The sequence below is a fragment of the Triturus cristatus genome, chromosome 7 (assembly GCF_964204655.1).
Source record: "Triturus cristatus chromosome 7, aTriCri1.1, whole genome shotgun sequence".
In the NCBI taxonomy this organism is placed as follows: Eukaryota; Metazoa; Chordata; class Amphibia; order Caudata; family Salamandridae; genus Triturus; species Triturus cristatus.
In genome coordinates, this window is record NC_140590.1 from 174,143,034 (window position 1) to 174,215,122 (window position 72,089).

General features: G+C 46.6%; 1 long non-coding RNA gene across 2 annotated transcripts; it reads right to left on the reverse strand.

Moving 5' to 3' along the window:
• Positions 1 to 9,153: 9,153 nt before the first annotated feature.
• On the reverse strand, positions 9,154 to 49,671 carry LOC146809151 (uncharacterized). Of its 2 annotated transcripts, XR_014965529.1 has the most exons (3): positions 49,429 to 49,671; positions 28,283 to 28,479; positions 9,154 to 10,447 (listed from the first exon to the last, which is right to left on the reverse strand). It is a non-coding gene; the product is annotated as an uncharacterized LOC146809151 (long non-coding RNA). The 2 variants fall into 2 exon arrangements; XR_014965528.1 differs by lacking the exon at positions 9,154 to 10,447 and having other exon boundaries at positions 28,252 to 28,479.
• Positions 49,672 to 72,089: the final 22,418 nt, after the last annotated feature.

Below are 72,089 nucleotides of genomic sequence, written 5' to 3' on the forward strand. Positions count from 1 at the left end.
AACTGACATGGATGGTGCATATAACATATCTAGTTTGGACCTTCTCCAGATTCTCTTTCAGGACCAGCGCAAAAATCCTGTTGTACCAATCTCTTGTCTGGGACACTTATACTCTTGATATAGTGCATTTGATAGCGGTAAAGGGGCCACTCTGTCAATTTCTATGGCTACATGTGGTTGGAAGGGTATGGGGTGTTGCCAAAAATTGAGGTATTGTGCCTGGGCACAGTATGCATATAAAAATAATCAGGAGCTGCCAGACCTCCCTGTGCTAGTGGTAATGTGAGGAGATCCCATGATTGGCCTAACGTCTAGGGCGGTGGACCTCGAATCTGGGGAACCGGGTTCGAGTCTTGGCAATGATGCTGAACATCATGTGATTCTTGGCAAATCACTTAAACTCCCCATGCCTAACAAAAATGAATTTCCTCATATAACGCAACTGGTGCTATGTAAAGCGCTCTGATACTCAACCTTCGAGTCAAGTTCGCACTATATAAAACACAGTAAAAAGTTTTGAAAACATTATGCCCTGGGTTGTCTGCCCGCCCAAATTAGCTCAGTCATGCTGGACTTAAGATGCTTAAAAAATTATGAAGTAATGGGTAGTTGTAGTAGTAATAGTTTAGGGAGAATTATCATTTTTATTATTGCTATGTGACCTGTGAGGTGTTTCCATCTTTGGATTCTCTCCTTGATCCAAGCCATCACCCTGCCATAGTTTGCCGTCCAAAGCTCCTGTAGGTCTCTACTAATACATACTCTCAGGTATCGCACTGGGCCGTCTGCCCAAGCTATTGGAAATTCAGTGTCAAAGGCTACTGTGTTTTCTGTCAATGGAAGGATGGTGGATTTTGCCCAATTGACGCAAATCCCAGATATGCCCCATACCTTGTCAGTTCTCTGGTGAGTGGTGTGAAGTTAGTCGCAGGGTCTGTAACATAGAGAGTGAGATCATCTGCGTACATGGATACTATCAGGCCTCTGGTGGTAAAGCCAATGTCCCTGTTTGCATAATGTTGTCTTAACCGTGCTGCCAGCGGTTCCGTGGCAACGGCAAAAATTGGGGGGGGAAAGTGGGCACCCCTTCCTGGTGCCTCGAGATATTGGGATTGGGTCCGATATTATCACATTTACTTTTAGCCTGGCAGGTGGTGTGGTATATAGGAGCCTGATAAGTTGTACAAAGATGGAGCTTATTCCCAATCGCATGAGCAACATAAATAGAAATTTCCACTCCAGCGAGTCAAATGCTTTTGTGGCGCCTAATAGTGCAGCAACTGCTGAGACCTGTGGGGCAAGACAATGCAGTAGTGTGAAAAATGTTCTAAGATTATGCAAAGTGGAGTGACCTGGAACAAACCCAGATTGGTCTGGTCTTACTATGAGAGGAAGTAACGGCTGTAATCTGTTTGCTAATATATTGGTGAAAATGTTGTTATTGATATTCATCAGAGATAGTGGACGCAGGAAGTTGGGTCTTTGGCCGGCTTCAGTAGAGTTATAATGATGGCTTCCCGCATTGATAGTGGAAGTGCTCCCTATTGCAGTGCTTCATTGTACACCTCCAGTAATCGGGGGCCAGCGTTTTCTTTATAAAGCACAGCGGTTAGACCATTCGCCCCAGGGACCTTATCGTCAGGTAGACTCTGAATGACTTTTTGTATATCTTCCACAGTAAATGGCATATCCAGGTTTTCACAGTGGGCACTGCTAAGCCACAGTAGTTCAATTGAATCAAAGCACTTTGTTATTTCTGATTCTGATGGAGTGGCCGTTGATGTGTACAATTGGGCATAATTATTCTTTATTGTGACTAGGATGTCTGTGGGCATGTGAACAGAGGAAGCATCTGGTGGATGGAGCTTGGTAATGTATTCAGAGCCTCTAGGCAGTTTTAGCAAGTTTGCTAGTGTCTTACCGGGTCTGTCCCCCTCCCCATATATGCGGTCCTGTGCATATCTGTGTAAGAATGTTATTTCCCTTTCAGCCTCCTCTTGGTATGCCATTAACTTCCCACAGATTTCAGCCAGCATGTCAGGCATTTGGGATTGAAAATATTGTTGTTCCAATCCCCGGATTTCACTCTCTAACTTCGCGAGACAGTTGTGGATGTCCCCCAGGACCCCTGCTTGCAGAGCTATACACTCCCCCCCCAAATTACTACTTTGAAGGCCTCCTACATCACGCACTAAAGGGCTGTCTATATGGTTTAGGGATTTGGAGTCGAAGTGCCACAGGCACATGGTCTGATAGTGTGCACTGGTGGTGCGACGCCTCCATTGCCCATGACTGGATGTCTCTAGTTGCGACCCAGAAGTCTAGTGTGGACCAGGCTCTATGTTGTTGGGACCAGGCTCTATGCTGTTGGGACACACAGGTGCCTTCTCTGACGTTCGGGTGCAGAGCACGCCAGGTGTCAACCAGATAGTGGTTTACCATTATAAGGCGAAGCGTGGCAGCGGACTGCGGGTGTTGCGGCCTAGGTGCACCCACCCTGTCATTGTGTTCCGATAAAACAACTTTATAATCACCCTCCCACACAGTGTAATATTATGTCCCATGGTCTGAACATTCTGCCACATCTGATTAAAAAATCCAGAGTCATCTGTGTTCAGTCCATAAACATTAGCTAGAGTGATGTGCTGACCAAATACCTCACCTCTTAAAATGATGTATCTACCCTCCAGGTCTATGGTGACTTTCTCAGTTATCCAGGGGAGCCCCCTTGCAGGTTAAAATTGCTACCCCCCTTGAATAATTAGAATAGGTCGATGCGTGTATTTCTCCCCACCTGTTGGCCTTCAGTCTAGTCAGGGATGTGTCCATTATGTGTGTGTCTTGTATGAAACAAATGTCAGCCCTGTGTCTAGCCAAATAAGAGTGCACTAATCTCGCTTTTCTATGGTCATTTAGGACTCGTACGTTCCATGTTATACAATTTAAACATTTTGTGCCAGACAACTCAGATTTTTAGCAGGTTGCGGTACCAGGTACATGAATCCACACATTGCCTGCAATAGGTGGAACCTGATGCATGTAAGTTTGTGTCTGGGCTCAGTGCAGTACTGTAATTGCCATTAGTGTCTGAGGTCTTAGTGAGTCTATGTGTTGGTGACGTTTTTGGTTGGCCAGCCTGCAAAATTAAACAACAGCAATTAAAACAATCCCCCCACCACTCACACCAATCCCCAATCAGGTTGAGTAAATACCTGCCCATATCCCACCCAACAAATATGGTATAATGAAATAGCACAAAGGGCTATACAGGAATCCTCCATAGGGATTGAGGAGTCGCCGGCGGACACCCCTGCCGTTTAAGGCTGGGTGGCCCAGCCAGTTTAGTTCAGAACATATGACTAAGTTGGTACCTATGAAGAATCAGTTCAACGCACAACTAACAATCCAATATGCAGATGTGACTTTGTTGTTAGTGCCTACGCAAGATACAACTTCGGACATATAAAGAAGGGCCCCCAATGAGCAGCCATAGTGTAGCATATAGTGGAAAAATAGGGAACAAGCTTCAGCTCATCCAAATCTGGGGGATTTCACATTCAATCATTATCGCTCATTCGATCTGCTGATGCATGGCCATTCGCATGTTTCGGGCTTGAGAGTGTGCCCGCGTTCTTATTAGCAAATTTCATCACAGCTCGAAGGTCCGTGAAGATCAGAGACTTGCCATCCGTTTGCACTCTTAACTTAGCAGGGTAGAGCAGGGTGTATTTCATTCCGGATTGCTGTAATAGTTTCTTCGCCGGAGCCAATTCGTGACGAACTGCTTGAACCGATTGAGTGAAATCCAGGTACAAAGATATGGTGTTGCCTTGGTACTGGACTGTGCCTTGCTCTGTAAGCCATTCGCAGTATCTCGGTCTCTATAGTTCAAAAGGATTGGGCGTGGTGTAGTCCCAATTGGTGGTTTAGGGCCAAGAGTGCGGTATGCCCGGTCTACAAGAAACATGCTGGATAGATCTTAGCCAAATAAGTCTTTCAACATTGATTCAACATATTGCTCCATGTTTGAAATATTTGTCGTCTCTGGAATCCCTGTGATTCTTACGTTGTTACCACGTGATCTGGCTTCCAGGTCTTTGTTTTTGGCCTTTCTCAGGTTCAAAACTTTGTCCATATGTAGTAACTGTTCATGTGACTCAGCTTGGTGGTCATCTGAGTCCGATATCCTTGTTTCAATGGGGTCTAGCCGGGTCCTATGCTTCTCGACCCTTTGGTGCACCTGGTCCATGCGCGCAGCCAGGGAGTCAAGTTTACATACAATTTCTTGTAGGCTTGGCTTTCTTCTTTCAGTATGGACTTTAGCTCATCAGCCTGCTTGAAGGTCAGTTAATCTCCGCCAGTCTCTACAGTGGGCACGGTCCCCCCCTCGATTTGCCGTGTTGTACTTATTTCAAATGTCAATTTAGGTCGCTTTATATCTGATTTGCCCATATCTGGCTGATTCACTGTTGGTGCTCAGTTTGTGTTTGTGCATTTACTTCTTCACAGTATGGCCTGCTGAGAGCTAAGAGTGCACCCCTTGGTCTGCCGCAGCCGGGTTCAAAAATTTGAACCCTAGCACCAGGTCTAGCACACCTCAGTTGAGTGCAGCCGAACACTCAGCTCTGCATCCAATCAGTTATTTTTCAGATCCATGCCTGTCAGTGTGGGTCGTGCTCCAGAGTTCACAAGGGTACTGAAAAGGATTCTTAAGTTCAGGTCCAGACGCACAATGGACACCGCACACTCCTATCCTGTAGTGGCAAGTTAGTGTCCCAGGCCGTTTATGGTTTATTCTGGTGCGTTTATTGTACTGCGAAGACTTCGGTTTAATGCCGTGTAGCTGTAAGTGCTAATGCTGTGCGGCTTCTTAGACCGGCGCGTCTCCAGGTAGGGTCTCGCGTGCCCCGCACCGCAGGCCAGCACATCTCGGTCTGCCGTGGATCGCCCTCAATACAAGTGCCCCAGCACCGGGACTCGTGTGCACCAGACGGGCACTTACTGGCGCACGTTCGCTGCCCTTCAAGCAGTGCTTCCCCAGTTGTCTAACGCCATCGCGGGCACTTCCACAGGGTTCTCAGGTGCTCTGGAAAGAGCCTCAGTAGTAGGTACTTTCTCTTGTTGGCCTCAAAAGCTCCCAGCGCATCTCACCCCGCACCGGTGCTCGATGCAGAGGCGCGGGCAACAGAGCAACCCGCCAGGCGCCTCGCCCCAGGGGATCCAACCCAGCAACACAGGCCCAGATCACCAAGCAGGGCCCACCGGAGCACACCGGTCAGCCAGGCCCTTTCTTCGCACCACGTCTGGCGCCGGCTTACCACTGCTCAGATTCCACAAGGCCACATAGATCGCTCCCACGGGGTCCTTGCTTTTACTCAGCGCCGCAGACTCGGCGTGGTCACATTGGTCTTCTCTTCTGTGCAAGCCTCCGTAATAGCCATGGGCCACTCACACCAGGCCGCAGCGGACCGATCTTTTCCACCGCTGTGGACGGCGGCCCGTGTCCTCCACAGCCGCCGGGTTAGCAGGATGTTATCGCCACGGGTCTCAGGCAGACTGATCGCGCATTTTTCACTTATTTGTTCCAGGATTAGAAAGGATAATTGCAGGATATGTGGGCTCAGCCGGCAGAGCCCTCTCAGTGAGTGGCCATCTTGCTGCTCGGCTTGGCCATGCCCCCTTGGGCAGCATTTTATCACAATGTGGGGAGTGAAATGTGCAATTTCACGTTACCCAGAGTATATAAAACTCATTTTATAAGGGTCCACCTTATAGATACCTGTTCACCCACCCTTGGGACACCTAGGGGATTCCCTGGGGGTTCCTAATATGCCCAAACATTGTAGTTTAACCATTTGTGAGTGCCCCAAACACAAAAGTCCAGTTTGGGCACAATTCACTTTTTAAAAGCAGTCCTGCCACTCTGGGCTGCTTTTAAATTGACTTCAGGCTTCAGCAGGGAACACATGCAAGTGCAGAAAAGGCTGCTGGCCTCCAAACTGCCATTCTCGATTATGTACTAGGGTCTGATAGGTAGTTTTAATCCCCCTGCCCTCTTATGTACTAGGGTCTGATAGGGTAGGTCATGCCAATCACAGGGGTACCCCAACCCATAGTGTACCCTAATGTATGTAGGTGTTTTCACTGTATTCTAAGTGTCTCTTTCAGCATAGTGCTGGCTCTGGGCCTTGTTAGAAAGAGACTAGGGTCAATCAGAGTCAGTTACCACCAGTACCAGTCAGCAAAAAGTTGGGGGGAGCTCAGGGCACAGGATGACTTTACAACACACAGCAAAACTTTTTCAAACCTCCAATCAAATATCATGCAAATTGCTTTAATCAACGTTAAAATTAAAACATTGTCCTTGTACTTCACACCCTCCCCCAAAAGTCATAAATCATAGTCATAAATCATTAGCTTGATAAGTGAACCCATGAAGTCTTTAGGAGCTGTAGTTTTCTGTTGTAGACAAGGAAGGTACCCTTTCTTGTGTTAGGCATAACTCGCTACTTTGAGTGTTGTCTGGCACTACCGTCCAGCACACCTGGCTTACGAGTGAAGTGTACAATGTACCTCCCCTGTTTGCTGGCTTGCCCTGCCATAAGGCATCTCAAAGCAAGTACTGCCATTTGCCACCCCTTCCTGATGTGTGTGACTTTACTCTTTTGTGCTGATCCTTGAGAAGACCACCAAGCTGCCTGTGGGGCTTACATCCCTCGAAAGCTCTCCCAGTGTATTTTCATTTATTATTATTTTTTTAATTATTAGGAGCAGCCCAACAGAGTCATATCTCCCCAGAAGTTAGCCCAAAATATCTCCGACAGATACATGCCCTCCTCATTGTAAAGCTCGAGTGCCTCAAGTTGACTAGTCCAGTTTTACACTTTCCCAAACATTAGCTTTACAGAATTTGAACATCGCCACAATGAGCTTACGCCTTGATTTTTCCAAGTTGCCCAGGGACACGCCTCCTCTCCAGTATTGCAGAACGATGATTCCCAACCACATTACTGACTCCCTGTCGAAGAGCTTAGCTCCTCTGTTTTGCCCCACCCCTTTCAGCGCCAACAGATCTTTTCTCCCTAATCATGCAAAGCCATTGTCTCTTTAGTGTATGATCAGTATATCAAGAAGGGACTTCCCCTCCCCTGGTTTCTTCAGTGTAGCTAGCAACTGCTCCTATCACATACCTGGCAGGCCTATTTATTTTAGGCTGGTGGATCACATTTTCTTTGTTTTTGGGGCACTCAGCCTTTCTTCCCGGTGCTTGCATCCCACAGGACAGTAGCCTTTGCATGAACGAGTGTCCAATCACCCACACCGACTGGCGACCCTCCCCTGTCAATGCAGTAGTTAAAGTTTTTAAGTCTTTGCATCGGGGAGGAAGTGAGGAGCGTGGTAGGATGTAGTGGTGGGTGCGGTGGAGAGGGCCTGCTTGTGAAATGCTCTGTGTTGAACGAGTGCCTGTGTGGCTCACAGGAGATGTGGTCTCACATAAGTCTTGTATGCCCCTGACCGCCATCTCCCTATCACCATGCTCCTTCTCTCCTGCAACCCGTGCTGTGCTGCTGAAGTAGCCATCCCTATCCTGAAGGAGTGCCTGCCAAATTTCCCGGCTGGCAATTTTGCTTTATGCAGAGCCCGGCTTAAAACAGCAAAAAACTTGAATTTACTCAGCAAGTTCCTGTACTTGTGAGGAAATAAGGCCCCTGCTGGGTACAGGGCCAAATATTTTATGTTATGCACAATGGACAGGAAGATAGATCAGACACACATGCCAAGTCCACCCATTCCATGTTCATGTCTGTTTTTGATCTCCTCAGCAGTATTGCTCAACCGGTGTCTCAGTTCCTTATGTCCACTACTTGTATGCATGTGTGCCTGCCCTTGTTTTGGATGGGGACACTAATGCGCTTACCCTAAAAGTACAAAATAATTCCAAGGCGAAGGTAGACCAGAACAATGCCACCTTAAAAGGGCCTCAAATACTGCCTCCACTGCTATCAGAGGGCCCGATTCAAAGAAGTAATCTGAGAAGAAAGTCTAACTTTACGACTTTCGGTATTCACGAACGGCATTTACGAGTAGTAAAGTTAGACTTTAAGTTTAAGTTTAGACCAAAAGTCTAATTTAGACCAAAAGTCTAACTTTACTACTACTAAAGTTAGACTTTTTGTCTAAGTTTAGACCAAAAGTCTAATTCAGACCAAAAGCCTAACGTTACTACTACTACAATTAGACTTTTGGTCTAAGTTTAGACCAAAAGTCTAACTTTAGCAGTAGTAAACTTAGACTTATGGTCTAAGTTAAACTTTTGATCTAAACTTAGACCAAAAGTCTAACTTTAGTAGTAGTACAGTTAGACTTTTGGTCTAAGTCAGACTTTTGATCTAAACTTAGATCAAAAGTCTTACTTCATGACTCGTAAATGCCCTTTGTGAATACTAAGTCGTAAAGTTCGACTCGTCTCAGATTACTTTTGTGAATCGGGCCCATTAACTTGTCGAGCCCCTGAAAATCAATGGGGAGCCTTTTGATTCTGTTGGCACCCACCCAGGCACTTCCATCCCTTCTTCGCTGCCATAACATAGTGATAATCCGCTGAGACCTTGCCTGTTACCAGTTTCGTGAAATGCACAACTGCCTTTCTCTTCTTTGCCTCAAATGCCCACTTTATGACGTATCCACTGCACTGCTAATTAGCCTTATGTCTTTCAAAGAAAGTAGTCCAGTCACTTATACTGTGTGCACATATGTCTTGTACCTCCTCACTGACTCCGGCCCCAAAGTATGTTCAATCAGGTTTGCTATATCTGTCCAGCCAGCTGCCAGAGCTCTTCTGGGAGTGGTCTAATCTCCCTGTTTGCTTCCAGGGCTAGCGCCCGGTACCTATCTATCTGGAAGCGTGAGAGAGCATCCCCCTAAACATGCCTTGCCCTTATTTCAAGGTTGACCCGCAAACAGCCTCAATACCCGAGGGCACCTGGCTGCCCTGCTGTTGATTGCATGGACCACACCTTTACTACATGACCATGGTCTTATCTTTATTTATTTATATATTTAGTGTTTTATAGAGCGCAAACGTGACCCATTAGGGTATCAGAGCGCTTTACAGAGATAACAAGTTGTATACATGTAAGACATAGGCAAAAGAACATTAGTAGGGCTGAAGGACTGAAGGGAAGAGAAACACTTGAGAATAAACAGTGTGTATACAATGTTCTGATCGAAATGTAGAGAAATCCATCAATTACATCTGTGGAAGCGCAGGGTCAGTGCAAGGTGGATGGCAGGCGGTCAGTCCAAGATGTAGCAGCAGCAAGATAAAGCAAGGCTGCTGGTCGGTGTGTGCAATGCAGGAGTTATGAGAGGAACGTGCTTATTAGGAAGGTTTTGGTTTCTGTCGCATCTGTGAATAGCCCTAGCTGTTTTGCTGTTACCCAGCCTTCCCTCCATAAGAGTGTACCGTTAAAGATTACCGCTGCATTCTGCTTGACCCTTGTCCGCAACCGAGCATGATGGTGCTTCTTTCTGAGGCCTAAGGTGAGCTGGCTGATACGCTTGGCGAATGCTCACCTTGATGGTTTCACCCTTGCTGTGAAATTCAGCTTCCCCACTGGCTCCTGAATTTCTCCCAAAGTTATCTTTTCTTTCTTTCTTTTCTATGTCCCTCCTGGAAGCCACTGCCTTGTCCTCCGGGATCCGGAAGATGTTTGCTACCAAGTTTATCTCTGTTCGTGGGAACACTCATTTTGTGGTCGGGACCAATGTTTTTGTTTGCGGCTAAAGATACCCCTAAGTTGCTAGCTGTGGTATCTCCCTATAATGTTTCCCCTCCCTACATTGTACGATGGAACACTCCACGAGAGGGTACTGCAGAATGTAGAAAGTGGCAGCTGACAGGATGAGCAGTTGAGTGGTTCATAAGCTGTGGCTGGGGTGTCTATAATATAGCCTACTTCTTCCCCACAACGACTTCTGTGGTACTTTGAAAAGTATTTCTCACACTGGTGAAGAGGATGGGATGGCAGGCTGGATGACATCGCAACACGCCACATCACAATGTAAGACGAACCTCAGATGAACTTTGAGTTAAAGTGACTTAACATTACCCTGCCTATGTATGTGACTGAAGAGCACTTTAAAAGTATTGCCAGTTAGGGAACTCAGTCACTGCGGCATCTAAAATAATCACTTGTACAGCAATTGATGAAAACTGCCCCCCTCAAATGACCAGCTACCAAATGGCCATATATTAGACATTGTAGAACACACTGGATGAGAGGCAATTTATAATATTCGGAGTCATCTCTGCAACTACTTTTTGCTGAGATATGTAATAAGTCGATTTGTTCTTGCAATTTCTCTTTATTTCTTATTCTTTCTCCTTGACAATGGAAAAACACGCAGCCAACACATTTCACCCAACACTTAGGCTTCTTCAGGGCTGCAAGCATGTCAATGAAACATGAATACATATCAGTTAATTGTGACATGTACAAAAATATTAAAAACAATACATTACATTTTTTTATAAAGAAAAAATCCTACTAAGTCAGTACATGTCAAAGTAATAATACATAAAGAATTGGTCTAGTGATTGAAGATGTGATCAACTCGTTGGATTCCATATAAAAAACATAGTTATTAAGCATAATACAATATGAAAAGGGGAGAAAAAGCAGAGGCGACACATAATATAATTTTAAACATCACTAAATAACAAGACTATAGACATGTATACAGGCAACACTTGAGACACAAAAAGTTAGATACAACAAACAAATATGTGTGTTAACACATGTAAAATTCTCCCAGTTTGATTGACATTTTGTTTATAAACCCATTATAAACAGTGAGCTTTCCTATTTTGAGGGAATATACCAAACTAGGTCTAAAATATCACCTAATTACAGTAAGTAAGTAGATCATGAAGAAACCCTCTAAAACAACAGTATATAGTGACGAAGGGGAGAAAAACAGAAGAGAGAAGAAGTGATTAAAAAAACAACGTAATTTAAAAATAAAGAGCGGAGAAATTGATAAACTTAGTAAGACCAAAGAAGCAAGAAATCGCCACCACCCCAGAGTCAATGGGAAAAGAATATAACAAATATATACATAGGAAAATATGTGAGACAACCAAAAATTACATATGAATGTTTAGAAAAGTATATAGCAGAAATAGTACTCAAGGTGAGGTAAAAGTACTAGGCAAGACTACACCGCTTCAAACGGCAAAAGATTTCTTGCCAATGAAATTCTACTAGCTGTAGCTGTATATTAGGAGACTGGTTGCATCTCACCAAGGATTAAAGGTTGTGTGTTGCACTAGGATGGAGGACGAATGCATTGGAGTTGCCCAATTCATCAATTAATTATACATGATTCAGGAGCCTCACTGTTTCAGAACACGAGGGATATTAGAGGGGAACGTGGGTCAAAAAGGTTTTAATCATGTAATGAGTCTGATTATGTAGAACTCTATAGGTACATTGTGGTATAATAGCATAGGTATGATGGATGAATTGTGTGGCTTTGGTGTGTCAGTTTTCTGTCTTGGTGTGATGCACGGTTTTCAATCTTCGGTGAGTTTACAACATTGCATTCTATGTTTACTACCTTCCTTATGATTATTTATATATACCTTCCATATACTTATGTATCTATATATTTATTACATTTATATCATCTACCTCCACTCTCTCATTCATCCTAAACCCCATGCCAATGCTGCGATCCCCCAAATAATCCTTTCTAGACTCTTCCCTACTCTTCCCTACTCTACCCTTCCTTGCATCATCTCATACCTCTTTACCATTCAGATCTCCTAAACAAGCCTTTCTAAACCCTGAAGTCAGACTCTACCCCCTCCACCTCCCTTTTACTTATCCCAAGCCTCCTCCTACTGCTATGAGCTCCAATTTATTTTCTAAATCCTTCCCTCGACTCTCCCTAACCAATCCTTTTCAATCCAAATAACAGACTAACATGTCCGCCACTCAAATTAATTTGATATTTCACCATACTAATTCACCACCAATCCTTTATGAGTTCCAGAGTAGCATGCTACTCGCTGAAAAATCACTTCAACACCTCATCAGGGGTAGCAAGCGATATAAAAATGAAAACCTTTTCCCTCTTCTATCCCTCCACTATCCTTCTCAATCCAAATGAGTGACTAAAATATCAACCACTCAAATTACTTTCATATTTTCACTATACTTATTCACTACTAATCCATTATGGGTTCCAAAGTAACGTGCTACTTGCCGAAAAAGCACTTCAACACCTTATCAGGAGTAGCAAGCGCTATATAAATGCAAACCTTTTTCCCTCTTCTATCCCTCCACTATCCTTCTCAATCCAAATAAGTGACAAACATATCTAACACTCATATCACTTTCATATTTCACTATACTAGTTCACCACTAATCCTTTATGGGTTCTGGAGTAGTATGCTACTCGCCGAAAACTGCTTCAACACCCCATAAGGGGTAGGAAGCGCTATGTAAATGCAAACCTTTTTTCCCACTTCTATTCCTTCACTATTCTTCTCAATCCAAATAACTGACTAACATATCCACCACTCAAATTACTTTTATATTTCACTATACTAATTCAACACTTATCCTTTATGGGTTACGGAGTAGCGTGCTACTCACAGAAAAAGTGATTCAACGCCTCCTCAGGGGTAATAAGCGCTGTATAAATGCAAGTACAATACGATACAATTCAAAATCACCACCATCTACAAACACTTCAACCTTCAACTACCCATCACCGGCATCCACAGCCTCTTCAACCTCACCGAGTCCCATTCAAACCTAAGGATTACAACATGGGGTCAACACGCCACACAGATCACCTCCACCACCATGAGCTCCATCCACTCCGGAGCACTCAGGGACCCCTCACTCCACCACATTTTTCACCTGGGGAACAGCACCATCAGCAAAGAACTCACCAACATCTTCAATACCTTGGTCACCATCCCAGAGAAATGGAAACAGTCAGACCACTCCTCAATAAACCATCCACAGACCCAGAAAAGCTCAATAACTCCAGCCCATTTCCCTGCTCCCATTCCCTGCTGAAGTTCTGGAAAATGCAATCAACCCCCAACTCACCAACCACCTAGAGAAAAATAACCTACTGTTCCCATCTCAATCAGGGTTCCGCTCGAATTACAGCATGGAAACCACCATAATCGCAGACACCAATTACATTAGGTCTCTCCTAATCCAGGGAGAACCTGCAGCCCTGATCCTCCTTGACCTCTTAGCAGCCTTTGACACAGTGCCCCACTACACCCTTCAAAAATCCACCAGATGGGGATACAAGGGGATGCCCTCAAATGGATCTTATCCTTCCTCATTGGAAGAATCCAGAGCGTTAACTTTCTTCCCTACACCTCGGGCCCAAAGGACTCGGGTGTCCCCCAGTGGTCCTCATTAAGCTCCACACCTTTCTAGCCCCTCTAGCCACTTTGGTCAGGACCTATGGTATAAACATCATATCATGTGCTGACAACACTCAGCTCATCCTCTCCCCATCCGCATACCCCACAATCAGCAAGGCCGGCTTCCACCTGTGCAGGACCAGCGCTGCCAGCTGGATGCAAAACATCTGCCTCAAACTCAACACCGGCAAAACGAAGGGACTCACTTCAGGAGAAATGCATCTCCATCTGATGATTTCTGGTGGCCAGCAGAACTGTGACCCTCACCCACACCCACAGAACACACCAGGAACCTAGGCATCATACTGGACAGCTAATTTACCATGAAAAAACAGATAAATGCAATCTCCTCTGCCTGCTTCCTCACTCTCCGCATGCTCCAGACGCACCGTACTCAGGCCCTTGTCACAAGCAAAAGACACACAATTGATGGACGGAATGCAGAACAAATCAAAACATTCACCCCCAGTCAAGAGATCTGGGTTAAATCCATCATTCTTTTGCTCACCATGGCACCCCAGTTTAGACCTGGCCATATGCAAATCAGTTTTGACCCTGTGCCTCATAGGAACAGTCCAGCCCGAACTGCCCTTGTCCTTGACCTTGTCACAAGCAGTCTGGTATACAGAAACGCCCTTCATGTGGGAATCACCTCACATATGCTAAATAGACTCCAGTACATTCAGACCCAGCCGCCAGGCTCCTCCTTGACCTCCAAAAGGTGGCCCAACATCACCCCTCACCTCAGAACACTCTGCCTCCCTCTCCCTCTCCCACAATCCCACCTCCACCGAAGCAGGAGAGACGGCAGCTCCTTCTCCTACCTTGCCTCCAGGACCTGGAAAGGCCGCCCCTCCACCTCCGGACCTCCCCCACCCTGCAGGAGTTCATAAAAGTCTGAAAACTTGGCTGTTCGACTAACTACACCCAGCAGCAGCAACCCCCAGGACCTGGATACCCTCATGTGTGGTAAGCAGCGGTTTACAAATATAGGTGCATATGTACAAGCCCCTATCTCCACTTGAGCATCAATTTTTTTGATGCTCCGGTGGCCTAGCACCATTTGCCATATTTACAAGGTGGCGCTAAGCGACTGAATGTGCTTGATGCCACCTTGTAAATATGTTACTTTCTGCTGCAGTCCTCTGTGGCAAAGGGTAGTTGAGTAAATATACCCCATAGTTTGATTGATTGAGATAGCAAAAACTCTGCAGCAACCATACTAATCACAATGCTGCTCTTAGTTGTATGACTTACCAATGGACAGAAAAGGAAGGTGGTAGACCCACTGTCAGTGAACTTGCGGTAGGTCAAATTGTGAACATTTATGCAATGGAAATGTTCACAGGTTTAGATAAGAGAAACATTTTTCAGTGAATTAGGGGATCACTTAATGCCTATGCTGGTAAATATTCGGGAGCCATTCCTAGTGTATTTAAACTGTTACTGACCTCTGGCTTGTACATCACATTCATACCATATGTCTGGCTTTTGACGTGTTGCCAGGCCCTGCGCCCTACCCTAGGACACGCACAGTGATAAACATCGTACATTTTGTTACAAAAAACATAGAAATTCCCTGACAAAACTAAAGGTTAAAGTGACGTTATAGTTAGGAATTGTAATAATGTCTTACTTTAAATTTAAAAAAACCTTAGACCTTCACTGAAAGAAACAAAGGTTTCATGGGAATTACAATTAGGTCGCAATGTCAGTTAAAACATACCATTTTAAACTAACGAAACCACTGACATTCACCAGTTATGGTTATCTCAAGTAATTAGAACTGTGAGAAGTTGTCCTGGCATATGCTGGTCACTAGTTATAGTGGCCACCTTGCACCAGTCCAATTCGACTCTTATGGTAGATAGGTTTAAGACAACCTTTTAAAGAAAGCTATCCTAGTGGTAGCTGTGGAGAGCAGCCTTCATGCTAAGTCTCAGAGGAATGTAAAGCAGCTTGTTTTACCTTATAATCTCTTGAATTACCAAATGAAAGGACACCACACAGGTACATATATCAAATATATATGTATTTATTACTAAACAACTCTCTACTAATCTCTTTATGATATTAGAAGCCAGGTACACATTCAAATGTCAACGTTTCACAATAGATTAAGCACAAATATGGCTGGAGCCCTAGGGGCGTACCAGACCATATACTAAAAAAATGATATAACAATTTCAACTTGCAAAATGACAAGGCCTAGGGCCTGGGGAATCGCTGGGGCTTCACTACTGCAGTGTTAGCAGGTAAGTAACAGGCCCACGGGAAACGCGTGCAGTTTGTGAACACAGCCGCGGGTTCCCTATTGATTATAATGGAGCAAGTCACGGTTTGATTTTTAAAGTTTTAGGGTACTTCAAGGAAGTCTACAAGCAAGCCACTTACAGGGTAAATATTTCGAGGGCCAACACACACTAGGGCACCGGAGTGCACGAGTTACCTCACCCTGGGAAGCCGGGTGCATAGGTGTCTTTTGGAGTCGGGTCGCGTCGCTGTTTTCTATGGAGACCAAAGAAGACTTGGTGCTTGTGTCGACTGAAGAAGTGTCCGGTGGAATCCAAGGGTGGATTCAAGATGCTGAAGACCTGAAAATTGAAGGGACAGTGTTCAAAGTCACTTGCCAGTGACCGGTGGCCAGGAAGATGGATGACCATGGATGTCGGGTGGGATCAACGATGACCAGCAGCTGGATTCGAAGTGTCCCACGAAGTCTGCAGCTGACTGCGGTGTCAGCAACCAGATTGGAGCCAACAAGCCTTGGCAACTGCAAGTCTCGTGTAGACTGAAGAAAGTCAATGGTGCAGACTAGCAAAGTCTGAGGGACTCACCCAGCAAAGGTAAGGGAGGGCAGGCCTGGAGCAACCAGGGGAGCCCTTTTAGTTGATAAGAAAGTCTTCGGGGGACCCACTAGCCAACGGGCAAGGGATTGCAAAGACGCCTCTTCAGGAAATGCTTCACAGGAGCCCACGGTCACTCGGGATGGGGTAGGCCTCTGATTTTCGCTACAAAGCCTGCTGGAGGCTTGGGCCACAACTGGTCCAATGCACAAGTCTGTAGAATGTCATGAAGGGTTTGCACTTGACAATAGTGCTGTTCCTCGTCACTCGTGGGGTCCACTCGGCACAGCTTTGCTGGGGACTCACAATGGCCGTTGAGAAGTCAGGAAATCTACTTCTGGGGCAGCAGGGACTTCGAACTCCGGCGGGAGTGGGAAAGTTTGCAACAATTGATTAAGGTTTTTGGTGCCTGCCAAGCAGGGGAGTCACTCCTTGACTCCAAGGGAGATTCTTCTGTCTTTCAAAGGTAGTGGAACATCGAAGGGCCAGAAATCTTCTTTGTAGAGTGTAGTCCAGGGTTATCTGATTTGCAATGGCAAAGTTTGCTATCTTATAGTGAAGATGGGGGAGGGACTAGCTCTATGACCACTCCTCTGGGAGGGTCAGGGTAGGGGGTGGTTACACCCACTTCCCTTTGTCCAGTTTCACACCAGAGCAGGGACAGGTAGCCCCTGAACCGGTTTGAGCTGGCATATGCACAGAGGAGCCTACTGCTCCCCCGGTGCAGGACTTCAAAGCACTCTAGGAGTGCACCTACCCAGCTCCAATACACTAAATCCTGTCTGGAAGGTGACAGGATGCCTTTTGTTGGGCTTCCTCCACTGCGAGTTTCAGTCAGCAGCAGAAGGGCAGCCCAGTGTCTGTGCTGGTGGCATCCATTTTGTGATGCCAGGGCTCTATAGGATTTCCGTCGTTTTACATGTCGTCCCCTCTAGAAGGGTGGGATCATGGACCCACATCATGGACTGATGTGGGGGTATGATTCCATGTTGTTTGACACCAAACACAACATGTTTTGATGCAGTCATTCCAAAGTTAGCATTTTAATGTACTTTAAGAGTATATGGTTTAACCGCATCCACAAACAGCCATAGAGAATAGACTCCAGTAGCTGCAGAGGGGCCCTGCTCACGCAGAGGCACCCCCTCACATTGTAAACCACGCACCCTGCCCTCAGGATTGATAGGGCCTGCCATAGGGGTGGCTGATAGGTTTATATGTGTGTGTATGGTGAGATGTAGAAACCTACATCTCTGTGAGGAGTGATAACACTACCTCACACAGGCTGCAGTAGCATGCCTGTGGTGTCAGATTGAGAATGCTTCCCAGGGGTGGCATAATACATGCTGCAGCCCCTGGTAGGCCTGTGAAGTACCTATGCCCTAGGCACCTAAGGTACCATATACTAGGGGCTCATAAGGTACCACAATAGCCAATCACTAGTGCATCTACTATGCACACCAAGTCGTTTAGAGAGAACAGAGAGACTGGGACCCTGATTAGCAGGGACCCAGCCAGACCATTGCCAGAAACCAGTGTATACATCAGAAAAAGAAGTGGGGGCAACATAAGAGCAGATCCTACTCTCCTACAAGAACTCATGCCCTAAAAATACTAAACATCTAAAATTATATATTTTATGACAGCACTACATTGCAGGAACTCGAGTCCTGGTGGGAGCTCTAGCCACTAGGAGCATTTTCAGCAGGCTTCCTGGGCTTTAAAGGGGCACGCTTTGCTGGGAGCTGGTTTAACTTGCTGCCTTAGGCATCCGTCTCCTCTCCTGGAGCTACTGGAAGGAGCCTCTTGCCCAGCCAGCGGAACACCCTCCTGTCCGCATTCCTAAGCTCCAGAGTTTCCTAGATGCCTTGCTTGGGGTGGAAGTGGAGCCAACAGGCCCTAGAAGTCGAGGTGTGGGGTGCTGCAGACCCTTCCTAAAATAACCCTGCAGGAGTTCAGAAGATGAATGAGTAATACAGATGCCTGTACATTTGATTCCCTATTGTACCGTTTGCTGTGCATTCAAAAATGGAGGTCAAATGTTAGGCTATTTCTTCTGTCAAATTGCTTCTAATTCTCTTAACATGGAGTGTTTTATTTACTTTTCTTTCTCTGACTGCAAAGGGAGTTCAGGGAGTGTGAAGAAAAAGACTGTAGCATGTCCATTCTTTTGTAACACACAAAGAAAGTTAAATACATGTAATTGAACTTTACACATTATTCAAAATAAACCAGCAGTTATGATGCACAAATTAAGCACATTTCTTGAAATTCTAAACTATGATGAAACAAAGGGGTATATTTTCAAGAACGAGTGATAACCATCGCTAAAGTTACTTAATGCAACACTCAACACAGCAGTCCATCGCAGTAAATTTACGCCGTGTTAACCAGATATTCACAACACGGCGGTACCATGCGATATTACCCAGATAAAGCGCCAATTGACCGCGATCAAATCAACCCCACGCCGCAAAAATGCGAAACGCAAACACAAAAACAGCTGCGATGAGGCTAATCGTGATACAAAAATAAAAAAAAACAGCTACAGGCCAGCAGTTCACACGCGTCAGGTGGGAACAATCACCATAAAAGTAGAAAAAACAAATGACAAACAAATGCCAAACAACAGCCAAACACAATGGATGTTGCTAGAGTAAGTACGGAGGAGAACCAGAACCCCACAAGCACCTCGGAGGACCTGCCTGGGACCTCGGGGTCAGGGAAGGGCAAGGACAAGAAGAGTAGGAAGAAGCGATTCAGTCCGCAGGAAAACAGGTTCCTGATAATGGAGGTGGTTGAACACCATCAACTACTGTTCGTCACCTCCACTGTGTCATTGGCAACAAAAAATGGGATATGGCAGTCCATCGTGGACAAGGTGAATGCAGTCGGAGTGCTGAAGAGGACACTGGAAGAGGTCAAGAGGTGCTGGAATGACGTCAAGCGCAAAACAAAGCTGAAACTCGCCAACAACTGGAAGTCAGCAATGCGGACTGGAGGTGGAGTCCTGCGCCACAGGAGGAGCTGGACGGCATGGAGGAAATGGTGTCCACAGTCATCAGTGGAGAGACGGTGGCAGGAGTCAGGGAACCGGACACTGCTCAACAGGACCGGACACAACAGCACCAGGGTGAGTAACGACCAGGGACTGGGGGTATGGGGGTGATGGGCACAATGGCACTCATGCACAATTGAGCTGAGCACATCTGCAGACAAACCATGCCCCAGACCCTATCTCCCACCAAGATACCAATGCACCCACAAATGCCACATCCCAGCACTGTATAAGCACAGAAGTCAAAGGCACGCCACATGAAAGGGATAAGGGGCAGCAAAACAGAGCAGCAGGCCCCCCTCATGCAGCACACACACATGACATGCAGAACACATCAACACTGACAACAAAGTGGCACAAACCCCAACATGTCCACAACAGAACACAGGACGCAACTGGCACCCACTGGGTGTAGACACTGGCCAATCACAAGTGGCATTGCAGGGAAATGTGAGTAGACAATGCACAAGTTCAAATACACATCCGTGATGTTGTCGAAATGTCCACTGTCCCGCAGCAAATAGGCAGCCCCTCCAAAACAGTCACGATGTACACAGTCATGCAGTCTGTATGTGAACATGTACAAGCCAACAGCACACATGTGAACACATTGTCAAACTGCATCTCCCCTTCACATTACAAAGGGACAGTCAACCTCTCCTCTCTGATGATGAAGAGGACCACCACAGCTTCAACTCCGACACCCTCCGAGAGTTCATAGACAGTCTCTGCAGCACACCTCCAGGAGCAGGGCAGTCTAGCTGCAATGGGGACACCCCACCCCCTGCACAGACCACACAGCAGGCAGCACCCACCACCACGGCTGCCTCCCAGGACCCCCACGAAGAACACATGGCCTTCCAACGCCGTGTGTTGGGATGCCAGGAGCAGCTGGCTGAACAGGTGCAGATGGGCTTCGACTGGATTGGAGACAAACTAGATGCCATGCGTGGGTGTCTAAGTCCCATCAGGGACCACTCACAGTCCACTCCATGCACTCCAACAAACCATGGCTCACATCGCCAGAGTCCTGAGTCTGAGACAAGAACAACTGTCTAGTCAGAGTGACTCCAGCGAGCTAGCCCGGGATTTGGGACTCATGCGGAGGATCATGGAGAACATGGAGCGGGCCAATGTGGAAACAGCAGCTGCCACGGCTGCACACCAGCGAGAGGTAGCTGGGTTCCACAATGACCTCAAAACCACCATCCTTATGGCATTGCTGCCACAAGGCCTGGTGCCGATGCATGCTGCTGCTACCACTACATCCACATCTTCGCCCCATGAAGCGTCAGTGCCACACAGTGTTGAAGAAAGGCCAGCACCAACCACACGTGAGGCACATAACACAGGGGAAACAGCCATTACAATGCGGCTGTTTCCACCCATACCCTTAACCACGCATGCATTACAACGCATGCGTGGTTACCACGCATAGCCTTTACCTCGCATTCCTTTACTACGAGATACATAGTAAAGGCATGTGTGTTAAAGGTACATGCCTACCAGCACAAAATTATTGATTGCCTTCAAAAATTAATTATTAATTTAAAAAACATCATAAAATAAAAACACACTCACTAATGCCTGAAAACATACAGATGTCCCTGTTCTCTGACCCTTTTCTGCGAAATATCAATGAGTATCTTGGCATTTTGAACGAAGATCCAATTGATAAGCAGTTTAATTCATCAGGCTATCTCTTCCTAGCAAGTGAAGAAGCTGCCCCTAAACTGGAGAAGAACGTGCAGATTCAGAGGGGTGAGGGTGCCAAAGTGGCCTTACTGCACCCAGAAGAGCTGAAGAAGAAATTCCCCTGGATCAACTCCGAAGGCATTGCCCTTGCTTCATACGATTGGCGTCGTTAGAGGAAATGGAAAGACACTTCTGCTTCCTCTTTACAACGTGCGCTGAACCTCGGAAGAGCTTGGAAAGGAGACGTCGTGAAGAGGTAAGGGGAATTTTAGTTAAAAAAAAAAAGGACTAATGGGGTTGTGTTACGCAGGGGTCAGATTTTAGGTTTAAGGGCAGGAGAGGGGTATTTGTTAGAAGGGATTGGGGTGGGGAAATCGCGAAGGGCAACATTTTAAGGGTTCCGGGCAGGGGTATTTCTAAGAAGGATTAGGGGCTGGAAGCCGTGGGGTCGCGCAGAGGTACAGGGGAGGGGTATTTAAAAAAAAAAATTGAGAGCTGGAGGGGGAAGGGTGCAAGGGAGCAGTTATAGGGATTGGGCAAGGGGTCTGAGATAACCTTTACCATGATAATGCCCTACCCATGCATGAATTTACAATGAAAAACGTTGTAAAGATAAGCGTGGTAAAGGAATTTTCGTGGTAAAGGTTATGCATGGTAATGGAATTTGTGTTGTAACGTATGCGTGTTAAGGGCATGCGTTGCATCAGAATGCGTTGTAACGACATACAACCATGACACAGCAGAGGACAATGATGCGGATGAAACCGTCTTACTGTTACAGAGAAAACTGTAGCATTCATCTTCGCCACATGGACTTGATTCTGACCTCTGCATCATCACCTTCCACTGTCCCCCGATACACTCTTCGACACTCACCTTGGACCTCGCAATGGACTGCCATTTTCTGTATGATCGCCAATGACACAGTTATCAGACTGCGGACTGAACTCTTCGGGCCCGATTCACAGAATTAACTTAAGACAAAATCCTAAACTTACTACTTCTGGTATTCACAGACTGCACTTACTACTTTTGGTATTCACAGAATGCACTTACTACTTTTGGTATTCACAGAATGGATTTACGACTACTAACTTTACGTCCTCACTCGGGCTGGAAATTCCGGCCCGGAGGTGGGGCTTCCGGGCCAGAGGCGGAGCTTCCGGCCCGGAGGTGGGGATTCCGGCCAGTGGCAGAGATTTAGCCATGGCAAAAATCTCCACCTCTGGGCCGGAAGCTCCGCCTCCGGCCCGGAAGCCCCGCCTCCGGGTCAGAAGCTCTGCCTCCGGGCTGGAAGCTCCACCTCCGGGCCGGAATTTCCAGCCCGAGTGTGGACGTAAAGTTAGTAGTCGTAAATCCATTCTGTGAATACCAAAAGTAGTAAGTGCATTCTGTGAATACCAAAAGCAGTAAGTGCATTCTGTGAATACCAAAATGGTAGTAAGTTTAGGATTTTGTCTTAAGTTAGTTCTGTGAATCAGGCCCTACCTCTTCCTTTGGACTTCTCATTCCCTGAAGACCTCTGGCTGGCCCTCCCCAGGCCAACATTTCAAAGTGGGGTTTGCATGGCCCTGTACTGCTCCAGATGCAACACTCCACTGAATGTTATGTTATGTTAATGGTAGTTTGTAAAGCGCTTAATACCAGCAGGTCTCTAAGCGCTGAGAGCAGAACTACGGCAGTACCAGGGTGTGGGAGTATCGCGAGAAGGGGCATTAGGCCCAGGCTTCCATGAATAAGAGGGTCTTTAATTTCCTCCTGAAGGACAGGAGACCACTTTCAGAATGCAACTCGCCTGGCAGTCTGTTCCAGATTTGAGGCATGAGAGTGAAAAAGGCTCGACCCCCTTTCGAGGAGTAGTGGAAGCGTGGGCATTTTCATAGACCCTCTGTGGAAGACCTGAGAGTGCGACAGGGGGTGTAAGTTGTCAGGCGTTCCTTAATGTATTTGGGGGCTTGCCCAAACAAAGCCTTATGTGTAATGCAGAGGCCTTTAAATTTGGCCCTCGGCTTGATGGGTAGCCAGTGCAGTTGTTGAAGTAGGGGTGTAGCCCGAGTGTGTCTGGGTAGATTAAAGATCAACCTGGCTGCATCGTTCATGATCACCTGGAGTCTGTGCAGTAGAGAAGTTGGCAGTCCAATATAAAGTGAATTACCGTAGTCGAGCCAGGCCAGGATCAGGGCGGACACAACAGTTCTCATTGATGAGAAGGAGAGGATGGGGGAGAGTCTCCTCAGTCGCCTGAGTAAGCTCACGCATGTCCTGAAGACGGAGGTGATTTGGTTTGACAGGGAGAGGTTAGCGTCGATTTTAATTCCCAGGCTTTTTACCATAGCGGCTGGTGCGGGGATCGTACCCAGCTCGTCAGGCCAGAACTGGGAGTTCCAGGGGTTGCTGTTATTGGTGATAGCTAGTACCTCTGTTTTATTTGGGTTGATCTTGAGTGAGTTAGTGTCATCCACCTGACCACAAATCTCAAGATGTCTTTTACCCTGTCGTGGGCTTGAGGGCAGTTGTCAATTTGGACAATAATTTGTGTGTCGTCCGCATAGTTGAAGACTTGGCAGTTCATTGAGGCGAGTTTCTTGATCAGGGGTCCTAGGTAGATGTTAAACAGGAGGGGGGATAGTGCCGATCCCTGTGGAACGCCGCAGGGGATAAACCCCCTCTCGGACGTCAGATCCCCCATCTGAATTTTGTGGGTGCGATCTGACAAAAATGACTCAATCCAGCGGAGGATCGACCCTCCGATGCCGATGTCTCTTATTCTGTCCAGGAGTTGTGAGTGATTGACCGTGTCGAACGCTGCCGATAGGTCAAGAAGGACTAGGACACAGGGTTTTTTGTTATCTGCTCTGGTTCTGATTTCGTCTAGTACGGACAGCATCACCAGTTCTGTACTGTGATGAGCCCTGAAGCCGGCCTGCCTATCCTCAAGCAAGCTGTGGGTCTCCATGAATCTGGAGAGGGTTTGGAGCACGTGTTGCTCCAGTATTTTAGCTAGGAAGGGCAGCTGAGATATGGGTCTAAAATTTTTCATATTAGAGATGTCAGTCCTATTCTTTTTGAGGAGGGGAATGACTCTAGCTTCTTTGAACTGAGAGGGGACTTTCCCTGATTCCAGCGAGAGGTTCATCAGGGCAAGGACTTCTTCCTCAATCGCTGGGAGAGCGAGTTTAAAAAGCCTTGGTGGACAAGGGTCTGATGGTGAACCAGATTTAGTTTTTGTTGCGATGGTTCGCAGTATCTCCAGGTCAAGGGGCTGAAAGTAAGAGATCAGCTCAGCTCGCTTTTCTTGTGTTTCCACCTCTGTGTTAAGGGGGAGCTTAAAGGGAGAGTTTTTAATATCCGACAGGATATCTCCGACAGGATATCTTCAACTTTTTCCGAGAAGAAGGATAAAAATGTGTTGCATGATTCCTTACTAGATGGCGCGACTGGCACCTGTTTTTGGCTCAATTCATTGAGAATATTAAATGTTTCTTTTTGTTTGTTGGTGGCCAACCGAATCCTGTTCTCGTAGTGTTTGGCCTTGCTGCTAAGCAAGGTCTTTTTGTAGGCGGCGAGTTTTACCCTATATTCAACACGGGCTTGTGGTTCATAGGCTTTGCGCCATCGTCTTTCGTAATGGCGTAGTGTACATTTCAGGACTCGGAGTTCTTCTGAGAACCAGGGGGAGCCGTTCCCCTTATTTCCTGTTTTTAATCTTCTAGTGCATTAAACATTCCGAATCAAACGGATGTGTGGCGTCTATGGTCTTTCAAGTGTGGTAGTATGTATAAATGTAGGGTCAGTGAATTCCTATTACGTCCATGTGGCTCATGTTGTTGGACTTGGGTCACAGGGTGACACATTGCCGAATGTTGTCTGGGTGGCGCCGACGCAACCACAGCAACACACACATTTGTTACTTCCTTGTCCAGCCCCAAAGAGAACAACGCCCAGAGCCCCGGGCTCATTGTTCAAACCCTTACGCTGGACTGGCATATGCCAGGCCAGCCCACTCCACCTACGCTCACAGGGGGGACAACACTGCTACATGTCCCAGGTCTTCCCTATAGGGATCTGCTGATCACAGGTCTAGTTGTCAGCATGCCACAGCCACTCCCTCACAGCTGGTGTACACCCACACCACACCCATCCAGCACACGCGTCACAGCACATGTGACCCTGCCAATAAAAAGGGCCGGGCGCACGTGTTCGACATCATTTCAAACCTCTCTTGGGGTGTATCCATGTGGTGTGCATGTAGGCATGGGGGCTCAGGGGCCTGCGACATCACATTAAGCAGGCCCGGAGGAGACATGATGGCGTCAGCACCACATGACCCAATCATAGAGGGTCCATTACTTGCGTGGCACAGACTTGGTGGCACCGAAAACACTGCGGCCAGCACAGGCACACCACCATGGAATGGTGACTTTGAATGAACTGAGGTAGGGGCAACTTAAGTGCTGAGCGGGTGTGCAGCCTGCGATGATGCCCCGTCCCGGTGGGGACTGCTCAGGTTTTGTATGCCCTGCTGGACCGCAGTGTTGGATTGAGCCAGCAGACAGCGGGGGCCTACCGCCACGTGGCGTGGCCTCATGGGTCACAGAGCTAGTGGCAACTCAAGGGCTGAACGGGTGTGCAGCCTGCGATGAGGCCGGGTGCACTGGTATGTCCACTGCCATGGCGAATTCAAGACCAAAAGTCAGACCTGGTGGCCTGCGGAGCTGGGCTGCATGATGTGGAGGGTGCCATGTCTGCGGGCCCCGGGCTTGTGGCTTGCAGCGGAATGTGGTGGGCCCTCATTGCTACACGCCAAGGGAAGAAGGTGAGCAGTGAGACCTGGGTGCCTAGGGGCAGGCATGCACCGCTGGGCGGCAGGAGGGGCTGGGGTGCAGATGCCTGGGTGCGCAGGGGCAGGCATGCACCGCTGGGCGGCGGGAGGAGCTGGGGTGCAGCTGCCTGGGTGTGCAGGTGTGGACAGGCGATGATGTTGTGTGCACTTGTATGTACTATGCCATTCATGTATCTAGACTCTGTTACAGATGACGGGTCTGTCTCAGATGTGGGACCTGGTGAACTGCACTAATACCGGCACGTGGTTAGAGACACACCGGTGGCATCAGGTGAGCAGTGTGGCCTGGGTGCACAGTGTCGACAAGCTCTCTTCCTTTCCCTCTCTTCTTTTCTCTATCTGTCTCTCCCCCTCTCTGTCCACCTATCTCTCTCTCCCCCTCTCTGTCTCTCTATCTCTCTCTCCCCCTCTCTGTCTGTCTATCTCTCTCTCCGCCTCTCTGTCCGTCTATCTCTCTCTCCCCCTCTCTGTCCGTCTTTCTCTCTCTCCCCCTCTCTGTCTGTCTATCTCTCTCACTCCCACTCTGTCCGTCTATCTCTCTCTCCCTCTCTGTCCATCTTTCTCTCTCTCTCCCTCTCTTTCTCTCTCTCTCCTTCGCTCTCTCTCTGTCCCTTGATGTGTGCAGGACACACCTTCTCATCATGATTTTTGTCTTGCAGGCTGTGACCTACGGAATGTCCCGAAGGGACATGCCATGTGTCTTAATTTCTTTTCTGTGTTTATTTTAATAAATGTTCATTTGTTGCTTGGAAGTTGAATGTGTGATGCTCATTTTTGGAATGACACATGCATGTCACCAGATGTGATTGTGCGACATCAGGCTGAATATTTGGTACATGATTCCGTGTAGTTGATGTGGCATGTCTTTGGCCAGGGGGGGTCCCACTTGGGTGTCCGGCATGCATGTTCAGTGGCTCCATGGCATCTGTTGTTCTTCAGGTGTGGCTCTGGGCTGGGCTCCCTTTTCTATTGCAGGCTGGTGTCCGACTTTGCACCAGGTCAGAGCAGGTGTTAGCTTTCTGCTGCTAATGTGCCTTATCGCATGTTTCGTGGTCTTTTCGCCAATGTGGCAGGTCTTTGAGAATGTTGCGGAGTGGTGTTGTCGCGGCTTTTTGCTCGAGAACGCCTACTCTGCATCTCCAATAGCGATAGTTGCCTTGGTCATCTGTGGCAATGTTTTTACGGCTGCTATCGTAGGTAAACTGGTGCTATGGACTGTTAGCACCAGCTGGTTAATGGGGTGATACATTTATCTCGCGTTTGGCTGCACTAAAGTGCTGTTAACTCGGCGATAGCTCCTTGAGAATATGGCCCAAAGATTTTAATAAATCAAGGCACATTACTTAGTGTCAAACAAAATATAAATATTTGGGAAATTCGATTTTCCAAAACGATCTTTGGTGTGCAATATTGTTTAATTAGTAAAACTGCATGTCTGTGCATATTTAGTGGCCATTTCAATGGAAAATATGCTGTTTGTAAATGATAGCAACCTACCACAATATGCTTTAAAATTTTCGTGCAACAGAATGCTCCACATTGCACCACTAGCTACAAACAACAACCGTACCACTCTCCTGCTGAATGTCCATGGCTGATATGCTACAAATGCACCACTGGCTACATATCACAACAGTTCCACTCTCCTGCTGTATGGCCATGGCTGATATGTTGCACATATTCTTAGTATGAAACTTGGATTTGTCACAACTCCTATGACTTTAGTGATGTAACACTGATGGCAGAACCCCCAGTCTGAAAATTTTTCCAGCACCACTTGTGGAGTCCATATCTTCTCCCAACTGGCAGCACGGTGTATATGGATACCAGTGCCACTCACTCTGGTGAGACCCATCTAGTCCTGAAGGTCAGATGTAGGCAAAGTTCTTTGTTCATCAGAGTCATCAGGTGACCTCTTTCAGCCGTCCATGTTTCTGGTGTCTTTGCAGTCCAGGGTCTTGCTTTACATCTCTGCCTTATGTAGAAGTGTATACGTGTGGTTGAAAAGTTCTAGATGCCAGGCACCCCTGACCAATCTTAGGATGTTACATCATCCCTCCAAACTGCCCCAACCTGTCACTACTTACACAATAGCTTGTGTACTCAAGTCTAAACTATCATGTTCCCACAGACTGGATTACAAGCATGCAGGCCCATGCAGGCCAGGAGATCTGTAAGAAAATTACGGTCACCTAGAGGTGTTGTATATTGTAGATTTTTGGTTTACTACGTCAGTTGGAGGACAGTGCTTTGCGTGCCACACTTATTACAAGAGGTGTTTCATGCTTTACATAAAGAAAGCCCAAAGAAAGCCCAATGAGAGCATAAAGACACAACACAAGCCCAATCACTGAGAAGGCAGCCATTTTTTAACTAACCATATAAAGGCCACGCCCTGTGGACCACACCTTGCTTAGCAACAGTCTTTGTTCCTTCAGCAGCTGCCAGAAAGAACTCCTATGCATACTTGTGAGTATCTAGGGAATCCAGGTTCCAGTTCTTCATTTGCAGCTTCAGCCCTCCTTTGTTCAGATTGGACTCTCCTCCCAGTGCATCCAACACAACATTCGACAGCCTGGAAGAAAAAGGAAGAAAAAAACCTAATCAGATGAGTACAAGTTTGGGTGCTTAGCACATAGTTATTTGTTAGCCGTTAGCAAGAACTTATAAGTCATTCTTTTCAGTCATTTAGTACCAAGTAGGCAGGAGAGACATTCTTGTTGAATACATGTTTTGATGATACATTGCAAAAAGAACATTGTGGTTCAAAAGAAATAAAAGCTCAGTGTTAGACTTGGCATCCTTGGTGTGGTTTCTCTCTAACTTTTTGCCTTCAGACCTCCATTGTTGCTGACTTTGTTTTTGCGGGCTTTTGGATTGTGCACACTTTACCACTGCTAACCAGTGCTAAAGTGCTTGCTCTCCTTCCTTAAAGCATGACAACATTGGCTGATACCCAATTGGCATATTTAATTTACTTATAGGCCCCTAGTGATGTACACTACATGTGCCGAGGGCCTGTATGTTAAACAATACTAGTGGGCCTTGCAACACTAGTTGTGCCACCCACTCAAGTAGCTCTTTAAACATGCCCCATGTATGTGCAGATTTAACCTGCTATGTTGACCAGGGGTGGGCGGAGCTTACGGAGCAGCACTATAATGGAATTCCAAGGAGTTGCATGAAAACCCAATGGAATTCCAAGGAGTTGCGTGAGTGGGCGGAGATGCTCCACTCGCCCACCCCTTCTTTAAATAGAGACTAGCTGTGACTGCAGACCGTAGCATTGATCGGTTTGGGAGGCATTTTGGGGACAATTTCCAGGCAAGCAGTGTACACACTTGCTTCTGTCCAGTTTAAAGTTGGGAGGGGTACGGTGCAGATCACCTGGCATTTGGGCTGGGCAGCTGCTGTTCTTCAATGGTTGAGTGGCAGCAGCTGCTTGGTTTGGGTGCTCTGTGGAATGCACTGTATTTTTCTTGTTTTTAGACCAGATGGATGAGGGCATGCACAATGCTTGTTGGAGGTTTTTTTTGGGATGTTTCCCAAACCCCAGACCCGACAGTTGGGATGGTAGGAGAAGGGTTAAAGTAGAACACAGCAGATACCAGCTGTTTGGGAGGGATTCGGCGAACTTGCAGATTTCTGCTGGGGCCCACGTGAAGCAGCGCGAGAGACAAGCGAGGCTGGTGGAAGCGTTGGACCCTTAGCCCCCAGCAGTCCTACATTTGGTTGTGTGCCCAGCGCAATATGCCAGATGACTTACTACTACATGACTTTAGTCTCCCTACTTGCATCTCATCCTCCGTGCCTAGGTGCATGGCCGGGCACTGGATGCCCCAGCTCTGAGTGGTCCCGGCCGTGGCAGTCACTTGAGTACAAGAATGCGGAGCAAACATTAGGCCACAAGTTTCCTTCGTTGCTGGTCAGAAGGTGGAGGAAACTCAGGAAAGCAAAGCCCAAGCCCCTCCTTCTACCACTACGGAGCCACGGCTATCAGTTTAATTCCTCTGGGAGCAGCAAGCCCTGTAGAGAAATATCTTAGTTCCAGTGCTGGCCGGGCAGGTCCAAGAGGGCAGTGCCGGGGCTTAGTGGTGGGTGCCAGCCAGTAAACTTCGCTATGCAGCGCAGCCAAAGTTTTGGTCACACTATGTCACAGAGTTTACCGCCCACACTTAACGTCAACCTGGCAAAATAAACCTTTTTTCCAAGTCAAAACCTTCCTTTTTATTACATATAAGTCACCCCTAAGGTAGGCCCTAGACAATCCCAAGGGCAGGGTGCAGTGTATTAAAGACGTTGGACAGGTACTTTTAAGTTTTACATGTCCTGGTAGTAAAAAACTCTTACATTTGTTTTTCACTACTGCAAAGCCTATCTCATGCATAGGATAACATTGGAATTGCCTTATTACAGTTTATAAGTGTAATTTCCAAATGGGTAGATGAATGATTCATGTTTGGTGTCTCTAGAACCCTAATTTAAAATCCTAATTTATGATGAAGTTGGTGTTGTCTTGCCTTTGATCCCTGCAGCCTGTCGCTGGACACATGACTGGGAATAGTTGACATTTGGGCTTTGCGTATTCTTCCAAGACAGCCAAATACAATGGAAGCTTAGGTGTGACTGAAAGGGCCATCACCGGTAGGATAGGAGGGAGGAGCTGGGCCCAGTCTCACACCTCAATAGGTTGTTTCCTGTTTCTACACAAAGGGCTACGTATCCCCTGTAGTTAGTCTGGAGCCAGGGCAGGGAAGGCAGGGCATCTGTGCACTTAAAAAAGGCATGCCTCTAGAAGCTTCTCCTCACTTCAGGGGCACAACTGTATATAATAGTAGGACCTCCAACACCACCACTTCAGTAAACTGCTGGACTTGCGGATACTCTGCCTGAAAGATGGAATGCCACTCTGCTGCCCTGCTCCCGGCTGCACTCCAGCCTGAGTGAAAAGGACTGGACCTGCACCTCTTGAACCCAGAACCTAGAATAACTCCAAGGCCTACTAGCCTGGCCTCCTGATATGAAGCCTCAGGTACATTACAGGCTTCCAGTATCCTTAAAACTGGACAATTGTGAGTCTACCCTGCCTAATGGTGCCACCCCAGTCTTGAACCCTTGGAAGTAGGCCTAAGGTGCTTACTAGCGTATCCGATGCATCTCCTCTGCTGAGGGGTGCATCTCTAGGCAGAAGCAATGTACCGACGCTGCTACGTGGATTGGACCCGTCGCAAAGAGCTGCATTATCTCTGAAGTCCCCAAAGTCACCGTGAATCCACTGCCCAGGTCCTGGCATCTCTCACCAACAGGAGCCTCCACTACAAGACCGGACTTCATATCATAGCTCCTTGGAGCCGACACATCACCAGCTGTGCACCACATCTCTTACACATAGGTTTGCATTGCAACCCCTGTCAATGGGGTCTTCAATGATGACGCAATAGGGCCTCACCCCATCTCAGAACCAACGCATCACTTCGGATGCACTCAGTGCTTCGTAACCAGGATTTATGGTACTCTGTTCAGTGGGCCTTCCTGGGTCCCTGTAGGCGGCCCACGCTCCATCACGGTCAGCCTGAACTTGTGAATTTGTCCTGGTCTGGCGTGACCCCTAGATATCCACAGTTGGCGCTTTGTGCTTTTTAGCCCTATTTTGACGTAAATATCTCTGGTTCTTCTAATGGGAATTTTTGTTATTTTGGCCTAGTTTTATTTATTAAAGAAAGCTTTATTTTCTAATCTGGTGTGGGATCTTTTGCGTGGTGTTTTCACTTTTTTACTGTTTGAAATGTGTAAAAATACTTTACATATTACCTCTGAGTTAAGCCTGACTGCTCTGTGCCAAGCTACCAGGGGGTTGAGCACAGGTTAATTTGGGGTTTGCTTGTGACTTACCCTGGCTAGGACTGTGGTTGTTGCTTGACCATGGCTTACAACTCAGTCAAAAAGTAACCACATTTCTAACATTCAGTGGTTAGGAGCTTAAAGAGAATTTTAAGGGGAGTGGATGTGCCCTAACGGCTAGAGCGTTCGACCTCGGTGCTGGGGAACCAGGTTTGAATCTTGGCAGGACTGCTCAATATCCTGTGAGTCTGTGCAAATCACTTAACCTGATCCAAAAAATGAATATGTCCAACTGTAACGCCACTGGTGCTCATGTAAAGCACTCTGATACCTTTGGGTCTAGTTCGTTCTATATAAAACTCAACCCCAGGGGGCGTGGCTTGGCACCCAAGGGACATGGCGGCATACGGGTGAAGCTCTCCGGCGCGTCTCAGAGATTCCACGCTTCCTGACAACCTTTTGCAACGCCGGTGACGACCGCGGGCGGCTGAAGGTCTGCTGGACATCATGTGACCCTCGGCGCCTCCATTTGCAGTTAGCGAGCAGTTTTGTTCACGGAAGTGAGTTCCTTAGTGGCAGTGTTTTTTCGCGGCCTCCATCTTGTGTTTTTTACCGCGATCGTGGAGTTTCCACAAATGAAGCCACAACTCTTACTAAATGACTTCTTTTGCATCCAGCATGCCTAGGATGTTGGAACATTGTTTGGTCTTTCCTTTGCACCTTGGATTTTAATGTTGCATACTGCTTTCAGAAGCTTGCTGGGGGGTCTGTGAGAAAATGTGAGTGGCAGCCATTTTATGACTATCAACGAGCCCTCACAGCGAGTTTTTCTCTTCACACTCACAATGTTAATTTGAAGCGGGCACGAAGTGTGAGCTAATACCTTCTTTGCTCTCATAATAGAGACCTTCATGCTCAAATTTTTATAGTCATTTTGATACAGTAGTGAAGCGCTCCTCTTTTTCATGATTTTCTCCTCCTGTGTGATTCTCACTTTGCCTTGCTTAATTTTCCGTATATTTGCATCAGGAAGGAGTGTTCAAACAGCGCTTTATGGGCAGAACAAACACATCTCATCCTTCACCATCTAAGAAGCATATTTTTAAGAAAAACTCAAAGATTTTCACTGAGCTTTGGAGGACTCTCTATTATCTACGCCTCAAAGCTCAATGATAACAATGGATCATTCCTCTGGAACTCTAGGGAAATCTGTCACTAAACGTCTAAAAAAAGATCCTCCCTCGCCACCTAAGTCAGTCTCGCCTGTATCTATGGAACTATTGCTAGAGGAAATCTGGGCCCTTCGGCCCTTTATGGAAGAGACTAATACCAAGCTGCAAATATTAACAGATAACTGGTCTCAACTTGATACGAGGGTCTCTGCAGTCGAACACACCGTTTCCTCCTTAAAAGAAACGTGTGTTAATGTTTCTCAACTACATTCTCAAGTCTCTACGCTTCAAAGACAGGTTGAGGATCTTGAAAATCAGAATAGACGAAACAACTTACGAATCTACGGCCTGGGGGAAAAGGACTTGAAGGGTCAGACTCACTTACCTTTTTTAAATCATTCCTCCCTAAACTACTTCACATGCCAGAAGTAACTATGCTTAATATCCAACGAGCACACACGTTGGGGCGTGCTCCATCTCATGCTTCACCGTCACAAAGACCAAGAGGAGTCATCTTATACTTCTTGGAATATATAGATTTGTAAAGGTTTATCAGCAGTCAAAGCTTCTCCAAGAATTACGCTAAAGCTACTGCCAATAGACGTAAGGCTTTTCTCAACATGAGAGCTGCCCTCTGCTCAAAGGGTGCCCGATACAGCCTTTTTAATCTGTGTCTCTTCAAAGTTACATACAATAACAGAACAACAACATAAGACGATCCGATACGTCTACAAAGTTTCATAAATTCATGCAAGACGGATGTTATGGATTCCTCAAGGCCTTCTTCTTCATTTAATGCTTAACTCTATGTTTTCTCCCTCACAGGTTGTTCAGGTCTTGTTTACTTCTTCATAGTATTTTGTTACTTAAGAAGTGATTTTTTTTAGTTTCTGATAAACTTGTTGTCCTCACAAAGGTTCATTTTATTTCAATTGTTCAATGTTATCTCTGGTTTTTCTTGTTATCTTTCGTTCCAATATTTATCCTAATTTTTATTATTTGTCGTCTCTACAGATTTCATACCCCTGTAAAGTGGTTTCTCCCCGATTCTCCGTTCAGTTGATCCCAGATGTGTTGTCTAAACCATGTGGTTCCACCCCCCTTCCCGTGTCTCCCTGAATCTTCTTTTTGTATTTATGTTATCTTCCTGCTTTTCTTTGTTATTTTTGTTCCTGGGCTTTCTTTTAACTTCCTTTCCAAATACTTTTCTTAATTTCTTTTCAGGTGTCATTGATTCCCTTACTCCTCATGTCTTTTCTCATTATGCTCCTTTTCTCATTCTGATCAACACTGATATTGTTATCTTCCAGCTTTCATTGTTAAATATTATTGTCATCATATTGTTATCTTCCAGCTTTCATTGTTAAATATTATTGTCATCACTCACTATTTTTTCTCATTTTTCTTTCTTATCACATTTCTAATTATGTATCTTTTTATTTTACGGTTTTTCATATCAGTTATACTGTTCGTTCATATCACTGTTTAACTTCTTCATTCATTATTCTTTTTAATATGTCATGCCGCTGAAATTAGTATCTTGGAACGTTAGGGGACTAAATTCTCCCATTAAAAGACAGAGAGTCTTAACCCACTTAGCTAAATTAGATGCAGATATAATATTTCTCCAAGAAACTCATCTCACGGAGGTTGAATTATTAAAAACAAAAAAGGGCTGGGTGGGAGAAGTCTTCTTTTCCAAAGGTGATGGTAAACGTAATGGAGTTATGGTACTTTGTCGTAAATCGCTCAATGTCAAATTAATTTCACAAGAATCTGACATAGAAGGCCGCTGGCTTAACGTTAAGTTGTTGCTGAAGGATGTTCCAGTCTCTTTTTTTAATGTTTATGCTCCGACTGGTGGTGACTCCTCTTTTTGGTCCTCACTAGCTAAGCAAATCACTCTTTGCATGGAAGACAATTTCATACTAGCGGGCGATTGTAACCAGATTTTCGACCCATTTATAGATCGAAATTCTAAAGCTTCATATTTCTCTAACAAATCGCACAAATCTTTTATTCACGCTATTACTCACCATAAACTCCTAGATGCTTGGAGATTATGTAATCCAGTCACAAGAGAATATACCTTTTATTCCCCGGTCCACCATTCGCAGTCACAAATTGATTCTTTTTTTGTATCAAATAATATATCGCAAGCACTTGTGAGGCATATTATTGTCGGACCATGCTCCTATTTCAATCTACCTCGACATCATACCCAAGGTCAATGCTCCCAGAAGATGGCGTTTTAATAATACTCTTCTTTTGGATCCAGCATTTTCCTCTTTCTTCACTATGTGAGACTCTCTCGGCAATCCCTGGTAGTTGACTTTATAAAGAGAACGCTTAGGGAACAAGGGCAGTCTTACTCAAGATCGCAGGACCTAGACTATTTGTCAGGGAAAAAATCGGTCCGGTGGTTAAAAAGCTTATGGGCAAATTAAGCTTGGTTTCCGTACTTGGATAATTTGCCCAACCAAGGTTTAAGACATGAAATTTTAAGGGCCCGAGTTGGGATTCATCCTTGGAAGACGGAAGAAAAAATAAAGGCTGCATTGATTCGCTCAGATGGTACTTGTAAATGTGGGCTAGGAATAAGAAACAACATTTTGCACATAATGCTTGATTGCACATTGGTCTTAGCCATACGGAAATTGTTTTTACGCCCAATATTCTTAACATACAAGCTAAATTTGTGTGCCCAAGCCGTTTGTTTACTTACAGATATGCCATCGATAGAAATTACAACTGGACTGGGAAAATTTCTGAAAGCAACAAAATAATTTTTGTAAGGGGGAAATTAAAGGAGGGGCATTGATCTTAAATGTTTTTAGGGTTCTCCCATCAATGAGAATTTTAGGGATTTAGATATTTTTGTAAATTGTGCTTAATGAATTGTGATTGTTTGAGGGTGTTACCTTTTTCTTACATGTATGGTATTTTAATTATTTATTTGTTATAGAATTCATATTGTCCCTACTATTTGGATCCCAATTGTGCTCTGTGTATTGTTTAAAAGACTATGGTCTAAATAAACAAAGTTTTTCTCTATCTCTCTTCCTACACTACCTTTTTTATGAATATTTTTCAATAAACCAAACCAACTCTTTACCCTTTTCAACTATTTGGGATGTCTTCAAAGCCTCAGCAAGAGACTTTATCATAAATGATGTTGCTAGACCACGAACTATCACACGCAAACGCACTCAAACGCACTCAAATGCACTCAAACTCTTTTCCAAGATATAAAGAGACTGGAGCATTCTTTTTATACATCTAATTCAAAAGATGTTTTAAATGCTCTTATAAAAGCAAAACTGCAGTTTAACAAAGAATCGACAGATAATGCCTCATTATATTTGCTGAAATCTAGCGTGAAATTTTACGGTGGTAAAAACAAAGCAGGGAAAATATTGGCTAATTATTTGAAAACTAGGAACAATAAGTTAAACATTGACTCTATTTATGATGAACAATCTGAACGGATTTTCCTCTTTTTACAAGTCATTGTACTCCTCGGAAACAAGCCACACAGACTTCATGTTGTCAAACTTTTTTTCCACCACACAAAAACCTCAGCAGACATCCTCTGATCTGTCACCGATGGAATCTGACATAACACAACAGGAACTTTTAGATGCTCTCCAACACCTCAAAAAAGATAAGGCACCTGGACCAGATGGCTTTACTGTCGAATTCTTTCTTCATTTTTCCAAATTATTATTACCCAAAATGGATCTCCTGACTGATTCTTCTTGCTCCCTGGAAAAATCAGTTGGCTCCTTTTCAGAAGCGCACATTTGTCTCATACCCAAAGAAGGCAAAGACCTAAAGTATTGTAAAAATTATACACCTATATCTCTTGTTAATATAGATTATACATTTTTTTCTAAAGCATTGGCCCTTCGTTTAGATTCCCACCTACCAAGTTTATTAGGCAAGGAACAATCTGGCTTTGTTAAGGGGCGAGTAATCACAGACAATATATGACTCTTCTTCAATATTTTATCTAAAGCTTCACATTTAAAACACTCCCTTGCAGCAATAGCATTAGACGCGGAAAAAGTGTTTGATAGAGTTGAGTGGCGTTATCTATTTTACACCCTTAAATGGTTTGGTTTCGGTCCTAAATTTATATCCCTAATTTCCCTATTATATTCTAATTTGCGTGCTGCTGTGGGCGCCAATGGTCTAATATCGTCATTTTTTGATCTTGGTAGAGGAGTGCATCAGGGATGCCCTTTATCCCCTTTTCTCTTTAATCTGGCCCTTGAACCTTTTATTTAAAAAAATTGTCAAAATGCACTTATACATGGTTTTGAAACACCTACATCTGATGTTAAACTGGCGGCATACGCCGATGACATTTTGCTTTTTATCTCAAACCCTAGTGACTCGATTCCCGCCTTCTTAGCAGAGGTTCAATCCTTTTCCTTAATCTCTGGGTACAAATTAAACAGTGATAAATGCGAGATTCTAACCCTGACTAAGTACACGTTTAAAGCAGACTTCACGTCAGCTAACTTCATATGGAAGTCCAATCATATTAAATATTTAGGATTACACTTCACGCCGACAATTCCAGGTACAGTGACAGTATGCATGAATGAATGCATTCAGAAAATTTCGGCGCTTACAACTAAATGGCATCCCCTTTATCTATCCTGGTGGGGTCGCCTTGATACTATAAAGATGATGCTTTCCCCCATAGTATTATACACAGTTTCCAATATTCCAGTTGCTATATCTACAAAATTATTTAAATCTGTTAACTCCATACTTTCCTCCTGTCTATGGAGTAACAAGAAACCCCGTATGTCTGTTTTCAAACTAATCAGTCCTAAAGCCGAAGGGGGAGTTAACTTTCCCAATTTTTCCACTCATAAAGCCTTTTTTGTTACGTCAAGCCTCATATTGGTTATTGGATTCTACAGCAGAATATCCTTTATGGACATTAGTTGAACACTCGCTTTTATCTCCTTTTTCTTTTCAAGAATACCAATCCTTTCCCATAAACCTCAAACCCTTTCCGCTCCTCTACTTAAGCTCACTTCCAAACTCCTTGACCCGCTTTACCCCTCAACACACAAAACTCTTGATTCTTTTCTTGACTCAACCATATGGTACAATAAGACTTTGTTAATACGCAATAAACCCTTTATTGGAAAACTTGGAGACAAAAAGGTTTAATATGAATTCACCAATTATTCTCGAATTCAGAATTCATTTCTTTTTCTTCACTTAGGCAATTATATGATTTGCCCACCTAATTTTTTTCCAAATACTACATTCCTAGGAAAACTGTGCTCGACACATGCACTCAATTAGCTAGCACATCCTCCATGACTCATACCTGCGATTCATCTACAGATTTATCCACTTTACTACGTACTTCACCTAAAGCATCTACTATTTACAACTTCCTGCAATCTACTGATAAAAGTATGCAAAAATCGAAGATAGAGACAGCCTGGGAAGAAGATTTTAACACATCCTGGTCTCTTTCCATATGGAGCAATAGCTGGACTAAGATATGTAAATCTTCAAGAGCAGCTAGTTTAATGCAAACACTGTTTTACATATATAATAGGATTTTATTATCCCCGAATACTTTGAATAAAAGATTCCCCAATGTACCAGATACTTGCTGGACTAGCAAATCTCCAAGCGCTGACTTGTTCCATAAGTTATTTTCATGTCCACTAGTGCATAATTTCTGGAAGCACATATGGTCTCAAATTAATTAAATTTTTGGTACTAGCATTTCCTTTTCTGTTAGTAATATCTTTTTAGGAAGTCTCTCACCAATCTGGAGCAAGTTTACATTTAGGGGCCGATTCCGATCCTGTAAAAAGGCCCTACGAATCGTCGTACGGAGCGCTTTCTCCGTACGACTCGTACCCGGTAAACTGTCCATACAACCTAGGAAGTACGATTCGTACAGAAAGCCTATTTCCGTACGAATCGTACAAAAGACCATACGGGTAAAAAAAACCTACAAATCTGATCCAGAACAGCCTGTACGCGACGTCCGTACGTATGTAAGCAGCATTTTACGGCCCAGCAAGTACGATTCGTCCCTACGGCACTCCGTACGGCTCTTTTTTTATGGGAGCCAATAACAGCCGTAAAAGCTGAGTCCCCAGGGGTACGAGTCGTACAGGCCCCCCCGCGTATGTATGCACCATACCCCCAGCGCATACGTGCTGGGGGTACGGTGCATACATACGTGGGGGTACGGTGCATACATACGCAGGGGGGGTATGGTATGTACATACGCGGGGGGTACGGTGCAGACATATGCAGGGGGGGTACGGTGGGTACATATGCGGGGGGTACAGTGCGTACATACGTGGGGGGTACAGTGCATACATACGCGGGGGTACGGTGCGTACATACGCGGGGGTATGGTGCATACATACACGGGGTACGGTGCGTACATACGCGGGGGTTCGGTGCGTACATATGCGGGGGGTACGGTGCGTTCATACGCGGGGAGCCTGTACGACTCGTACCCCGGGAACAACTTTTCCCGGGCTACGAGTCTTACAAACTTTGCTTCGTAGCGGGTAGAGTCATTCCCCGTGTACGGGACGTTTTCCGTACGATTCGTAAATCGGAAAGCCGGTCCGGATCGTACTTGTACGCTCGGACTGTATTTTTACAATTCGTACAGAAAAGTGTCCGGGTACGTCTCGTACAACTTTTCCCACTACGATTCGTACGGATCGGGCCGATCCGTATGTACTTTTTCCCGTACGAGTCGTACTTCACGGGTCGGACGTGACTTATACGATTCGTACGGAAAAAGATACGGATACAAGTCGTACGGAAAAGATAAATACAGGATCGGTATCGGCCCCTAAGTGTCAAAATTATCGATCTATTAATAGAGGTTGCTTTACAGCAAATAACAAAGAATTGGAAAGACTCCTCAAAAATTTCTTACAAAGCCTGGTGGTACTATATTTGCCACAATCATAGATTGGATACTTTCCTCACCTATCCTATACACATGGCTTCGAAGCGTATTCAGTTATGGTCACCTGTTACAATGTTTTTTGATACGTGCGCGAATCAAACCCCTCCATTACACCCTTCCCAACAAGAAGTACTTAAAACCCAATGAATTCCCCAGATGTTCCTCAAATGTCTACCTAAATATTTATTATAGTAATCCTTGTCCTTTCATTGTTACTTTCTATTTATTAATCTTATTCCTGTATTAATGCTGGAGTAAATATGTGATTATTGATTTATGAGTAATCTTCTGTATTATATATTGACACCTCTATACCTTCAATAAAATTCTTTTGAAACTTAAACAAACTCACCCCCAACTGTGCAACATTGAGTCTGAGTGTTAGAAAGCTATTGGGTTGGAATCTAAACCTTAAGGTTGTATAAAAGAACTACCAAAGACAATACCGCTTGCAAGGTAATAAGCTTCCTACTCAAAGGCGAATGTTTGATATAGTTTGATGTGGTATTAATGACACATGTTAAGCATGATAGAGAAACTACACTTAAGGGGATTGGTGGCCTATCATAATCCATCGCTCCCCTGGGCCAGGAGCTTAAGGTTAGTGGAGCTGTTTCCTGTGTAATCTGACACAACCCCCCTTCAGACCTTTCTGGGACAATCCACTATGGCAGAACCCATCTTCCCCTGGTTATAGCTCCTTTGCCTTCCAAGAAGTGTGAATGGGCAAACCCTCCCTTGTGGTCACTCAAAACCAGTTCTGGGTTGACTCTCCCTGTCACTGGTTTTAGAGCCAGGTCACGTAGAGCAAAATTGGAAGGGGAGGGCCTGGTGTCAAGTTCATCTGCTTTTGACAGGGTAGGTCCTATTTAAAGTGACACTGATCCTTGGATATAGCCCTGGCCATTCTGTCAAGAGAAGCCAGCATTTGGCAAGACCCAAGACCCTTTCTCCTTCTTGCAGTAATCCATATCGCACAATACGGTGGTTAATTTGTAAAAAAAAAAGTGCTGTCAGGAGGCAGGTTGCACCGGCCCATTTCTCCTGTTAATGCTGCCTAAAACAGAACCAACTTTACTAACCATGAAAGTGGGGAGGGGATGCGGCTAATGGCTAAAGCTGCCGACTTCAGAACTGGGGAACCAGGTTCGAGCCTCAGTGTTCGCTCAACATAAATCTAGTCAAATCACTTGATATACCTGTGCCTACCATAAATGAATGTGAATGTGTCCTTAAGTAGTGATTGAGAAAAGTACCAGTGTTGATGATTAAGTGCCGGTGCTGAGTACCGGACACCACCGGCTAAAATTAAGCACTTACACAACAGGAAACCCATCCTGCCCACATTCCCAAGCCCCAGTGCTTCTTGACTATCTTACAGGGCACTCTGGGCTGCAATGGCACCCAGATCTTCTCCCAAGTAGACCTCATGGGGCATAAGGGGGCCAGCACCACTGGCCCTGGAGAGACCCATCAAGTCCTTGGGGTCAGATATAGGCAAAGTCCTTGGTCAGGGGCATCCAGTAACTTCTCTTTCCAGCTATCCATGATTCTAGTGTCATTGCCATCCTGAGACCTGCTCTCTGTCGCTCCCTTGTGCAGAAGTTTATAAGTGTGGGTAGAAAGTTCTAGATGACAGGCAGCCTAGGCAAATCTTAGGATGCCACATCATCCTCCACCCTGATTCAATCCTCCTGTACAGCTTTGTGAGACAAATCATTATGGCAGAACCCTTCTTTCCGGGTCAGAGTTCCTGTGCCCACCCAGAGATGTGGCTATGATATGGGTAAACCATCATTTGTGATCACTCTAAACCAGTTCTGTGGTAGCTCCCCCTCCCACTGGTTTTAGAGCAATGTTGTCACAATGGAAGAGGGCACACCTACTGCCAGGTTTATCAGCTTGTGATAGGGTAAGCCCTTTCTGGAGTAAAACTAATCCTTGGGCACAGCCCCCAGGCCATCATTTCAAGGAAAGGTCAGAACCTGCCCAGACCCAAGCTTCTTTCTCTCCTATCTGTGAGCAATCCACATCTCACCGGGGTGGGGGGGGGTCATCCAGCTGCCAGGTGACACTTGAACGTTTAAAAGCTTCAGGCAGAAAAATAGTAACTATTGTGAAGTGCATTTTACTGAATAGGTAGACAAACTTCTATTTCACCATTAAACTGGATTGTTGATAACTATACAAATGAGTTCTTGAATTATCTTTCTACCTGCTAACTAGGGGTGGGCGGAATTTGCGTAATCGCGTTACGCAAATCTCCGCGAAACGGTAAAAAATCTCCGCGAACACGCAGAAATTCCGCGAACACGCGGAATTGCTTGTTCGCGATGCTTTTTTCCTGTTCACAATCGCTGTTTGCGTGCTCGGGGAGAAATATCTCGCGAACACGCATTTTGAGAACGCGAACAAGCAAAAAATTTCGCGAAGTTGCGGAAAGCAGAATTTTGGGCAATTTCGCGTTCTCCGCGGAACGCGAAATTACCCAAATTCCGCAAATTCCGCGAGCGGAACGGAATTTACCGCCCAGGCCTACTGCTAACAATCAGAATTGAACATTTAGTAAATGTAACAATGTAACCAAGTGTTTCTCTACAGATGCAGCCAGCCTTGCTACAGTGAAAATAGCTTTTTGGGATATTTCACTGTTAGGACGTGTTCAAAGTTACATTTTATATGTGCTACTTTTAACTTACATGTATATGGACAGTTAGGCCTAATTTGATGTGACTTTAAGATTTGAAAGGAAAGTTTAGGCATAGGGCTTATTTTGACAGGTTGAATTTGCCGTTTAAAACTACCACAGTCATGCAACCTGTGCAGCTATCATGCTGCACATCACAGTAGTCTCTCATGTGCAGCCTGTACGTAAACAAGCACACACTTTTTTTTTTTTTAATTTTTTATTGAGCAAGGCATTAGGTACATCAATATACATAATCTACTTCAGATCAATAAAAACAAACATTTTAGTAAATCAGATACTAAAGCTTCTAATTAGCAATATGCAAACTAAGTAGCCTAAAGTGCAGCAACCCACATGGTTGCAAATGGTTCTAAAGTGCAATATCCATTAAAGTGCAAGTGCATTTTTATCACAAATACCAATTATCATTCCAACATCAATATCAACCCTTTTTTTTTTTTTTTTTTTAAACAATATAACTGAGACAGCTGTTACCCTCCTTAATCCAAAATAACCGTAAGTCAATCATCTAATAAAGTGCAATAGTGAAAAAAGTGCAAATGCATCCAAAATACAATGCCAAATGGCTACAATATCCAAAATATAAAGCCAGTGTTAAAGTCCCTCTTTTAACTTTTCTAAATCCATAAAAATCTTCCAATTTGTTTCAAATTTTCTAATGGCCCCGATCCGTCTAGCATAAGCTTCTTCAAATTTTCGAGACCTCTTCATTTTGTTGAACCATTTCAAATGAGAGGGGGCTTCACTAGATTTCCAATTCTGTAAAATTAAGGAACGGGCTACCGTACAAGAAATGAATAAAAAAGCTTTCTCGGCCCCTGTTAACCTCACTTTGTCCCCAGAACATCCAAATAGAGCTGCCTCAGCCTCTACCATAACAGTCTTCCCGATTATTAACCTAATGTCTGCAAAAATTGCCTCCCAAAAGGGCCTCAACCGTGGACATGAAAAAAAGATATGGTGCCATCCGCCTTCCCCATCAGCCTGGCAACGGAAGCACTTATTCTCCACTCCTGGAAATCTTTTTTTTAAAGCAGCCGGAGTTAAGTATGAAAGCCACCGAGATAGGAAGGACATCCTTTTAAAATTAGCAGCACGCAATGATTTATTTCCTAAAAGACACAGAGCCTCCCAATCATTCAATGAAAAAATACATCCTGTCTCACAATCTATTTTAGCCAAGTGGCTCTCTAGGACCCTGTTTATGTAGCAACCGGTATCAGTTCCCCACACCACTCACTCTGGCCCCATAAAGGGCTACCACTAGTTGTTTTGGAGCATCAAAAATGCCACTCGTGTTTTTTAGAAAGTGAGCAATTTGCAGATATTCAAAGAAGGAGGGTTTCAAATGGCTCTCCGCCCTACCCATTACCTCTGACCAGGAAATCACCCTGTTTCGAATTATGAAATGTCTTAGTTCAGATAGTCCACAGCTTTCCCACTTATTAATGTGTCTTAATCGAAACTGGAGGCCAAAACTAGAGGCTTCTCTCATCTTTAAATACTGGAGACCAGAAGAGCCCGTCTTTTTAAAAAATGACTGAAGTCTAAAAGCAAGATCCTTCAATGTCTTGTACCTAGTTTTTTTAGGAAATTTGGAAGTTTTTAAAAACACTCGAGTTTGTGAATTCGATTCTTGAATCATACTATCTAAAAAGAAGCTATCTTTAGTACATTTAGATCCCATCAGTCCAGACACTAAGTCTAGAAAAGCTGCTTCATAGTAAGTTCTCAAATGAGGCAAAGCTAACCCCCCTTGTGCAATGGGTAATTGGACCACTGTCAACTTTACTCTTGGTACTTTCTTTCCTCAGACAAATTCTCTAAATAAGGTTTCTAATTCACTAAAAAAAGACATATTTATTTTGATTGGGACATTAGAAAAGAGAAATATTAATTTCGGAAGTATAGACATTTTAATTAAGGAAACTCTACCCACTATCGATAAGGGGAGTATCAACCATTGTTCCAAAAGTTTCTTAATTTTCTCCCACATTCTTAAATAATTCAGTTTATATAGCTGTTGGTACTGGTTAGACACATATATCCAAAGATATCTGATGGGATCAAGGTTAGTTGCTTGCCTTCTTAAACAAGTTGGAAAAGAATTTACATTTGTATTAAGAGCGAGGACTTCGGTTTTATCTGCATTTATTTTATAACCGCCAATTAACTCAAAGTTCTTAAATTCGCCTAAATCAATTTCAAGGTTGTCTTTATCCGAAGACAAATATAAAATTATGTCGTCAGCGAAAAGTTTCAGCTTAGGCATGCCACAAATAGGTGTTTGAATGGCAGGATTGTTTCGTATTTTAATTGCAAGAGGCTCTATAAAAAAGGTAAAAAGCAAGGGCGACAGCGGACAACCCTGCCTGGTCCCGTGTTATATTTTTATAGTCCCTGCTTGTTTCGAGTTTACAATTACCTGGGCCGTGGCCCCCTGATAAATATTGCGGAGCATTTTAACGACCTGGGCTGGGAAGCCAAACCGTCCAAGGACAAAAAACAAAGTACTCCAATTCACTAAGTCGAAAGCCTTCTCCGCGTCGACCAAAACAATACTTGCCGGGATAAAATTTGTATTGAAATAGTCCAAGGCATGTATCAAAAACTGTGTGTTTGCCGTCATAGATCTGCCCCCAATAAAACCAGTCTGATCACTATGGATTGTCTCTTGAGCGGCAAACAAAAAGCGCCCAGCCCACACTTTCATTAGAATCCTATAATCTGAATTTAAAAGACCGATGGGCCTGTAGGAATTAACATCAGCTGGATTATTATCTTTTTTAACGAAGGATACAATTATTGATTGTTTAAAACATGTGGGAACCAAGCCTCCCTCTTTTATATAAATAAATAAATTCTTCAGGGGCATAATCAATTCTCCAAAAAAAACTTTATAAACTTTATAAAATTCAATCCTGTCCACATGCTTTCGCCCCGGCTGTTGCTGTAATGGCAGCCACGATCTCGGCTGATTCCACATCAGATCCCACTATACTAATCCGGTTATCTGATAGTTTAGGGATGTTCATATTCATAAAGTATTCCTTAATCTGCTCTTCCTCCACAAGGTATTCAGTCGAATAAAGTTGATGGAAATGTGTTAGGAAGACCTGAGGGATCTCGGCACTATTAGCTACAACTTGACCAGTCTGAGGATCGAGCACTTTCGATATAATGGCTGCTTCTTGTTTTTTCCTGGTTGAATTGGCCAGAAGTTTACCAATTAGTTGACTTTCCTCGTAAACTTTTTGTTGAAATATTTGTGAACTACAGATCTCCTCTAGAACAAAAAAATCCCTCAATGCCATTCTTGCCTTTTCAAGCTGATTAGGAAGCGACTGGAGTTGGAAAGCGTATTCTTTTTCAACTTCCACTTGTAATTCGGCTATCTTAGACCTCCGGATGTTTGATTGGGCAGCCGTAAAGGCAATTATTTGGCCGCGGGCCGCTGCCTTAAACCCACCCCAAACTGAGAAGGGCTCTGCTGTATCCTACTTAATATTAAAATATTCGGAGATCCATTTTCTAAAATCTTTCACCCATTCCTGATCCTGTAAAAGGATCCGGTCCAGCTGCCACCTAGGCCGTTCCCTACTCCCTCCCTCAAGCATCATTTCTAATGTAACATAGGCATGGTCCGAAAAAGGATTACACCCAATATCGGCCTTTACGATCTGGAGGGATCTGTCTATAAGAAAAAAATCAATCCGTGACGCGGTCCGAAACCGATATGAAAAGCAAGTATAAAATTCTTTATCCGGATTAGTTTCCCTTCATGGATCTATCAGTTGATATTCTTGTCTGATGGCTTCCACTAATTTTTTGGTATTTGGTTTCAATTGTTTTTTGTTTTTATTAGAAGTATCTTTTTTAAGGTCCTGAATAAAATTGAAGTCCCCTCCATATATAATCTGGCCGGGGGCTCCTATCAGTAACTCATTAATTTGATTCAGGGCTGAAATGTCGTCCAACACTGGACCATAATAATTTATAAAGTTCAAGATCTTCCCTAGTAGCTTAGTAACCACCCATATCCATCTCCCATGCACATCCCCGTGTATCTGTAAAAATTCCCAAGGGAGTTTTCTGGAAAAATAAATAGCCACTCCTTTCATGGCTAAACCTGCTGATGCAAAAAAGGCGTTAGAGAAAAACCTCGGTATAAATAACTTAGGGGAATTACATTTTAAATGTGTCTCCTGTAGAAACAGCACCTGGGGATTGAATGATGTCAACCAACTAATAAGAGCACCATACTTCTTAGAATTTAAAATTCCATTAACATTGACTGTAAGGATCTTACATTCACTGATCTCTATTTTAAGATCTTTAAAGCTTCACGTTGTATATTATTTGTACCTTTTGCTCTTGCTCTTTTTTCTGCAATAAACCTAATCCCACCCCTAAAAAAATACCCCCCACCCGCGGAATGTAACAAAACCCTACCAACCGCGCTATCCACATTCCGCCCCTCCCCTCTATCCTCATGGGTGTCATGGAATTACACCCTTAGTGACCCCACTGACCCCAACACCCCCCCGGCAATACAATTCTTGTTGCTTTATCTCAGTCCGATAAATAACAGTCTAGCTAGCCCATCTTAAAAATAAAAAAAATTAAAAATTAAAACTTTGCCTTTAAGCCCTAGATCCTTGCGAGATCTCCTTTAATAGTGCCTGAGCTTCTTCCAGGTCAGAGAACATAAAAAAATTCCCCTTAACTAAAACTTTCAATTTGGATTGCTGGGCGATTGATGCTTGAGCACCATTTTCTTTAAACAAATGGAGGATCTTAACAAACTCTTTCCTTCTACGCGCAGCAACAGCAGTAATATCAGAAAAAATACGACATTTATTAGTTTCATTTACTGTGAACTGTCTCTGCTGAATAGCTTTTGTCAGTATTTTTTCAATCACTCGAAAATCTGCAAAATTTAGCAGTATTGTTCGCGGCATTGTAGAGTTGGGGAAAGGATGGACTGGAACTTGATGAGCTCTGGTAATAGTAAGATCTCCTTCATACTCAGGGAGAACTTTCTGCTTGATAAAAGAGTCAACACATTGCAGGGTGTGAGAGCCTTCAATGCCTTCAGGAACCCCAACTATTCGGAGGTTGGATCTCCGAGAATAATTTTCAAGCTCCTCCAATTTGTTTTCCAGATAGCTCTTATTTTTTACTGCCACTTTTACTTCACCGATTACCGTGGTCATCTGATCTTCTAATACTGAGATTCTGGCTTCCGCCTCCTGAAGTTTGATTGGAAAGCATGACATTGCTTCTTCTATTTTCCCTAGCCGTTGGTGAAGAGAGGCAATTTCCGCTTTCTGCGTACTCTTCATCTCGCGAACCTCATCCAATATTAAGTTCAACAGATTCTTAATATCTAATTGATATTCACCCGCTGTCTCCATAATTAGACTAGGATCATTTTGAGCACTATCAACACCAGGAGGGCTATTTCTGACCATATTGTCATTATAAGACTGCTGGCTACCTGGCAGTATCAAATCCTGTGATGCCAAACGGGATTGTAACTCAGATTGAAGGGTTGTTGTAACTACGGGGGTATTCATTGCGGTCTCTCTGCTTTTGTCCAGTGATTCCTGTAGTCGGGGCTCACTTGTAATTGGAACGATCGCTTCCATTGATGAAACTGCCTCATCAGGACTAAAATCTTGGCCCATACGAGCCTCCAAAACTGCCATGCGTTCTGGTTCCAAATTGCATTGAGATTTCTCCTGATTGTGAGATGCCAAAACTAAAACTGGTACCGGTATTGGCAGTGCTGGTATTTCTGAAGAATCTTTAGAGAATTTTGGAGCTAGACCGGAACTTGGATTTAGGAAGGATGATGGTAGGGCAGCTTTCTTCAGGAGTAGAGAAAATTGCTTTGCCTCTTTTTTTTCCCTTGGGACTTCTGCCAGCGGGTTATCTTGTTGGGGCTCGATTAACATAGCTGCGGTTTCGCTCATATTTGTTTGATTGTCACAGGATTCAGCCTGATCCGGAGGTGTAACTGGAAGTGGGTCCTCTTCCGTGCTCTCAAGGGAGCTGTCAAGACCACATAAGTTGATGTTATCTTCCTTACTAGGCAACCGGGCCAACCTGGCTGCTTCTTTTACTTGGGCTAGTCGTGTTTTGGTTTTAAGACGGGCAGCGGAATCGGTTTTGGCAGCCGCATTTAGATGCTTCAGAGGTTTACCCATTTTCTCAGCCTTTTCTGTTCTTAATTACTCTTAATTGTTTCTTAATTGTTTCTGGCTGTGATGTATCTCTCCTTATCTTCTCCTTTTCCTTCTTCTCTTTTTTCCTCCTTATTGGCCCTCTTATAGCCTTTAGTTGCTTTTCCCTGCTTTTATTAGCCTTAATTACAGCTCCCAATTCTATCGCAAGAGGCCCCCCAACTCGAGATAGCCTATTAAATCATCCGCTCCGTGAAGTATGTCCGTCTGCCAAATATTCCAAAGGATTCACCAAAGCGTTTTATTTGTCCCCCTAATATGTTCAGAACAGCTTTCCCTGCTATGCCTCCTTCAATTAATTAATTTTTTCCCCTTTCCGTTTCTATGAGGCAATCTAGAAGCAATACAGAGGCATTACAGGCGGGAGGGAACCGGCAGCAATTTCATTCCCCAGCAGCCAACAGTTCAGAGTTCCTCGGTCCCTCAACACCGCCTCAACGCAGCCAAACACAGTAGAGAGGCACTAGAGCCTGCAGAACACAGGAGCAAGACAAGGCAGAAGCAAAGCAGCCACGAAGGAGGAGAAACAGCCACAGCCCAAAAAAGCCGGTATCCGCCTCCAGCTCACCTCCTCCGCAGCGCCGCCAGGACGACAGAACAGCTGCTCCGCGCTCCAGGACTCTCCATGAACAGCGCCGTCCCGTCAGTCCCGAAATCGGCGGAAATTGGCGAAATCCAACGCAACTCGAGCACCTCAAAGGTAACGCGGTGAAAACCTCCCGGACGAAAACGCCGGCCCGGTGCGAGCAGCCATTGCCGGGGGTGGGGTCGCTGGTCACATGTGGCTATCCGTAGCACACACTTGTTACCAGCTCAGTGCCTCTTAGTCTAGCTGCGCTGCAATTACCTTACTTTAAAAGGAGGATAATACCGTTAAACACACTCAATTCAATTTTATTACCATGAAATTACCTTGAGTGAATCACAGCTATTGAGACTCAACCACAGTAAATCAAACACAAAACATCCTGGTGGACTAAATAAGCGGAACCTATTTGCAAAAATCACAAAGTAAGCCTTGCCAGTCCCAAGCCAATTGTATTAATTTACATGCAGAGACTGATGGCCATCACCCAAGAGTGCAACAAATGCATCCCAACAACCTAGAAACAGTGCCATTGCACAGGGTATGTGCATGAAAGAAGGCTCATCTCTTTAGACTACAATATGAAGAACACTAGAGAATATCCTGGTATTCCGACAAAATATCAACATTAAAATATCAAGCTGCAAAAATATTGAGTTTTTAATATGTGATACACAAATATCTTAATGCAGGGCTATCGTTGACAAGAAAATCGATTTTCTAAGGTAATTATTATCAATGTCATAAATATTGAAGTTGTCAAAATCATTTACAAAAATTCTGTGTTGTTATTATTGTTTTCAAAAATATCATAGCTGTTAATATCAATGTTAAAATTATCTGTTTTAGTATATTTTAATTGTATATGTTTTAAATTGTTTGTATAATTATTGTTAATGTTTTAACAAAGTTTTTTTAATTGCTTGTTAATGTTATTTAATTGTTTATTGTGAATTTTATTGTCATAACGCATTGTTGGTTTGTAGGGGTATAGGTTGGGAATTAATTTATTTATAATTATTTAATACATTTTTGTAATCAATATTCTTTATTTAGTTGTTAATTAATTATGTAAACTGTGGAATTCATAAATTTTTTAGTTAAGATTTAGGTGCAGATTGGGGGGTTTGTAACGGTATAGCGTAGGAAGTAATTTTATTATAATTAATTGCGTTTTTAATTGTTTTTGATTATTAAATAATTAATTATGCTAGTTGCATATTTAATTTGTTTTTTCACCACTTCCATGCTCAGGACGGCTCCCGGCCATCATGAGTCACGGTAGTCGTGTGCTCATGACGGCCGGGAGCCGTCCAACCGTTGCTGCTCCGCCCACGCGTGGCTAATTCCCCGCCTGTGCGGGCAAATTAATTAGTGGGCGGAGTTCGGACGGCTCCCGGCCATCATGAGCACACGCCTACCGTGATTTATGACGGCCGGGAGCCGTCCTGAGTACCTGGGCGCCACTGTCAGCCCCACCCCCCTCGCACCGCGGCGGAATTTGCCGCGCGTGCAAGGGGTTAAGTTATGTTGTGGGGTTTGTATGTTCATTCGCTTGTGTCTCTCTGAAAATATGCCATAATGAGAAGTAAAATACGAGGTTATTACCCTCATAGAAGCACTATTTTAAAATACATATTAGTTTTTTATTCCATATATGGGCCTTCACCCTTCTTATATTTTCTCTCTTCTGTTTTTCACATTTTACCCCCTCTCTTTTTTCCAAATTTCTTTATTTCCAAATAAACTTGTTCGATCTGTGTTGTTTTTCTTATCTTTGAACATGGTCATGATTATCTGTTGGTTTTGGTGGTTAAGCGGTCCATTAGGATGGCGGGCGGAAAAACACCCCGACCGCCATGGAAGCGGAAAACAACCGCCCGCCGGCACCGTGGGAAAACCGGCAGCCAAATTAGGATTAACCACCCAGAAAATCCGACTGCAGCAGTACGAGGCCAAGAATAACTGCCCTTAGAGGGCAGAGATGGCCAAAGTCTGTCCGCGGCGGTCGAAATCGTGGCGAAAAAACAACAACCCGTCGCAAGTATAGCGGAGACACCGCACCGGAAATTAGTATATCCCCGACGGTCCCGCGGTACGTACCGCCGTCTCCGACCGCCACGGTCGCACAATGGGCTGAATGGGAGAGCCAGTGGAAGAGCTGAAGCACAGCCACCACGGCAGACGAACCGTCAAAAATATGGTGGACGAAGCCAAAACCCCACAAGAAGGCCAAAAAGTGCACACAGAAAACTAGACATGCCTTCCAAATACACAAGACACACCCCAATGACACAACCACATAGCAAAACGAAAAAATACAAATCCCAGGACAACACACCTGTCAGCAACACCCCAATTGGACACACCCACATAGCTGAGTATAAAACCAGCCCCTTCCCTGACCACAATCCCTTGCAAAAATCCAGGCGAGAATGGACACATACCCCAGCTGACAGGAGAGGCAAAGGACACAACATCACCAGCCACACCAGACACAGCACCACCACCACCTCCACGCCAGCACAACTAACCCCCCTGCACAACACACACCATACACCGCACAACCACAACCACCACTCACACTCCTGCACCCACAATCACTTTGCACACCATGGCCACACAGAAAATGCCCAAATTCACTAAGAGTGAGCTGAAGGTCATGGTAGATGAGATAGTTAGAGTGGAACCACAGCTTTTTAGTACCCTGGTCCAACAGACACCATTAGCCACAAGGACACAAATGTGGGCTAGGATAGTCCAAAGGGTCAAGGCAGTAGGGACCATCCCAAGATCAAAAAAGGAGATCATGAAGCGTTGGCAAGATCTGAAGAGGGTGGTCAAGGAGAGGAGGAGCAAGAACCGTGAGCTGGCTCAGAGGACTGGCGGTGGCCCTCCCATTCCACCAAAACCATTCACACAATGGGAGGAGAAGGTGCTTGCCATACTGCATCCAGAGAGTCTCACAGGAGTATCCGAGGGAGTGGAGGCTGGTAAGTACAAACAAATGACTACCGCCACTCTGCAATGTACTGCCTTGCACAACTACAAAGCTGCACCACCTAGGACACGTACCATCCACACAACAAAAACATGGCTTACAGATCCAACATTCACCCACTCCCATTCACCCCAAACATAGCTAACAACATAACCATGGGGGCATGTGTACAGGCAGACAGCAATACAATAACCACTGGGCCCCCGGGCCCACACCTGAGCAGGATGGATCCCTCCCCCACCCCACCCAGGAGCAGTTGGAAGCCATTGCAGTACCCCAAACAAACTTGCAGGTATGTAGCCATCTTAACAATGAGGGTGTCTGGGGTGGGGGGCCTGCACCGCTACTCCCACCATGCCCCCTGTCCCACAGCCTAGCAAGATGGAGCCCTCCCACCACCCCACCCAGAAGCATGTGTCAGCCATTACACAACCCTGATCAAACTTGCAGGTAGGTAGCCATCTTCCCAGGGAGGGAGTTTGTGTCTGGGAGGGCTGCACTACTACTCCCACCATGCCCCCTGTCCCACAGCCTAGCAAGATGGAACCCTCCCACCACCCCATCCTGAAGCATGTGTCAGCCATTACACAACTCTCATCAAACTTACAGGTAGGTAGCCATCTTCACAATGAGGGTGCTTGTGTCTGCGAGGGATGCACTACTACTCCCTATATTCCCTCTGTCCCACACCTCAGCAGGATGGATCTCTCCCCCACCCCACCCAGTAGCAGTTGGAAGCCATTGCAGTACACCCAACAAACTTACAGGTAGGTAGCCATCTTCACAATGTGGGTGTCTGGGGGTGGGGGGCTTGCACCACTACTTCCACCATGCCCCCTGTCCTTCAGCCTAGCAAGATGGAGCCCTCCCACACCCCACCCAGAAGCATGTGTCAGCTATTATACAACCCTCATAAAACTTACAGGTAGGTAGCCATCTTCCCTTAGAGGGTGTTTGTGTCTGGGAGGGCTGCACTACTACTCCCAACATTCTCTTTGTCCCATACCTCAGCAGGATGGATCCCTCCCCCACCCCACCAAGGAGCAGTTGGAAGCTATTGCAGTACACCAAACAAACTTACAGGTAGGTAGCCATCTTCCCTGGGAGGGTGTTTGTGTCTTGGAGGGCTGCACTACTACTCCCAACATTCCCTCTGTCCCATACCTCAGCAGGATGGAGCCCTCCCCCTCCCCACCCAGGAGCAGTTGGAAGCCATTGCAGTACACCAAACAAACTCACAAATAGGTAGCCAGTACGTGTGTCAGGACCAGGTGGTGTCTCCACCGCCGGTAATCCTCAGGAGCGAAGACAGGATCCCACCTCTCCCCTAGGGTACATTCAGCCCCCACATATGGAGTAACAGGAATGCTTAAGTGTACCCCTAGGGAGCGATGAGACAACTCAGAACCTCCAGGGAGAAGACACAACGTTGTTCTGTCACAGGAAGGGAACCCAGTTGAAGAGACTGCAGGGTAGAAGGAAGAGAATTAGAAGGTGAACAAAAAGGCAACAAAACAGCAATTAAAGTGTGCACTCAACTCACTAACTCTCCTGAGTCTGATTGTGTGTGGTCTCACACTTACCTAGTGATAAGAAGGAGATTTGTCTCATATGAGAAGTTGTCGTCCCAAAACGATAAGAGAGAGTAAACACCCGGACTGGAATCACTCGTTCTCAATACGGGTAAAAAAAGGTAGACAAGTAGCAGCATCAGTCTCTGCAAATAAAGTTCTCTTTTCAACACCATTTAGCAGAATATCTGTTCTGTTTCCGGCTGAAGTAGAGGTTTTGCAATCAAATAAGAATTCTCCTTATTTCGAGATCATAAGGATTAATGTTGGTTTGTTTGTTTACCGGGAAAAGGAGGGCAGCGTCAGCACTGGACGAAGGCTCCACGCCACAAGAGAGCGTGAGCAACCGCCCCTTTCGCACCCGCTGTTGCCTACAATTACGGCGAACAGGTTCAAATCGAACAGATACCCCAGAGATCATTATATCTCGGCTCACTCACTGGAGGACTCCCTGAATTTGGGTCCTCTTCACAACTTAGGTCCTGAAGAAAGCCTACTTGACCCTTCGGGGCAACTAAAAGGCTGAAACATGTCGACCTTTTTATGGACACTTCTTTTAATAGTGCACATGGCCATAACCAGCCAGTGAGTGCACCAGAGACTTTTTTATCATTGCCCACACCCAGTACGATTAAAGATTTTTTACTGGCTCTATGGGTTTTTTATCTTTACATTTCCTGCACTATTTGTCACTTCACTTTTTTTCCACAATCACTACCAGAATAACCAGCGGTACGACCTCCAGGTGGAGGAAGCATTGCATGAACCCAATGATGATGCTGTCACGTTGTCAGTAACGAAGCGGAGAATGAAAATATACCGCTCCACTCGATCTTTACAAAACGTGATTGAGGGTTTTATAACAGTACCTAGTACTACCTTTGCATTCCCTGGTTCTTTTGGGACTAGTGATCCACTCCCCCATTGATTTTTGTATGTTTGTTTTAAATGTAGTCAGAGCGGCCGAGCGCTGACTAAAGAAAAGGAAAAAGAAATGAAGTATTTTCTTGCCGCGCGAGTCAAAGATCAGGAGCTTTATACAGGAAGCGATGATAATTGAGACCAGCAGTGAAGCACTTATCTCCGCAGGGCAGAAGCCTTTTAGAGTTCTGGGTGAACGCGCCCAGGCAAACAATTAATCTGTTTTCTCATCGCTCCGGGTGACGCGTTTCTAGTGCACGGATGGATAACGTTCCAAACGAAGAGGTTTGCTTCTCACCGTACCGGGTGGCACATCTTTCAGCAGGGAATGAGAAAGTCCTTTAACACAGTTTTAGTATGCGCTAACGAGGATGTTTCGAGTTGGCGTTTCCCAGCGCGTAATAGGGAGATGCTCCAGGTGGACGAATACGAGAGCCCCCTCGGGCGTGCAGTTCAGCATCGACGAGTGAGAGTTCAGGGAGTCACGAGGATTCAGAACAGGCAGGTTCCAACGGTAGTAAGAAGCCAAGCAATTAGTTTTAGGGGCGGGTCTCCTTTTAAACAGAAGGACAGCTGAAACCTCCTCAAGTAGCGTGGGATCACACACAATCTATTCACCTACCCAGATGCATGGTGGTACTAGTAGTGTAAGGGAATTGTGAGCCTAATACTACGTGCAGGAAGTTGGGCGTGTAACAACGTGCACCCACCTATTTTTCACAAATTAAATGGTGCCATATGACAACACCAGCCCTCTCATTGCACAAAGAATCATACCCAAACCATTGCCAAGCACAGTGTGCACACAGGTAAGATAAGGAAACTGTTACAACCACCAAAGCGTGACACAACAATGCACAAGTAGAAGATATCCAGGGCACAATCATGCACAGCAACTAGTTACATGTGCATCACCATGAGGCAAGTGTAACAAGGACCATACTAAAAATATGAATGCATGTGTGGTGGCACAAATCAAGATATGCACATGACACGACAAAGGGATGCAGGAGATGACAATGGCCAGTCCATAGCTAGATGTGACGTCTGCTAGGTCAGACAAATAAACTATGAGTCCTCAATTAAACACATGTTGTGCCAGGCCCTAGATGGCAACAAGTCCCTGTAAACCTCAATTATGCACGGTTCGCATTGTATGCCTTGCCACCTCGCACCATGGACAAGTAATGCTTGTACCACTGCATCATGTCAGGAAGCACACTACTGCACATAGTCAACAATGTGATGATATGTCAATTGTGCAGTGTACAAAAAGTGAATGACACACAGCTAACACAAAGCTTGCCGGGTGCACTGCAATGACCATTTCACATCTGACCCACAGGTGACCAAGAACTCACTGCCAAGGACAACACCAGCAACCTGCAGAGCCAGTCTCCATCCCCGGTACAAGGACTCTCGGATGTTGACTCCCAGGATTCCATAGACGATGAGCTCAAGGCCAGCCCATCTTGTGTGCCAGGGAGCAACAGGTCCCAGGACCCCATTGTCCCCCCACCACATCTGTGGCAACAACAACTCCATAGCAGACCCCTGCTGTCACGGCCTGTGCAGCCACCGCCACCACCACCACCAATGCTGCCTGCAACACCCTCCCTGTCCCAGAGGATGCCCAACACACTCCTCCCATAGAGGAGGGCAGGGAGAGGATGCGGGTGCTCACAGTGATGAGGCAACAGGTCCGTGGCAGCAGGGCAGGTGGGAGGGGCAGGGTCACCCAGGGACACCAGGAGACTGAGACCCACTCCCAGGAACACATCACCAGAGTCCTGGGTGCATACGAACAAGCCCATGGACGAACAGGCCGGTCGGACAATCTGTTGCATGAGATCATCCTGCTGATGAGGTCCATAGACACCTGCATGGGACAAATCGTGGACCTCTTAGGCCAGCAAGTGGCGATACTGAGGGACAGGCATGCGCCCCAGACAACACCTCCTCCTCCCTCTGGTGGGCTGCACAATGACAGTTCACCATCCTCCCCTGCGCCCACAGAGAGGGGTGAGTCCTCAGACCCCACTGGCCCTGCAGCAGGGCCCCCCCTGCCAAATGACAAAGGGGCCGTCCCAAGAAGACCCTGGGAGTATCTGGAGGCCAAGCACCTGCCAGACGAGTGTCACAGAGCCAGCCATGATGGCAACCCTCTCCACCACTGCATTGACTCTTTGGACTGTCCTTCCCCAAACTGCCTTGTGAATGGCATCTGTCTGTTGGACTGGGTCACCACAGCAATGTGGTGACTATTCGACCATCTCATCTACCACGACTGTCAACTCACTGCTCCCCCCAATGGAAATGTACACCCCCCCTCGCATCTCACCACAGTAAATAAAATATCCTCACACACATGTTGTTGTGTCTGCTCCATCTTTATTGCAGGGTGTACAGTCTTCAACATGATCACAATGTACCAGGAGCATGGGCTGTATGTAGGCAAGGAGAAGTCGAAGGCACCTAGAGCAACACAACAGAACAACTGTCACTAGTCTGGGTGTGGCCTCAAAGACATCACACGAGCCCTAACACCAGGATAACCCAAAATGCACATGTCACAATGGCCACCAAGTGTCAACATACACATCCCGTTGATGATCCCAAATGACATGTCCTAGAAACATTTCCAACCACCACTGAGTCTACAACTGGCTGATGCTACAATTCTCACATGCCCCTTCACGACAACAGCAATATCATCAGACAATGGGTATGTTGCACATTGACACCCACCGTCAAGTGAAGTAGCGGTGATGAGCTGTTCACGCAGGTCAACACCTTCCTCCTCTCCACTGTTCTCATCACTGGGCACGGCTTGGTTTGCAGGCTGGGGCCTTGGGTCCTCACCATCATCCAGGAGCAGGGGAATCTCCTTGTGAATGGATAGGTTGTGGAGCATGCAGCATGCAACAACAATCTGACACACCTTCCCGGGCGAGTATGCCAGTGCACCTCCGGTCTTGTCCAGGCACCTGATACGTGAGTTGAGCAGTCCAAAAGTACGCTCCACCACACAACGTGTCCTCCCATGGGCCTCATTGTAGCGGACTTCAGCCGGGGACTTGGGATTCCGCAGTGGGCTCAGCAACCAGGGACGGTTGGGATATGCAGAGTCACCTAGGTATGACGAACACAAATAGACATTGCAATGTCGCAGAGTCTCAGGGCAGCAGGCCACACACAGCACACCACATGACTAGGCATACTCACCCACAATGCATGCACGCTCTGGAAGATTAGCCATCAGCTGGGGCACTATGCTGTTCCGCAGGATGTAGGAGTCGTGGGCCAAGCCTGGGAATTTGGCACACACCTGCGAGATGGTCATATCTGCCAGGCACACCACCTGCACATTGATGGAGTGGTAATGCTTGCGATTGCGGGAAATGTGCTCACTTGCCTGTGATGACACAAGGCTGACATGGGTGCAATCAATGGCCCCAACAACATTGGAGATGTGTCCAAGGGGATAGAAGTCTCCCTTCAACAGCTGGCAATTCAGCACCCCTGGCAAAATGGATGTATCAGTCCTTGTATAGTGTCATGGCGGACAGTACATCACGCAGCACCATGCTGAACATCGGTTGTGACATCCCACCAGTGCGGGCCACAGTCTCCTGGAACGATCCAGTGGCAAAAAAATGCAGGGCTGCCATCACCTTATAAGTAGGGGTGAACGCTGTTGGATATGTCCTGCGTGGCTGCAGGTGGGGCCCCAACAGACCACAAAGGGTTTTCAGGGTGGCTCTGTCCAGGCTGCATTTCCGTATGATCGCAACATTCCCCATGTCCTCCAGCACCGTCAAGTGACTAATCAAATTTGGCCTCCTCCTATTGGAGATGATAGTGGACACATGTCAATGCAATACATCATGAGATGTGCACAGCATATCACGTTCTGGATGACACAACGACAACAATGACTGACATCTATAGTGACTAACAGACCCGCTTACATGGAGGGACACCTTCAGTTACACAAAGGGCACACGTGTCAACTTACACAAAACAAGTACCTCAAACACCACCTTTGGCAATGTGAATGCACATAGGGATATGGCCACAGCACACATGTGCATGCCTGGGAGTCTAGCATCCAGCATATGTGTAACTAATCAAAACCACTGTCTCATACCTAGCTGCTGTACCGGTCACACCTTAATGCGTCATTACAACCTGGCACACATCCACCACACAATGACCACAGTCGGCGCTGGAGTGATGAATGTGTTCATGAGCAGACATGAGAGGCAATGCTAAATAGATCAACATTCATCGAGATGAACATTGCTGTGATTGTCCCTGGACCTCAACACATTGACATGTGTACACATTGTACAGTCCAGGACTACACTGTCCTGCCTACACCAACATCAAATCCATAAGTGGCATGTGAGTGGGTACAGGCAAATCTATGTTACACACACACAAACATGGCATGTGTAGCCATAAGTGGAGTAAATTGAACATTGGCATCGTGTTCAGAATGATGTGCCATTGAACATGTTGGCACTGTGCACTGTTGATGTTTGACAGATGGCCATCGCCATTGTATGGCACTCGGCGGTGTGTCACCAGCACCCCTATTCACACAAGTGCGGTAGTCATAGACATGGAGACATGTGGAAATGGCGGTTGGCATGCTCCGCCGCCAGAATGGCGGTGCCTCGTGTCAATGCATGGCATCCATATCGCGGAAGCTACCGCCTGGCACTGGCGGTGTGTCACCAGCACCCCCATTCACACAAGTGCAGCAGTCATAGGAATGGAGACATGTGGAAATGGCAGTTGGCATGCTCCGCCGCCAGAATGGCGGTGCCTTGTGTCAATGCATGGCACCCATATCGCAGTAGCTACCGCCTGGCACCGGTGGTGTGTCACCAGCACCCCCATTCACACAAGTGTGGTAGTCATAGGCATGGAGACATGTGGAAATGGCGGTTGGCATGCTCCGCCACTAAAATCGTGGTAGCGCAGACCGGGCCCCTGTGGTGTTTTACCACCATGGAGCTCGCCCTAGAGCCAATGCAAAGCTCGACAGCGGTGACATGATGCAATTTTGAAGATCGCGGTAGGTGTGCTCCGCCACCGCGGAGGTGAACATATGATGCATTTGAAATATGTACCATCGCGGTAGCGCACCCCCGGCCCCAGTGTTGTATCACCGCCATGGAGCTTGCCCTAGAGCCAATGCAAAGCTCGATAGCGGTGACATGATGCAATTTTGAAGATCGCGGTAGGCATGCTCCCCCACCGCGGAGGCGGTCATTGGAGGCATTTGAAAGATGCACCATCTCGGTAGCGCACCCCGGGCACCAGCGTTGTAACACCGCCATTGAGCATGCCCTTACAGCCAATGGGAGCCATGATTGTGGTGACATGATGCAATTTTGAAGATCGCGGTAGGCGTGCTCCACCACCGCGGAGGCGGTAATTGGATGCAGTTGAAAGAGGCAGGCCACCAATTGCTTCAGCTTGGCACCTTTGAAACGACCCCAGGGGGCTATATATGTGGGAGTGAGCATCACATTGCCACTGCTCACAGAGCCTGCTGCCTGAGACCCCTCATCTGCTTCTGCCTCCAGGGACTGCTGCCTGAGACCCCTCACCCGCTGCTGCCTCCAGGGACTGCTGCCTGAGACCCCTCACCTGCTGTTGACTCCAGGGACTGCTGCCTGAGACCCCTCACCTGCTGCTGCCTCCAGGGACTTCTGCCTGGGATCCCTCACATGCTGCTGCCTCCAGGGACTGCTGCCTGAGACCCCTCACCTGCTGCTGCCTCCAGGGACTGCTGCCTGGGATCCCTCACCTGCTGCTGTCTCCAGGGACTGCTGCCTGAGACCCCTCACCTGCTGCTGCCTCCAGGGACTGCTGCCTGGGTTCCCTCACCTGCTGCTGACTCCAGGGACTGCTGCCTGAGACCCCTCACCTGCTGCTGCCTCCAGGGACTGCTGCCTGGGAATCCTTGCCACCAAAATCCACTGCTGTTGTCTCACGTCTACAGTGATGGCAAGGACAGAGAAAATTTGTGCCTGTCCCTTCACGGGCGAGGAGTTGGAGGTCCTGATGGACAAGGTGCTCACACAGTACCCAAGGCTATATGGTGCCCCAAATGTCATGGTAAGTCTGCAACAGTGGTGTGGTAGGGCCGGGGGGGCCACACATGTAGTTGGACTGATGCAGTATGTGCCTGGGAGTGTGGGGTAGTGTCATGCACTGCCTGACATGCTGTCTCCAGTGGGAGGGTGTGTGTACCCAATGCCACAGCTTTCCCTCCCTACACATGTATGTATGAGTGACCTGTGTTGTGTTGTCAGCCATACAGTGACACAGAAGGTTGTTCAAGCTGTAGTCAGGACAGTGATTGCTTGGCTGGATGTCTGTTTGTGCCCCTGTAGTCCATCTCAGTGTTAGCCCAGCTGACCTGCACAGTCCCCGCCTACAAAGACAAGGACAACTCACTCAACTTACAGAGTATGATATCAGTCTTGTCATATTGCACTCCATTTATGGTATATCTCAGCACTGTGGTTTGCACACAACTGCCCATGTGATTGACATTTTGTATTTGTATTATCATGTCCATCCATGTGTCCACCATGACACATTCAAATATTCACAAAACAGGGACATTGACGGCTGCGCAGTCTTGGACACAGTGAGTCCACTCACAAACACAGGTTGACATGTGATCTATGTGTTGCTCAAGCAAACAATGAACTGGAGATGTGGGCAGGCTATATCGGTGTTTCAGTGCTGGCATCCTGCATGTGTGGGAGATGTGCAGGAACTGTGTTCCCCCTCACACCTGCATGCTTTAACATCAGCTTTTCCCATGCAGCGGCCCATGTGGCTGTACTATAGTCTCTGATTGACCTATCGTTGGATATGTGATGATGTTGTATCTTGCTGCAATACTGATAGATGTCGGTACATGGCACTGTGTCCCTGATCATTTCTCCCTCTTGTCTCCCATGCCTGCAGCTCAAGGTACACCAGCGTAAGGCCGTGTGGAGGGCCATTGAAGCGAAGGTGCGAGCCCTGGGGGTCTCAAACCGACAGCGCACCCACTGCCACAAGAGATGGGCCGACATCAGCCGGCTGGCAAAGAATGTGGCAGAGATGACCCTGGGGCTGCTTCCTCGCACTGGGAGTCTGGCACGGCGCAGCATGACACCACTAATGGGGCACATCTTGGTGGTGACACAGCCTAAGCTGGATGCACATTTGAAGGAGCATCAGCAGCAAGCCAGGGGTGAGCATTTGGGGAGTCTGACTTTGGCTGGGAGTGGCTGCATGTGTACAGGGCCTGTGCCAGCGCTGGCCTCTGTGATGTTGGTAGTGTGATGCTGTGGCATGTAAGTGGCTGCTGGCCTGGGTGCCTGTGGCATGCATTTGCCCTACCTGTACTTGCAAAGTTGATTTGGATGCTGTGCCTTCACATTACATTCTGAGTTGTGCTCTTGAGGTTTCTTCTGCATTGGTGTAGTCTTGGGAATCCCATGGGAGGGAACGGCAGTGTGCCCAATCTGACTGTGCGTACCTCAATGCATCCATTGCATGCACCCATATTGGGGAGGGCTAGACATCTTACAGCAATGTGCAGCATTCTATTGAAGTACTGGGTATTTTAAGCCCAGCGGTGCAGGGGAACACACCCTATGACTTCGGGGTTCTTCCTGTTTCAGACCTACAGAAACACAGAGTCTTCTGGGTGAAGTCAAAGATCAGTTTATTGGCTGCAGACCAATTACAGGTATCCTAGAAGTACAACAGCGTGTATGTTCTCAGGAGACTGCTGAAAATCACAAAAACGGGCTTCTCCTTAAAACAGAAATTCCTGCTTCAGGCATACATTCCTAGGTTTATGGCATGGTCATTTAAAGTATACATTACAAACGAAAAGGCAGAGTCATGATGACCATCCCACATTCCAGTTAAGCCAGCCCGCAATTATTTACCCAGCAAGGCTCAGATCCCACATCAGATATCGATAGGCCCCAATAAACATGAGCATCTCCTGTTTTGGGAAACAAGCCATAAAGCAGGAACAGTCAGGTGAGAAAGAGATTAGCTGGAGGCTCGTGTAGGATGAAAAGACTTTATGGTGTGTCAAGCCCTGATGCTAATCACAGGTGGCCAGAGGACGGGGAACTCGTGGGACCAGTTTGACCTGGGGCAGCGGAGCCAAGCTGCCCAGGTCACAGAAAAGTCAAAGAAAGCCACATGTGCTCTAAAAGGCCCGTATTTGCCTCATGCTATATAGCCTATGTGAGGGCAACCATAAGATGGCCACCGATACAAAATGGAACCCACGTAGTGATGTATAATAGCGTATACACAGTGCATTCATAGCTAAAACGTTACACAAAGCACTTGTACATACCGCATTAACCATTCGCGGTTCACTATTACCGGGATAGACAGGGGTAGGGCCCTGCCTCCTACGCGGTCCCACATTCTAAAGTACGACAGACCCTCCTTTTGCCCTTACATAGGCAATAACTATACTCATTTCAATCCGAGTCTAGGTCAATATTCACGAAGTCATGGAGATGTTGCTGTAGCATCATCCTATTACTTAGCTCGTCCCTCGATACAGGTTTCCTTACACATAATGTAGCACAGAGGCCACATATCGCAGGAGCACACTGTATGCACAGACAGAACAGGAAAAGGATGGCTAAGATCATTCCAATGACCATCAGAACTTTACAACCCCAGGCAGATATCAGTTCCCAGAACCACCCCACCAGTGACCAATCTCCTTTATCCACGTGTATGGACTCAGATATTCTATGTAGTTTGGAGATGGCTTGATAAACTGTTGGAGCATTGTCTGGTATGAAAATGCAACAACTGGATTGGATAACCTTACATACCCCACCGCGGTCTGCAAGTATGACGTCTAGAACCATGCGGTTCTGCAAAGTCATGAGGCGATCCGCTTGGAGCTCAGCTGTCAAATTACCAAGGGCACCAGCCGTAACATTAACAGTGGATTCAACCACACGAGTCAGCTGTCTCAGGTTCCTACTATTAACCATAGGTCCCCAAAACGGCAGGAAACCCAAAAAGAAATCTCCCGCTTCCTGACCGGCAGTATCTTCCTTACTAATCACGCCTCTCACAACTCTGGTCTTGTGATAGTCAGAGGCGGCAGTAAATGTTGGCGGTAGCAGATTTGCAATATAACATGTGCCCGAGAAATCAGGGGGCAACCATGTATATGCTCGGTCATTGCAGATAAAATATGTACCCTTGGCAGCCAAAAACGCAGGGGAAAACTGTGACTCAAAAGTGTACGTTTCAGTACCGTCACTTCTCCCCAGTTGAGCTCTAGGATTCTGACCATTACCTTGCAAACAGAACCGACCTATGTGGGGTACGACCCAGATTGGGGATGAGATTTTCCGTTGTCTTTCACCCAGACTAATACTATACCCCGTCGCGTTCCACCCTACATAAGTGTAACGCCCTGAACGTCTCAGGATCGTTTAACAGACACGACAATGAGGACGCAACCACTTGTGAAGGGTTAGTTCTTTTAATGAAGGCAAATAAAATACAAAGAACAAACAAAAGTTATAGTCACTGGAATCCTCCAGGCTAAGTACGTTACCAGCCCACAGCACGGATGGTCCTAACCGTCCTCTGCATATACGCCGATCCCGGCGTATGCCAACAGAGGGCAGAAATGAAATGGCCGACAATGCCAATCGGTAGGCTGTGAGGGGCACGAAGAGTGTTGGGGAGAATCGAGGAGTCAGGGAAACACCCAGCCGGGGTCTCTACCTGAAGGGAGCAGCCGCTCAACCTCTTCCTCAGACTGCACCGGGACGCGGAGTCACCTCCTGGTGATGTGTCACCGATACCCCAATCACAAGCAAGAAGACTGAACCGAGAGCAGCCGCTCGATCGATCCTGTGGACTTCCGAGTCTGTAACGCGGCAAACACCTCCTGGTGTGCGTTACAGCTGGCAGTCCCTGTGTCTCTGGTCGGGCTGGGAGTTACGACTCCAACCAGCAAAAGCGCCACTGCGCTTGGACTCAGCCGAGTCAAAAAGCGAAGCTCAATGGTTGACCGGTAGAGCTTCCGGGTCCTTCACAGGTGACGATGGGGCAAGACACGGCCCAGGGAGTAACGACTCGACCTACCTCCGTTCTTGCCTTACTGGAGCACCACTCCGGAACACTGCTCTTCACGAAGCAGGTACGTCGGTGTAAACACAATATCCGACAGCCTTGTACCTCCCGGTTCCTCCCTTTATAGGGAGTGTTTTCCTTAAGTTATGTAACAGCTCTCCTGTTTACATAAGGGCGTGTTTTCCTTGAGTTATGTAACAGCTCTCCTGTTTACATAAGGGCGTGTTTCCCTTGAGTTATGTAACAGCTCTCCTGTTTACATAAGGGCGTGTTTCCCTTGAGTTATGTAACAGCTCTCCTGTTTACATAAGGGCGTGTTTCCCTTGAGTTATGTAACAGCTCTCCTGTTTACATAACCTCTCAACCGCTAAGCATCCTGGGAGATGTAGTCCGTTTTCGCTGGTTACCGTTTTCCTCCCCTCGTATGACAGGAATTCTTGACAGTACATCCTCCCTCTCAGCGGCTCCCCACGGGTCCAGCGCTGGCAGGAAAACGCCGATGGAACAAGGAGACCAAGCGCGGAGCATGAACCCCTTCAGCCGGTTCCCATGAATGCTCCTCCGGGCCATAGCCTTTCCACGCAACCAGGTACCACAGCTTCCCCCTGCGCCATTTGGACGCCCGTATGCCCGACACTTCAAACTCCACCTCCGACTCCACGCATACCGGCCTAGGTGTCCCAGACGGCTTGGAGGGTGCTGGTTTGAGCAATGATACATGAAAGACAGGGTGTATCCGCAATGACTGGGGCAAGCACACCTTCACGTTCACGGGACCCATACACTTGGTAATTCGATAGGGGCCCATGTACTTGGGATGGAACACACTGTTCTTTCGAAACCTCATGTTTCTTGTGGATATCCAGACGTAGTCTCCAGTGCGGTACAGTGGCCCGGGCCTTCTCTTCCTATCTGCCGCAGCCTTGTATCTTCTCTTGGCCTCTATTAGGACAGCCCTTGAGCGCATCAACGTGTCTTTTATGTGTGCCACCCTGTCCGCTGTGGCGGGAATCCTGTCCTCTCTGAACGGATGTAGAAATGGCAAGAACCTGGGATGTTGGCCATAGTTGCTATAGAACGGAGATGCCTGTGTGGAGCTGTGAGTGGCGTTGTTATAGGCTATCTCTGCAACCCATAGCAAGTCGACCCATTCTTCCCTGCCCTGGTCCACAAAACATCGCAGATACTGTTTGAGCGTTTGGTTCAGGCGCTCGGTTTGGCCGTCCGTTTGAGGGTGGTAGCTGGTGGACAGGGCGGTCTTAACATGCAGCGCAGTGCACCAAGTCTTCCAGAATTGCGCAGTAAACTGCGACCCCCGGTCCGACACGATCACCCCAGGTAATCCATGCAGTCGTACCACATTCTTTAGGAGTAGTGACGCCAATTCCCCGGCCGTAGGGACTCTCTTGCAGGGGATGAAGTGCCCCATTTTCGTCAAGTAATCCACCACCACCAGTATTGCCGTCATCCCCTGGTCTACCGGTAGGCCCACCACGAAGTCCAGTGATATGCTATCCCATGGTCTATCCGGGGTCGGAAGTGGATGTAAGAGCCCTTGGGTTCGGCCATGGTCGGCCTTCATGGTAGCACACGTAGGACACTCCTGTCCCCACCTCCTGACATCCACTCTCATGGTTGGCCACCAGAAATGCCGTCCCATGCTAGCCACCGTTTTTTCAAAGCCCAAATGACCTGCGCATGGAGAGTCATGGCACCAGATGAATGCTTGTTTCCTTAGCCTAGGCGTGGGTATCAATAGGCACCTGCCCTTCAGGGGTATCCCGTCCTTCAGCTGCCATTCTCTGTGACTGAGGAGCCACCTCCGCCATGCGAATGACCTGATCCCTCTCTTTATTCCCCTCAGGAAAGTATCCGGTTGGATAACCCCCAATACCATCCTCGGGGAAATGATGGAACGCTCGGTTGCAGGCAATGGTTCCTTAACTGCAGATTGACGGGACAGGGCGTCCGCCTTCCGGTTTTCCGTCCCCGGCCGATATGTGATGCGGAAGTTGAACCCCGCAAAGAAGATCATCCACCGCAGCTGCCTGGGAGAAAGGTGTCTAGTGGCCGTCATGAACTGTAGGTTCCGATGGTCCGTGTACACCGATACCACATGTCTTGCCCCCATCAACCAATGCCTCCATTCGGTGAAGGCGTCCTTGATTGCGAGAAGCTCCTTCTCCGCAATATGGTAGTTGCGTTCGGCGTCGTTGAGTTTGCGGGACATGTACGCAACGGGATGAAGCACCCCTGTGTCGTGGTTGCGTTGGGACAAGATAGCCCCCAGCGCCACATCCGACGCGTCCGCTTCCACCATGTAGGGGAGATCCGGATCGGGGTGAGCCAACACCGGCGCCTTACCAAAGGCGCTTTTCAGGGCCTCAAAGGCTTTGTTCGCTTCAGGGGACCAGACAAACTCCTTGGACTTCCTCAGTAGCTGTGTGATTGGGGCCACCACTCCTGAAAATCCATCTATAAACCGCCTGTAAAAGTTGGCGAAGCCAATGAAACTTTGGACGTCCTTCACGCTTTGGGGCACCGGCCATTCTTTCACCGCCTTGATCTTTCGTTCTGCCATCTCCTGTCCCTCTGGACTCAGCATCACTCCGAGGAATTCCACGGATGTGACGTGGAAGTCACACTTGCTGAGTTTACAAAACAGCATGTTTTCCCTCAGCTTTTGGAGCACAGCTTTGACGTGGTGTACGTGCTCCTCCACACTGGACGAATAGATGAGGATGTCGTCGATATATACGACCACGTAGATATCCAACTCCTCTCTGAATACCTCATTCAAAAAGTACTGAAAGGCTGCCGGGGCGTTGCACAGACCGAACGGCATGACGAGGTACTCAAAAAGGCCGAACCTGGTCTTAAAGGCGGTCTTCCACTCGTCTCCGTCCCTCATGCGCACCAGATGGTATGCCCCTTTCAAATCCAACTTGGTGTAGATACGAGCTTTCTTGACCTGTTCCAGAAGTACACTGATGAGAGGCAAGGGGTACCGATTTTTTATGGTTATCGCATTCAATGCCCTAAAGTCCACACAGGCTCTCAGCTCCCCATTAGCCTTCGGGATGAAGAAGAGTGGCGAGGCGGCCGGAGACTTGGACGGGCGGATGAATCCTAGCTTGAGGAGTTTATCCAGGTACCCCCGGAGATGCACGTTTTCAGGCTCCGTCAGGGCATACAGCCTGCCGCTGGGAACGCTGGCCCCTGGCACCAGGTCGATCTGGCAGTCAAACTGTCTATGTGGTGGTAGCACTTCCGCCTTCACCTCATCAAATACATCCTCAAAACTGTGATAAGCCTGGGGGAGAGCCACATCTTTTTCTGCCGCTGTAGCCACCGTCTGACTCCCGCTCTCATCTGCGTCAAGGGATTCCGTTCTTATTCCACAATGCAGGATGCAATACGGTGACGTCATTTCGATGCGATGTGTTGGCCAATCCACAAAGGGGTTGTGTTTCTGTAGCCACGGCAATCCCAATATGACGCCATATTGGGGCGCTCGGATGATGTTAAAATCGATTTGTTCCAAATGGTTCCTCCCATATCTCATCGGAAGGACCCCCGTGTGCTGTCCGATGGGCCCCGTCACCAATCGCCTTCCGTCTACCGCATAGACGTCTTCGGGTACTGCTTTGGGAAGAAGCACTAGCCCTAGCCTGCATGCCTCGTTGTGGTCCATAAACATGCCAGTGGCCCCTGAATCCACCATGGCCACAACGGGTATCCACTGGTCATGCACTCCCACGTGCACCGTGATAAACAGGTGTCGTTGTCCCTTAGTGACCGAGTTGGAAAGTGAAGGGATGGATGAGTGACTCCGAGATGCCCCTTCTCTGGTCTTGGAGTCCTCTAGTTTTCCGCCGGTATGTCCACCACGGCTGTTACCGACCGGTTGGCCCGATAACGTGACGTCTTCGGTTTGGCAGGGCATTCACGTACGTAGTGGCCTTTTTTGCCACAATATAGGCACAATCCTTGTTTACGGCGTGACTCTTTCTCCGTGGCTGTGAGGCTCGCTCTTATTGCGCTGATGTCCATGGGTTCTCCCTTGGATGCGGTGGAAGTTTCAGGACTTCCCACCGTCACATAGGATGGAAGGGATTTTCCTTTTCTCCCATGATCCCCCTTTCTTTCACTTAGCCTATGTTCCAGCCGTAATACCAGGTTGATAAGGCCCTCACATGTCTTGGGTTGAGGGTCAATATGAGCCACGGCGTCCTTGAGCTCATCGCACAGCCCTTGATGGAAGAGCGCCGTCTGTTTAGCAACAGGCCACTTGGTTTCCGTAACCAGCCTTCGGAACGCGTTGAGATACTGCACCAGGTCGTTGGATCCCTGTCTCAACTCAAGCATTTCACGGTCCGCCGTGTACGAGTCAGCCCTTCTGTCGAATACCTTCAGGAATTTCTCGCGAAAAGCACCCCAATCACATAAGAGGGGGTCGTCCCTGCTCACCAGAGGTACGGCCCATTGTGCCGCGTTTCCAGCCAAATAGGATATAAGGAAAGCCACACGAGCCTGACTCGTGGGGAACGCCTTTGGTTTGCACGATAAATGTAGCGCCACTTGTGTGAGGAATACCTGCACTGTGTTAGGATCCCCACTGTACCTCTCTGGTGTTGCCAAGGGGATGGCTACCGGCATTTCCACTACTACCGCAGGGGTCTGGTTCGTGAGGGAGGTGCTGGGCGTGAGCGGGTCCAATTGGATAGCATCCAGTCTGGCTTTTACATCGGCTGTTTCTTGCCTAGAGGCAGCCACTTCAACTTGCATGGCCGCTAAAGCAGCCAGCACATCATCAAGTGTTGCCATGTCTGTTATCGACCGGGAGACAGTTAGTGTTATTAAGGTCGGATATTTTGTAACGCCCTGAACGTCTCAGGATCGTTTAACAGACACGACAATGAGGACGCAACCACTTGTGAAGGGTTAGTTCTTTTAATGAAGGCAAATAAAATACAAAGAACAAGCAAAAGTTATAGTCACTGGAATCCTCCAGGCTAAGTACGTTACCAGCCCACAGCACGGATGGTCCTAACCGTCCTCTGCATATACGCCGATCCCGGCGTATGCCAACAGAGGGCAGAAATGAAATGGCCGACAATGCCAATCGGTAGGCTGTGAGGGGCACGAAGAGTGTTGGTGAGAATCGAGGAGTCAGGGAAACACCCAGCCGGGGTCTCTACCTGAAGGGAGCAGCCGCTCAACCTCTTCCTCAGATTGCACCGGGACGCGGAGTCACCTCCTGGTGATGTGTCACCGATACCCCAATCACAAGCAAGAAGACTGAACCGAGAGCAGCCGCTCGATCGATCCTGTGGACTTCCGAGTCTGTAACGCGGCAAACACCTCCTGGTGTGCGTTACAGCTGGCAGTCCCTGTGTCTCTGGTCGGGCTGGGAGTTACGACTCCAACCAGCAAAAGCGCCACTGCGCTTGGACTCAGCCGAGTCAAAAAGCGAAGCTCAATGGTTGACCGGTAGAGCTTCCGGGTCCTTCACAGGTGACGATGGGGCAAGACACGGCCCAGGGAGTAACGACTCGACCTACCTCCGTTCTTGCCTTACTGGAGCACCACTCCGGAACACTGCTCTTCACGAAGCAGGTACGTCGGTGTAAACACAATATCCGACAGCCTTGTACCTCCCGGTTCCTCCCTTTATAGGGAGTGTTTTCCTTAAGTTATGTAACAGCTCTCCTGTTTACATAAGGGCGTGTTTTCCTTGAGTTATGTAACAGCTCTCCTGTTTACATAAGGGCGTGTTTCCCTTGAGTTATGTAACAGCTCTCCTGTTTACATAAGGGCGTGTTTCCCTTGAGTTATGTAACAGCTCTCCTGTTTACATAACCTCTCAACCGCTAAGCATCCTGGGAGATGTAGTCCGTTTTCGCTGGTTACCGTTTTCCTCCCCTCGCATGACAGGAATTCTTGACAATAAGTTCTCAACTCTTCTTTGGGAATAGATGAGTATGCATCGATATCTCTACTCATATCGGCAACTCCTTTCATTAAAGCTTTATTATTGGTGCTAGGTCTGATGGAACGCGGTTGTCGCGGGGAGGAGGCATCTAGAGCATAGAGAAACATCGTCTGGAATGCCCATGACGATCCATTGTAACTATACGGCAGCACCAGATAGGGAATACCCTTATTAATGGTATGTGGCATTAAACCGCACACCCAACAATTTGTTGTATTCATGACTAGTTGGTGCTGGTGCAGGAGCTGAATAAACGAGTTATTCACAAACTCTGATCGTCTAACTTGTTCATGTTCAGGCAGAGGGTGAAAAGAGTGTGAGGAGATAGTAGGAGGAGGTATAGGCTGTACAGTGGGGGCAATGGGCTCTTGAGAGGAGAAGAATACAAATCCTACAGTAAACACTACCACACTACATAATACAAACAGGCATAAAAATACAAAACGTTTGTTCCTCATTATTTTACATATTCTTGCTTTAAAGTTCATTTCCTCAGTGAGTCTCTCCATCTTAAAAAACTCCATCCTCTAATTGTGCCGCTCGCGGCGGGTGAGTATCTTCTGCTAAGGAGTACGCCTGTCAGTCCAGGGAACGCCCTAGACCAACCAGAACCGTCGACCTAACGTCTTCGGCCTGTACCCCAAAGTCTTGGCACCCGCGACCCTGCGGCTGAACCCGGATGGTGGTTCAAAAAACAAAAATCAAGAAAGTCCTTCAGATGGGAGAGCTCTGGTTATCAAAAAATAAAAGAAAAAGGTAAAAGAAAAAGAATATTTATTTGTCCATGGGCCTTGGTCTTAGATTGTAATGAAAACGGCCAGGTACTGTTTGATCTTGAAACAAAAGTTCAGGCTGTGTAGTGTCCAATCGAATTGACGGTGGCACAGCAAAATATCATCACTCTCCTGTGCTGAAGTTGTGCTTTTTATGCGTGCATCACTGAATGGCACAAAACGAGGTACAGTGTCTGTTTCAGAGTCAGCGATACCCTCCT